This window comes from Hevea brasiliensis, chromosome 9 (genome assembly GCF_030052815.1).
Source record: "Hevea brasiliensis isolate MT/VB/25A 57/8 chromosome 9, ASM3005281v1, whole genome shotgun sequence".
NCBI lineage: Eukaryota > Viridiplantae > Streptophyta > Magnoliopsida > Malpighiales > Euphorbiaceae > Hevea > Hevea brasiliensis.
In genome coordinates this window covers 32,706,630-32,774,778 of record NC_079501.1, presented here as the reverse complement: position 1 = coordinate 32,774,778, position 68,149 = coordinate 32,706,630, and the positions used below count along the sequence as shown (strand labels likewise).

Genomic DNA, 68,149 nt, shown 5'->3' with positions numbered 1-68,149 from the left:
AAATATTAATAAAATAAAAATATTATTTTTATTATTCAATATTATTAATTAGAATAATAATAATTTTCAGTTTAATTAATAATATTGAATAATAAAAATAATATTTTTATTTAATTAATTATACAATATAAAAAATAATATTTTAATATTAAAATATAATTAAATATTAAATAATTTATTTAAATAAATTATTTGATATATAAACAAATTAATTAATTAATTATACAATATAAAAATAATATTTTAATATTAACAAAAGTCATTTTTTAATATTATTTAAATAAAATAATTAAATATTTTAAAATTGATATTAAAATATTATTTTTATATTGTTTAATTTGTATAATTAAAATATTAAATAAATTATTTTTATATTATATTTTAATATTAAAAAAATAATATTTTTATTAATTTAGCTAATTTGAATATAAATTAAAATTTATGAGTTAAATTAGACTAAAAATTAAAAATAAATTAAATTAAACCCTGAAATAAATATATGGGACAAATTGAAACTTATTCCAATTTTATTTATTCCTTTTTTGGAATTTGCAATGGTTGTATCTTCTTACCATTTTTTTTTTTAATCCAAACTAATTCAATTCGATTTCCTCCATCAATGATTTTAATTATTTTGATTTCGTTAAAAATTAAACCTAATCTATTGATATTGATCTTTAATTCTTTCTGGTTCTATATAATAATTTTTATATGATTGAAATAATATTTTAATGATTAGATATATATTTCATATTATAATAGGTAAGAAATTTAAACCCTAATAATTCTATATTCTCTAAATACTCCCGATTTACCAAAAATCTCCTTAAAATGCTTATTAAAACTAGCACACACCCATGCATCCTCAACATATAAATAGAAAATGGGTATTAAAAAAAATGAAATAAATGATAATCTTTTTCATATGAAAAATCATTTCATATTATATGACTCAATGATATTGGAGTTGTCTTAAAAATTATAAAATTTTGAATTCAAATTTCAACAATTTAATTATACCAAAATAGAAAATATTTTCATTTCATTCTTTGGTTGCAATGATATTTATTTAATTATACGTGTTTATTTTATATTGTATTTTCATATTTTAATAAAATTATCAAAATTTAAAAAATAGAAAATAACTTTCTCTTTTAAAAAATGATAGTTATTTTTTTTTAATGATTTAATTTTTTTAATTAAAAAATATTTTTTATTAATTAATTTTTTTGAGTGCTCTAAACGTTAAAAAATTTAAAAATTAATTTTTAAAAACATATTTTCTGTGAAATAATCAAAACCACCATGCCTTGTTTTATAAACACATAGCTCTAATCTTGTATCATTTAGTGTATAATACAATCACATTGAAATAACAAATTATTCCATTAATTTACCGTCTAAATATACTTAATATTATACAAATAAATTTTTTGGTGATCCAAGAAAATTAAACTGAGAGTGAGGAGGAAGAATAATGAAAAATGAAGTAAAATTTCAATTAATGAGATATTTTTTTCTTTTTTATTAAGAAAATTATTGTTAAAAATTATTTTATATTGTATTTTATTTTAACAGTAAATTATTGCAAATTTATAATTAAAATATTTAATATCTTATATAATTACTTTAAAATCAACTTTTAAATTAAAATTAAATACTATAAAAAAAAAATTTTAAACCATAGATATACCAAGTTACTGACAGACCAACAATGCCTTAAAAGTGTTATACGGTGACTCATAAGAATGATATTTACATAAAAAAAATATATAAACTATCAAATGCTAATTTTATTTTATTGTTAATTATTAATATTAAATAATTTGATTTATATGATGGAAATTATGGAAATGATTTCAAACATACTTAATGATAAAAAAGAATTTCAATTAATTTAAGATTAAAATTTAATTATTATATATAGTAATAATATAATAATAAAAAACTTAAAACTTATAGAGATTTAAACTTAAAACTGTTTGATGAATTTTTTTTTTTAAATATTGAGATATTTCATTGGGAATTAGAATTTGGATAAATTTCCTTTTTTGATGTTGAATTAAAAAAATTAAGACCTGAAATAAAAATCTATCATGTATATCAAGATGGAGAATTTAATAGCCAACCAACCTTCTCCTTTTGTAGGAGGGAAAATGAAGAAAGGAAATTAAGTGAAATTATAAAAAAAAAAAAAAATTTTATAAAAAGTAAAATTATGATTTTGTTTATAAATATTTTTTATAGAAAAAAAATAAATTTTTTTTTCATTTTTCTATGTTTTGACGGAAAGAAAATTAAAGAAAGAAAATTATTATATTTTTTTCTATTATGTCTATATTAAATAAATAAAATTATATTAAAAATAATTATAGAAGAAAAAATATAAAGAAAAAAAATTAATATTAATTTCGAATCTTTTTCGCCAATTTGGAAGAAAAATAAAATGGCTCAAAATGAGCATTTAAAGACAAATACTCTTTTTTTTTCTTTTTCTTTTTTTTCTTAGATAAAAATTTTTAATTTTTCATTTTTACTTTTTTTTCAATAAAATAAAGGAATTGCTTTTTTTTTTTTTCCTTCTCCTGCCAATTTTCTTTTCCTTTTCCTTGTTATAAAATAGGCCTTAAGACATGTTTGGAAAATTTATGGGGATCACTTCAATTTTTTAGTGTAATTAACTTTGATTAAGACTGAAAGCCGAGACTTTACAGCTCTGAGATAACTCCATTATTATTGAGCTAAAGTATATTAATAAGGATAATTTCAAATTTTAGTTCATAGATAATAAATGAAATTATTTATTTAAAAAAAATTAGATGAAGTTAATTGTGGAATGTGATTTGTATGCTATCTTAATTTTCCTTTTTAATTATTAGCCAAATGGAAATTACCTAACGATTTAATTTAATCAAAGAAAAAGTTAATATAATCAAAGAAAACGTTAAAGGAAAAGAGAGAAGTTTTATATATGTGATTGGAAATGATAGACTTTATATTCTACTACTCATTCTCAATGAGCTACAATGGACTTAAAAAACATTTCTACTGTTACATATAAATAATATAATATGCTTCAAAGTTTTTTTTTTAATTTATTTATATATATATATATATATATATATATATATATATATATATATATATATATATATAGGTAAAACGCACACACTCACGCTCAGGAATAAGATTTGTTATCTCGATAAAATCATAGCATATGCTTCAAAGTTCACATGATGAAAAACTACAAACTAAATGCTCTACTTTCTGGTGCTTTATGCAAAGCCTAACTGCTCTTCTTTTCTTGTTTTTTTTTGTGGGATTCAACTACACTTCTTTGCTTCAAATGAAATCCCAACCTGTCTACCTGTTATCAGAAGAAAGAGGAAATTTTCTAGCAAATTGGAGTTGGTCTATGGATAAGATTTGAAATATTATACCATATATGATAAAATCATATCTCAAGGATTTTCTGACCAGATTCCAAATATTGTATATCCCTTATCTTTAAGTGCATATTTAAAGATCACAGCTAACGAGAGCTGCAAGACTTTGATACTACTCTATAATTTTCATCAAGATGACAAGAAAAAGAACACTTGAAGCTATTCTCTTGCTCTCATTTTTCTTTCTTTTTTCTATTCCTTGCTTTTCTTTGCCTTTATCAACAAATGGGAGATGGATAGTTGATGCAAAAACAGGGCAGCGTGTGAAGCTAGCTTGTGCAAATTGGCCTTCCCACTTGGAGACCATGTTAGCCGAGGGTCTTCAAGAGCAGCCCTTAAAACGCCTAGTGTCTCAGCTAGTTAAACACAGGTTCAATTGTGTTCGTTTCACTTGGGCAACCTTCATGTTCACTCGATTCGCTAATCTCAGTGTGTCAGAATCTTTTGATTCTTTAAACTTAACAGAAGCCAAAGCAGGAATAGCTGAGCGTAATCCTTCCCTATTGAGCAAGACCCTCGTTCAAGCTTTTGCAACTGTCATTGATGAGCTTGGGGCGCAAGGTGTAATGGCGGTTCTTGATTGCCAGGTTAGCAAGCCAACGTGGTGCTGTGGAGAAACTGATGGAAATGCCTTCTTTGGTGACACTTATTTTGATGTTAGAGAATGGCTACAAGGTTTAACCATAGTAGCTGAGCATTTTAGGGGTAAACCCCAGGTGAGGTTGTTTGTCCTTTTTGCATATGATATATCAAGGCTGTGCACTTGATCCAAGAAAATTAAAACATGATTATTGGAAAAAATCTGATTTCTTAAATTTTTATGCTTATGGGTTGTAATAATTTGTTTTGCTTTGTTTGGTTTTGTTCGTAGGTCATAGCAATAAGCACAAGAAATGAACTACGTGGTCCTTTGTCAAATACGGATGACTGGTATAAGTACATTTTTGAAGGGGCATCAGCAATTCACAAGGCAAATCCAGATGTATTAATATTTACTTCAGGACTCAGTTATGCTAATGACCTCACTTTCTTGAGGGAAAAGCCCTTGGGGTCTAACTTTGATAATAAGTTGGTCTATGAGGCACATTGGTATCCTTGGAGCTGGGACGACCGCAAAACTTGGGATGTGGAATTATTGAATGAAGCTTGTTATAGAAAAACCCAACACTTTATCAACCAAACTGGTTTCACCAATACTTTAGATCTAGACAATCCAGTGCCTCTCTTTGTGGGTGAATTTGGCTTAGATCAGAGAGGTCTTAGCCGGGCTGATGACCATTTTCTTAGCTGCTTTTTGGCCTATGCTTCTGAAATTGACTTGGACTGGGGGTTGTGGGGATTTCAAGGAAGCTATTATTTCCGGGAAAATAAAACTGGCATGGAGGAAACATTTGGGGTTATGAATTATCTATGGAACCGTGTCAGAAGTCCACAATTCCAGAACAGATTACAGCTTATCAAGAATAAGCTTCAAGGTAACCCAGTTGATTAAATTTACAACTTTCTTGATTAGCACTCAACAAATTAATGACATTTTATTTTTCTTACAGACCCAACTTCAAAATCCTCTACATCCTACATAATTTTTCATCCACAAAGTGGCAGCTGTGTCGATCCAGATGGTAGACACGATATATATGCAGGCAACTGCAAGAAACCGAAACGATGGCTTTATGCTGGTAATGGGGCTCCAATCAGGCTGAAGGGTACTAGCCTATGCCTTGAAGCTGTTGGTGATGGGGCTGCACCAGTCCTTTCTAAGAACTGCTCAAGCCAGCAAAGTTCTTGGAAATTGCTTTCACAGACTAAGCTTCACGTGGCTACCTTAGATGAGACAGGTGAATATCTCTGCTTGCAGAAGGAATCCCCTTACACCTCCAAGATTGTAACTAGCAAGTGTGCCTTCACCCTTCCAAATCCTCAGTGCCTTACAGATTCACAGATAGACCCAACAACTCAATGGTTTAAGCTTGTTTCTTCAAATGTACTGTAGTTGGAGGATTAGGATCAGAATCAGGAAGCAGTAGTTGATTTCAGTCCCTTTTTTTTTTTTTTTTTTGCAACTCATGGGCGTTACGTAAGGGAAAATTTATAAATGTTTTTTGTGAGTATTTTGTTTATTTTGCGGTCATTTTCAGGAGGAAGTGGGCGATTTAGAATTTAGGAACTTCGCTGACTTGAAATTGAAAAACCTGATGTCAAACAACAGAGCAACGTTCTTGATAAAAAAGAAAATTCATATCCTATATATAATTTGCGGGATTTTCCTTTGGGTATCAATCCAGCAACGGCTTCTTGCTAATTGTGGCCTCCCAACTATTTCGTTATTTATTACGGCTAACTTACTGTTACATAAGGGATTTAGGCTCTTGATGATCATGGCATTACCTGCTCCTTGTGGATGTGGTTTGTTCTATCTCATGATGACTCCTTGGATGTTTTCGAACTTTAACAATGATGGCTAAGCACTATATAATGGTAAATCCAGTCGAGTTAATCAATTGCATGGATCTTCCGGATTTTGCTTGTCTAATTATTAAATTTCCATTTCCCTTTTGCAGTATTTCATATATTTTTAAAAGGAAAAGATGCTTATAAAATTTGAATCTTAACTTCATGCATTACTAGGCATATATATTGGGGATCATAAGAATGGATATTTATTAAAAAATAAAAATTCTTATTTGTGTCTTCAAAGGAAAAGCCCTTAGAAGTTAATTTAGGTACCATTTGATATTACTTTTCAAAAATTGTCAAAAATGCGTTATTTTAAATGTGATTAAAAAAAAATTTTTGAAAATTTTTTTATATTTTAATTTGTTACAATTAAAATATATCAAATTTAATTTTAGATTAATTTTTAATATTGAATGTGTAACTAAAATACATTTTAAAAATATATTTTCCTTAACAATACTCTAGCCTAAAAAGTTGCCCTTGGATTCATAAGGTAGCCAACCCACCCAGGCCTGGTGGATCAACCACTGAATCATGTTTGTGCCGATGAGACTCGAATCATAAATGACAAAGTTGATTTCATTAATATTTGAGAGCCCAATGTCCTTTTTTTTTTTAATGAATTTTGTTAGAATGGGAAAAATGAGCAAAGCGCCAGATCGGTGAAAGATAATAAATTAAAGAGTTTTAAAAAATAAGCAAATTTTTAATCCATTTTAGTGATTTAAATGTTCAATTGTAACTTAATTTTTGAAGCAAAATTGACCAGCATGTTGAACTACACCCTTGGGCCTGCGATTCTCAACAAATGAGCAGACACAGGCTGAAGACCATTTCTTGAGCTTCTTTCGGCCTATTCTGCTGAGAGAAATTTGGATTGGGCCTTGTAAGCATTGCAAGAAAGTTAATATTTTAGTCAAGGTTAACGAGGAACAGGAACAGGAACAGAAACAGTCTTAGAAATCTAAAATTGCATGACAGGTTGCAGCTTGTCAAGATTAAGAACACTAAAGCAAAACTCATTGATAACACAGGTGTGTTCAACACAGCACATTACACTTTTGGCCTGCAGATGCAAACAACAAAACTTCTAATGTACCATACACATAGTGGCAGATGTGTAGTACATACAAATAAAAAGAAGCAAATTTATACAACTAATTGCAAGAGCCGAAGCTGGTGGAGTCACGACGGAGAAGAGGCTCCGATCCGGTTGATGGGTAGTGGTATGTGCATGAAAGCTGCCAGCGATGGAGTTGCACCAACTCTATCAACTGACTACTCCCAGCAAAGCAAATGGAGTCCAAATTCCATCCCTAAACTTCACTTGGCAGCCAAAGATGACAAGGGAGTGAGTATTTGTGCTTGCACATGGAATCTTCTGAGCTCTAACCCTCCCAAGATTGTAACTAGAAAGTGTATTTGCATTGGAGATGGACCAAATTGCAAGGATGACCCAATAAAAAAAATTGTTCAACCTTGTTCTAACAAATGTCAACAAGTAATCCAACAATTGTCACATTGGCAACATTTTTTATATATATATATAATTTAGTGTATAAAAACTCGTGAAGAAAAGAAATATATGTTTGAATGGGAAATTTATAATTTGATTTCAAGATTTTGCCCTATATTATATTTTAGTCCCTAAATATTAGGAAATTAATTATTTAGTTATTGAATTCTACACTATATTACACTTTAGTCCTTAAATTTTAAGAAATTAATTATTTAATCTCTAAATTTTATACCATATCATATTTCAGTATTTATAATTTTAATATATAAAATAATTTAATCCTTCTGTCAATAGATAAAATTGTTATAAACATTAAAATTACAAGGATTAAATTGTTCTATATATTAAAATTAAAGAAATTAAATATTTAATTTCTCAAACTTTAGAGATCAAAGTGTAATATAGTGTAAAACTCAGGAACTAAATAATTCATTTTTTAAAATTCAAAGACTAAAATATAATATAGAATAAAAATTTAGAGATTAAATTATAAATTATCCTATTGAAATTAATAATTCACCAATGTTTAGCCAAAAAAATATTAAAATTTAATAAAGTTATTGCTTAGCAGTGGGTAAATGTGGGGCAAAAAATGCAACAACAAAATAGTAATATAAGTACAAAAAGGAATTATATAAAAATATGGAGAGCCGAAATTATGATTGGGTATGAAATCTGAAAGGGGGAAAGTTAGAGGGAGGATGGGTAAAGAAGAAAAAAAGAAAAGAATCATGGGCCACCCTTTATCCTCATCAACAAAAAAGTGAGGGGGCAAAAAATGCCGAAATTGTTATTACCCTCATCATTTTCAATTTTTTATGCATATTTCATGTGAAGAAAAAAAAAATTCTCTCCATATAAAATTATAATAAACTAACAAAATTAAATGATTAGTTCATTTAAAATTATTGATTTTTTATTAATGAATTTTAGTTTAATAATATTAAAATTATCTCTAAAATTATAAAAGCTGTTTCAATTTTCACATCATCACAGAACTATTTAATTTCACAAAATAAGGCTATTAATATATTGCTTTAATATCTCTTTCCAAACTAATTCACCTTATTATGCTCATTAATTTTCTAAAAATTATCAATTAAAAGTGACAATTGAGTTGTCTATTCAAGGATTATGATATAGGGATTAAAGAAAGTGATGAGAAGGATTGATATATATCCTCTATTCTATATCTTAGAAGTCAAGAAAATATATTTTATGGAGGAAAGCACTCTAAATTATGCCAAGGATTCATAAAAATAATGAGTAAAGTTGTGATTTATTCTGACTGCTAGATGGACTCAGCTTGCATGATTAGCTCTTCTTGTTCTTATTACGAAGCTTATCATTTCTAATTATGAATATTTTGAAATGATGAAAATTAGAAATAAGATCAAGTTTGACATGCATTGTAGACTACTTTGTCGCATGCATAAAAGGAGAATAATTGCTGAAATTAAAAGAGAGAAAAGAAGGGAGAAAAATCAATGATAGCAGAATTCAGGATTAATAGATTAATATTTAGCAGAATTCAGATTAATAGATTAATCTTCAATATATCCGTCTATCAAATTGATCTATGTCAAATTACTGAAAACTTAAACTTTTAGCACATTTTAAATTAAGAGAAGTTCTTATTTAAATTCAGTCCATTATGAATTATGTGAAATCTTTGTACTTAATAAGTAAAACCAAGTAAAACCCATTATATACGTCATATTCATGATGGACCGGTTCTTAGTAAGAAAAATCCTTAAATTAAATCCCAGAAATTTGAATTGAACTCAATCTTCAAAAGCATTAACCAACCCAAATCACAAAAACAAATTACACTCACCAATCAAAGCTGCATTCGAAGAAAGGATTGGGGCCGAGAAATCTTTGCTTGAAGAGAGGGAAGAAAAATCTGCATCACTGAGATCCAAACCTTAGGGAATTGGACGCACCACAAGCAATTTCGAAATTGATCAAAACTAAGGAAATATTTTGGCAATGGGTTTGTTGTGTTTAAACAGAGCCAGCATTGATATACTTGTTATTGTGTTTTGATTCATTCAAAACCTTGATTTTAATTCCAGATTGATTTTGCGAAGGTGCTTACCGAGTTGAATTTGTGAGTTGTGGATATTTGAATATATGCTTTGAATTTATGAGTTACTGAGTTCAATTTGTGGACCCATATTTAGAGAGGGAACCAGGTGGATTTTTGACAGAAGGCGAGAGGGGAATTCAATTGTTCCTTGTTTTTAACATCTTAAGTTGACTCTCAATAGTGAAAATTGCAGCTCAGTTAAGCAAAATACAGTAGTTGTGGAATAAGATGGGTAAATTATATGGATAATACTTCAACTTATGATATATAACAGTAAAATTCATAAATTTTAATTTGTAACACAAAACCTCTTGATCTTTAATTTAAGTAATATAAAATTCTCTTACAATATTCGATAATCATTTTTTATGTTATTTTTATTGACTTGATATTTATCAGACTAAAAATTATATTTTTTCCTTGTTAATTTGACACTTATTGAAGAAAATTTTAATTTTATTCTCTACTTACAGCTAGACGATTTAAATTGTATAAATCAACATTACAGTAATCTTGGATTTGTTTATATAAATATAAATTTTCAATTTAATAAATGTTTAAGTCAATATAAATAATCTAAAAATCAGTTGCTAAAAGTTATAAAAAGATTTTATGTTACTTAAATTAAAAATCACTAGTTTTGTGTTATAAATTAAAATTTTAATATTTAGTATTACTTATCGCTAAGTTAAAAATCACTTATATAATTTATCCGAATAAGATTTACGCATTTAACACTATGATAATTTGTTTTTCATTATTGTGAAAAACAAAATTTAATATGTAATAAATTATGAAAAATTACAAATATAATGGATCAATCCCAAATAGTTTATGAACTTATAGTTTATCATCAATAATATATAATTACAAAAGCATTCTTATGAGATTTAAAATGAATTTATATTTATAATATTTGATGAATAGAGCTCATACTAGAATTTCAGCGTTAGAAAATATATTGTTTGGATCTCTCTACACTTTTCAACGCAGCAAGGAATACTAGTTCTCATTTCTTATCATTGGTATTGGGTCCAGAAGACTCTCACGTCTTTAATTGCATTGACACTACTTTCTAACAAATGTAGGCCACATTGTCTTGCCAATTCTAAAGAAATTTTCTCTATAATCTTTCTTTTGCAAGACAACAAATAGAATTCAAGTTTAGTTGCGAAGCTGTCATTTCCATACTCTATCCATTCTTATTATAGTTTAATTATGCAAAGAATAAAAAACAGAACATTTAGTCCAATTATTAAAATACATCACTCACTCATTTGACAGAGTTATATTATTCCCATTCTCCTACTTAAAAAAACAAAAAAAAAAAAAAAAATCAAGTGAAGAGATGTTACATAATTTTAGTATAGCTGCATGGTTAGCTCGATTAGCACTTAAAAAGCTTGTAATTTCTGGCAACCTATGTGCCCTACCGTAGCTGTTGCATAGTCTTTTGACTTGCTTTGCGAAAAGAGTGTACTTTCCCTCGAAAAAGTTGCCAAGCAAAACCATGAAGTGGAGTCTTTTTCTCTTTTTAAATTGGAAATTGCATTTTTCAGAAATCTTTCTATTCATTGTCTACACTTACGTTTTTATTCTATCAATATATTGTATTGTCCTATGTTAGTAAAGATTGGAATTTATTAAGCCAAATCAAAGAGGAGAACATCAAGAAAAAATTCAGAAGGAATGGACCACAACCCTGAAAATCAGATTGGGAATTAATGGTGTTAGCTAGACAATGGGCAGCAGTGTTCGCTGATCTACGAGCAAAAACAACTGAGCATTTACTAAGATCATCCATAATGGATTTATGGTCGAAAATAATAGAACCAAAATAAGAAAGATCAGGCTGATTGGAACAAAGTGCATTAACTAGAATATGAGAGTTAGATTCGAGGATGACTTTCCACAGACCCTGGCGCTCTAACCAGCCAAGGGCTTTTCAGATCAAGAGGGCTTCAGCTAACTTTGACTCTAGAGAGCCGTCCTATATTGGTCAGATATAAAGAATTGAAATAAAATATAAAGTATTGAGAGTCAAGCTAAATTGACTTAAATCATTTTAGTAAAGATAATTTTCAACTCAACAATTGAAACATGTTAATAATTTTCAATACTCTTCGTGTCAGAATTTTATTTGTCTGTTTATTTTATTTATATATTTACTATTTTTTTTTATTAATTAGATTTTAATTATGAGTCAAATTCCTATCCTTTGAGATTAGGAAATGAGTAATGATCCACATTGAATGATGAGACAGTGTCCTTAGGTGCATTAAAAGATTCAGCAGTGTATTATTCATAAGTGAGTTCTGTAGGGTCCTAAGAATGGTTTTCCATACCCAGAAGACATATAATTACAAGAAATCAAAGAAAGTGTTTTGTCCATACATCAGACGGTTGCTATCAATCAAGTAGATGGCAATGGCATTCAAGAAAATGAGAAAGGGATTTTCTATCTGATGATCCCCCACCATTCAGATTCTTTAATATATGTTGCTTGCAAAATGGAACAGTCCTTATCTCTCAACTGTGAACCTTTTTCTTTTTTTTTTAATTCCTTATGTTTAGTTTTGCAAAATCTCCCAAGCAAACAAGACAATGGACCCAGATAATTGGTTCATTACTGCTATGGTATGACAATGCTAGAGTTAGAGTTCAAGATTTTTTATAATTTTACAATGAAAGTAACATCTATGTATAATAAATTTATTGTAACAGTTGATTATGATATATTTCATATGAATTTCACTATAATCAATCAATAATTATAATTAAATCATTATATGTGTAACGATTCCACTTAATAAAATTTTATCCCTGACTTCTTGCATGTGTGACCCGTGAGTTAGGCATCACGCCAACAGCCACTAGCCGCTTCCAGTTCTGATAGGAAGGTGCAACCTGTTTTATATGCATAAATAATAACATTTGAGGACTTAAATAGTTTATAATGTATAATTATTTTATTTATATATATTAATTAAATTGATTAAATTAAAATATTATAAATTTTATAATAATTAATGTTATAATTTCATCAGTTCAGTGTAATATACTAATATTTGAAATGTTTTTATATTAATGTTGTTATTAAATTTTCTACATTTACAATAAAATTATAAAATAAAATATTTCAAATATATAATTTTATTTTCCTTGACAATATATATTATTTACAATGATGTTGTAATTAGTTTTTTGAATGTTAATTTTTTCATAATTTAATTATAACCTTACATTTATCTATTTATCACCAATGCCATATATTAAAAATTGTTTTTTTTTTCATATTTATGTCTTTAATTTTTATCACAAAGTCTTTTTTTTTATTATTTTTTCAACATTTTTTAGTTTATATATATATATATATATATGAAGGACAAAAATGGGAGAATCATCTAAGAAAAATAGCATGCATCATGTAAAAATCCAAGCCCACATGCATGAAATTTTGTGAAGTAATTTTTTTGTTAAATAAATATTTTTCAAAAAGATAAATCATAAAATAATTAAGACAGAAATAAATTAAATCTGAATTATAAAATCATGCTCATGTTCTTATCTTTTTTAATATACGTAATGCTATTTATATTACGTAAATTTAATAAGATAGTTATAAAAAATTTTAAATTTATATACATTTTGAGAGATTGATTTAATTAATAAAACATAGTATAACGTTAAATATATATAAAAAAATATAAGGGTATTTTTATTTGTTCATAAATTTACCCTTCATTCATATTTTTATATTTACTAATTTTTTATGCAATATATGTTACATATTATTATACTTGTTATATATACTCATAATTTATTTTTATATATAATTTTTAATTAATATTTTTATATGTGATATAATATGTCATAGTAATAAATATTATAGTTAATTATTTAAGTTAAAATGTTAATCTTAGTTTAATTAATTATATAAATAAAATATTTATTGATTTAAGAGTTATTATATTTTTTTTATTGGATCATAAAAAGTTATATTTTATATTGTTAATATATATATATATATATATATAAACTTAATTTGAATTAAAATAAAAAAAATATATATAAAAATAAATTTTAAAAATATAAATGGGTGAATGTATTTAAAAATTAATAACAAATGCAATTTAGTGCATTAAATGGAATTCGTTTAAACTTTTTTTTTATTTTTTTAAATTGATTTGCTTATATTTTAAATTTTTTTATAATTTAAAATAATATTAACTTGTACATAAATTTGCATAGCTAAATTAATATGAAAGAAAATTATTTATAAAATTAAAAAATAAGATAATTTTTAAAATGCATTTTACAATTTAGTGTATTATTATTATAAAATTTTTATTTATATTATATTACAAATTTTGTGTTGAATAAATAGTCACTAAACATTATTAGCAATAAATTTATATAAAATAGCTCATCATTATTAAAAGTATTAGTAATAAATAAGTTATTATTAAAATTATTAGTGATGAAATTATATAGAATAGTTTCTTATTACTGAATATATTAGTGACGAATATGTTGTTATTAAAAGTAATTAATGACTAATTATATATATTAAGAATTTTATAATCAATAAAATTTTATAGTATGCTTTGAAATATAAAAAAATTAAATATTAAATAATAAATAATCCAAATAATGCTAGGATAAAACAACTAATTAACTCTTAATCTCAAACTAGTTATGGTCAACCATATATATATATTTTTTATCATTCAAATCAATTTTATTTCAATATTCAATAATTATAAATCTTTTAATACTATAATTTTTCAAGTTATTTTATGTTTTTTTTTCATTTTTTTCTATTTTTTATTACCACTAATTTATTACATTTTCATGCAAGAATATTTTATTCTTTACGTTAAACATGAACAAACAATCTTAATTTATTCTTGGGCAAATATAACCATTCTTAGAAAAGAAAAGGAAAAATTGAAATGTAATATATAAAAAATTGTATTGAATAAAAAGTAAAGAGAATAATCAAATAAAACTCAGTCAAAATAAATTAGTTGGATTTAATTTAATCCATTTTTCTTTTCATTTTCACGAACCAAACAAAATCCAGCAACTTTCAAAAATACAGTTCAGTTCCAATTTCAACAGCAATCAGCAATGCCAGATATCAATACCCAAATACATAAATAAGATTACAAGAAATCAATAATAAGTTGCAACCGATTGCAAGTTGGAGCCCAACCAAGACTGTGGCCGGACTAATCACGCCATTTAGTTTTAACTAGCTGCTGCTGCCGCCGCCGCCTAGTCCTTGTCGTGATGTCCTCCTCTGAAAATGCTAGCTTAGCTAGGGTACCCAGATGGAAAGAACGCGCACCTATCTAAGCCCGGAATTTATTTATTTTAAATTGGTGCTATCCACTCCTTGCCATTTCCCCTTCATCTCTGAAATTTTTTTTTTTTTTTGTTAATAGTTAGAATATACGCATACAATATTCAAAGATAAGATTTGGTATATTAATAAAATTATAATAATATTTTATTAATGCCGTTTTTCTTATATAAACACTACACATACTCTTTACATCTGATGTAATTTTCACTGCACCACTTCTCTATCACCTTCATCTCATTTGAAGGGCTTATTCATTTGATAGAACTACTGTTGGAATTAACGTGGATGATCAAAAATTAATTAGGGCTTAGCAGAATTCGATTCAAATAAAAAAATTAAACTGAATCGAGTTAATTCGGTTTAATCAGTTTGATTTTAAAATTTAATCAGTTCGATTCGATTTTACATTATAAAAATTTTAATTATTTCAATTCGGTTCGGTTTTTAAGAGAAAAAAATCGGTTAAATAGAACCGAACCGAATATTAATTTATATATTCAAATCGAATCAAATTGAACTAAATCAATTTTTGAATTGATTTATTTTTTTGGGAAATTTATGAATTATATTTAATTATATATATATATTAATTATTTAATTTAATTGATTAATGGTTATTAAGTTCAAATCAAAGTCAAAATTAGACCAAATAACTTGAAAATCAAGTCTAAATTAAAAAATCAATAAAAAATCAAAACCGATCGGTTTAAACCTAATCGAACCGAAATAGAGCGATTTGATTCGATTAAATTTTTCACCCACTTCAATTCGATTTAATTTCTAAAATTTAAAATTCAATTTTTATAATTTGATTCGATTTGGTTCAAACCGAATGCTCACCCCTACAATTAATAGTTAAAAAGATTGTTGAAGTTATTACGATCTTATTATATTTTTAAATTATTATTCATTATTTAAAAAAAATTATTTTCGCCCATTAAATATACTAAACATTTTACATTGACAATGAAGCTCATACCAATTTTTATAGAATTTAATGAAAAAAATGATATCTTAGGAAATTATTTTTTTTTTTTGCAATTGATTTTTTTTAGGGAAATTAATTAAATGAGTGTATAATTTGGAAAATAGTATTTTGATCTCGATTAGTGTTCAATGCGTACATGTTACATGGGATTTGGGATGCCAACCATTCAATAAAGTATTAATCATGATTCTACTTTGTGGTGACATCTCAATAATTAGTGAAAAATCTTTAGTAAATAAACACATAAACTAAAGGATTTCATTAGTGATGGTGAAGGACAGCTCTCTTTAATGAAAGATTGCTTTTCATGAGTTGAGATGTATGAGGTAATTGCATGGATGAATCTATAGGCATGGTCCCTGCTAGAACCATTAATGCTGAAAAATGAAAACCTAATTAATCTAGTTTATAATATTTATGAACTTAATATTCAATATTTTATTTGAACATTATCATTTTTTTTTTGTTTTGACATCACAAACGTGATCCAATCAATGGTGAGCAGATTTCAGTTTAAATAAAAAAATCAAATCAAATTGAACCAATTTGGTTCAATCAGTTCGATTTTAAAATTCAATCGGTTCGGTTCGATTCGATTCGGTTCGGTTTTATATTATAAAAATTTCGGTTATTTCGGTTCGGTTCGATTTTGAAGAGAAAAAAATATTAAACCGAACCGAATCGAATAGTAATTTTATATATTCAAATCGAATCAAATCAAATTGAATCGATTTTTGAATTGATTTATTTTTTATGGGGAATTTATGAATTATATTTAATTATATATATATATAAATTGTTTAATTTCATTGATTAATGATTATTAGGTTCAAATCAAAATCAAAATTAGACTAAATAACTTAAAAATTAAGTCTAAATTAAAAAATAATAAAAATCAAAACTGATCGGTTTAAACCGAACCGAACTGAAATATAGCAGTTTGGTTCGATTCAATTTTTTATCCATTTCGATTTGGTTCGATTTCTAAAATATATAATTTGATTTTTATAATTTATTTCGGTTCGATTCGATTCGGTTTGAACCGAATGCTTACCCCTAGATCCAACTCATCTAATACAAAAAGGGCCAACAAAATTCCTTCTCTCTCCATAATACTTATATATATATATATATATATATATATATATATATATATATATATTTTCCTTACTTTTTTTCTTCAATTCAGCATATTCTTCTACCTTCCTAGAGGCCTCCTCTACCCCTCCTGGGTAAGGGAGGTCCTCCCCTGGAAAGTAGGTTGGCCTCCCCTTTTTCATGGTTAGGTTGAAAAATATTTCTTTTTAGCTTTGTTTTCATAGATTGAGCTTGCATTAAGAGGGATTATTTGAGATTTGTGTTGGGTTGCGCATATATATATATCCCTTTTTCTTTTGGTTGATCTGCAGGTTTAGTGCTTATTGGTGATGGATATCAACAACCTGCTTTATGCGTCTTGTAGCAGATTCAGGTTATTTCTTATTTGGCTTGTGAGAGGGTTTAGAATGTTTGAAGTGGGGTATCTTAGGGTTTATGGTTGACTCAGTCCACTCATGATCGACTCTCAAGGCTATATGAGATTAAGAAGCTATGAGCTCAACCCTATCACCATCTGTTGGCTGTTTATGGCTGGGTTGCTGTGATTTTTGGTTCCTTTAGCCTATGGTGCTCTAGAACTGCAATGACGTTATCCCCTGTGATACTTCATAAAATAGACGAGACCATCGATGGTCGACATGTGTACACATTCGAGGGAGTCAAACCTTTCATATGGGCTAGTCGGATAACTTCTTAGACCAACAACACGTGTACGTATGAAAAGAAGTTGTATGCACTCTACTGCTCAGATTTGCAAACTCTATAAAAAAAAAAAAAAAGACTCGTACGTACTCAAAAGGAGTTGGATATACTGAGGATTACGATAGCCCAAACACCCTTCTGCAAGATTTGACTCCTTCAGCTGCGATCTTTCTTTTACCTAAGGATAAAAGAAGTCATATAACTAATCTGTAGTGCTAATAGGGAAATTACCACATGATGGGAGCTGATGGCAACAATTAGTCATACATGTAAAGAATTCCTTTAGCATTATTTACTTCTATTGAGAAAGGTAAGTAATGAATAAACTTCCCTTATTAAAGCACTTGGTACAACGAGCAAGAATATAAATGTGAGAACTGAAACCAGCTATATTGTGGTCACATTTTGTCGATTGCCCTATGTATTATCCAAAGAAAACAAGGATTACCTGCAATGTCCTGATATAACCCGCGTTATTTCTAACTTCTTTAAGTTAGAAGCACTTCAATGAGTATATCAGGAAGTTTGCTTGGTTCAAATAAACTAGTTGAATGAGTAGATTACTATGCCAATCTAGCTATATATTACCCATTACTAATTGGCCCAGGCGTGTCAGAGCTGGTATTACCCTAGAATGACTTGATTAGATCTTGAGACAAACTCTCGTGACTAAGACAGCCCTCTTATAGTAGATTTACATGTATCAAATAAACATTGATTCATTTGTTCTATAAATAGAAGCCTTTCTAATTGGGAGATTAGATCTTTCCTAGCCCATACCGTGTCGCTTAATGTTCACCCATGTCATCTTCACTAAAGACAGACATAGCAAAATGCTATGATGATAAAGTAGTTGTATTTTCCTTTAAGAATAATTCAACACTTGTATTTTCCTAAGGCTCTTCAGCCATGTGTTGCTATTTCCAATACCCCCTTTAATCCTTGGTTATCTTCCTATTTTTGACTTGATCCTAGTGTAGAGACTTAGTATAGAGTACCACTTTTCTGTTTGCTTTGTGTTTGTTCTTCTTAATCACCGGAAGAATGAAGTACTCCTTGTTGTGCTTGGTGGAGTGGCATTGGTCATCCCTCTCTTTTGCTCTTTTGAATTTGCGCCATTAGGTGGAATACGATTAGATCAGGGTTGATTAGTTGGGTTGTGGGCCTTCCTTTCAGAGCACTAAGGTTCAACCTTTAAACAAGACTTTTTATTTATATTGGAGCATGTAATTTGCTGCTTCTTAATAAAATTAAATTTGACTTTGGATAAAAAAATATTATTTTTTTTATTGTCATACTTTGCTTAATGAAATATTTCAAATGTTTAAACACTTCATTTCAGGTGGTCATATATCTAAAATATACTTAAAGCAATCCCATATCTAATTGAATGTTTGAGTTGACTATAGGAGGATGAGGATTTAACAAGCGTAGCAAAGCAATATTAGGTAGGACTTAAAGGTGAGATGGGGATTGGGCTTAATTTTACTCTCTATCTCCCAATTTTGAGAGTTACTTTATAATCATCCTATCACAAAATACTCAAAACATTTAATGTAACAATATTTAAAGTTTTTCTTATCAAATTTCATTAGGTAGTTTGACTAAAAGTTAATTTGAACATGCTTAAGTGGATTAGGCATAATAAAAAATAATTTAAAATTTAATTTATTCAAAGATAAAGAAAATAATTAGATAAAATAAAAAGCTATAAGTAATATTTTAATATAATTGGAGATGTTATTTTTTTATGCGTGAGAGAGAAAAATATTTTTTATTATCTCTAATTATCCATACGTATTCAGATCCATTTTGAATCATAGTATCTAATAAAATCTGATCAAAGAAATTTTAAATGATGTTAAATTAAAATTTAAATATTTTTATAATATAAATTAAAATTAAAGTATAACATAAGGATTGGCTTCTCATTGCAACTTAGCTTAAGATAATTAACTACACTGTAAAAGGTAAAATAAGAAAAACGTAGGCTGTATCCCTATTTGTATTCGCAGACTCGTCTCACGTGACCAACCTGCAACCAGCAACCCCTTCCCAGATCAAGACAAAATAAAAGCCTCGCCCCCACCACCACTCCCCCTTCCCCCTCTCTCTCTCTCTCTCTCTCTCTCTCTCTCTCCATGGGAAAAAAAGCTTACCCGTTTCTCTCTGCTAACTCTGTCACCCCATTATCGGTACTCCCATTCTACTGAGCACTCAATCAAACCTTCCTTTCTCTCTTTTTACATCAACCTATTTACTGCTTCGAACTTTTTTCTGCTGCATTATTCTGGGCTGGCTCTCCCAACCATGGAAGCTTTTAGCTTGCTCAAATACTGGAGGGGCGGCGGCGGTAGGGGTGTCGTTGTTGGCGCTGGAGACACCGGTTTTACACGCCCCACTACTATCGTCACTGCTCTTGCCCAGAACGCGGTTGAAACCGACGATGATGACGACGATGACGGGCCCTTTTTTGACTTGGAGTTCGCTGTACCTGACGACAACGAAGGAGGAGACGGAGAAGAGAAGAATGAGGGTAATGGAGATGTTTCTGAGGAAGATAACGATGAGGATGATGGGGAAGATACAGACGGGGAGGGGGAGTTCAACTTCACCATTTCTTCTGGTTCTAGCAACGACCGTGTGGATCAAAATCTGACACTTTCACCTTCTGATGATTTGTTTTTCAAAGGGAGACTTGTCCCAATCGAGTCCTCTTCTCTGGTTGTAAATGGCTTGGAGCCTAATTCGAAGCCCCAGTTCCCTGCTTCTTTCTTAAAATCTGCCACCAAGTTAAGAGTCTTCATGTTGGGGTTCAAGAAATCGAAAATGAACGAAACTGAGAAAGTAGCAGAAGCTAATGAATCTGCCGCTTCTCCTACTCCCAAACAACAACAGCAGAAGCAAGAAGAGAAAGGAGAGGAAGCGACCAAACAGAGCAAGTTTTTCACCGTCAAGTTCAAGGTAGAGGAGGTCCCTATAGTTTCCCTCTTCACTAGAGACAACAGTAAAAGCGTCAAGTCCTCTCAGAAGCAGAATAATACAGAGGAAACTGCCGCCACCACTTCCGCAGCTTCAGATGAGAAGCGGTTTTCGAAAGACGTAATGCAGAGATACTTGAAGAAGGTGAAGCCTCTTTACATTCGCATTTCAAAACGGTATGCAGAGAAACTGAGATTCTCCGGTCAACTGAGCTTAGGCTCTGGGCTAAATGCATCGGCTCGTCCTCCGCCGCCAGCTTCAGAGGAAGCTGCGGCTCATAAATCTTCACTGTCGAAATCAACGTTGTCAGCCGAGAAGAGGCAACCAGAGACAGAAAGTGCAGAAGCGCCTCCAGTGAGTAATGCGAAGAGCGTGAAACAAGGAAACTTGCCAACGGGGCTGAGAATTGTGTGTAAACATTTAGGGAAAAGCCGATCAGCCTCCGCGGTGGCGGCGGCTCCATCGGCTCCGGTGATGTCAAGAAGGAGAGATGATTCGCTGTTGCAGCAGCAGGATGGGATCCAGAGCGCCATTCTTCACTGTAAAAGATCATTCAATGTCTCTCGAGGTAGTTTAGTTTGACTGACATAATTAATTAATTGAACAAATTTGACAAAAATTTTCTCAGTTAAATTTAATTAGTCAGTCTGTTTCAACTTTCTTTGTTCATGGGCAGATTCGGATTCTTCCCTGCTATCAAGGTCAGTGAGCGATCCCTTCCGCGAGAAATCCCTTGAATTGTCGAGGAAATCTTCTGACGAAGGAAAAGTTTCCGCCCTTTGAGAATGGAACTATCCCAAATGGAAGGGCGGGAAAAATGGGCCAAGTTAATCAGACTTGGTATGTCTCTAGGAATTATTATTATTATTATTATTAATTTAGTATTATTATTATCTTTTATCAGTCCTGTAAATGTGTTTATTTTTGGTAAGGGTAAGAAAAAAAAAAATAGTAGAGTTCTTTCGTCTTCAGGATGGGAGCTCACAGCTGCTCACTCCTTGGCTTTTAGTTTATTACTGTCTATGAAACTTTCATCTTTCTGAAAGCTTAAACAAGATCAGCCCAGTAATTTTCTTTGCTCAAAATCCAATAATGGAATATGGAATCAGATGGAAGTGAATGGTGGAGGATGAGAATTAAAGTGAATCCTTTGTTTAATCCATTTGAATTTTCAGGCAAAAACTATCAGGATTCAGAAGTATCTGAAATGGTTGAATGGCATTTGTCATTTTTCAGTAGCGAATGGAATCTTTAGTGGTCAGAGAAGTGAGGAAAGGAGAGAACCCGAACAGAAAAAAGAGATTTTCTTTTCCTTTTCTTTTTTCTCAAAGGAAGAGAGAGAGAGAGAGAGAGAGAGAGAGAGAGTTTTCTTGTCTAATATTTATCTTTTGTTGTGTGTGGTATTATCACATTTTCTTTAGTTTTCTTTTCATCTTCTTCTGGCTATATATGGTCTAATCTTAAAATCTTGGAATTAGAGAAGGTCATGGGCGGTGATGCTGCGACCCGGATTTATGTATTGTGTGAAAATAACGTCTGGGATTCAATCTGTCTTCTTGTGTCTTGCTTGGGACCTACATAGCCACTGCCTGGAGTCTGCCACGTTTTGCAGTTTAGGCAAAAAGCCTTTTGTCGTTTTGGGCTCTTGGCAACTAATTAGATTATTTTACTAATCCTTCTCTTTGCTTTTGCTTAATTTAGGGCCGAATCCTTTGCTGCATGCCTCCTTTCTTTAACCCTTTCGCTACGCAGCTTCTGTAGATGTGTTGGCCCCTTCTCCACCCTCCACCATTAATGGTGACAAGATTTTCCTTTTTCTTTTTTTTTTTTTTAAGGAAAAGAAAACTCATCTGATATGGACATTAACCATGCGTTATTCTCACAAATCAGAAAAATTTTTATATTAAATATTTACATCAAGATTTTTATAAAGCTTATTAAAATGTAAATATAATTAAAAGAAAAATAATAAATATTTAATTTAAAAATTAAATTTTATATTTTTATATAATGTCAAACTTATAATAATTACACTTATTTTTTTTAAGTGTTATAATTTTAAATTCTAACAAAATTAAGAATTCAAGTTCACCATGTAAATAAGAGATTTACAGAGATTGGTTTTACTCTCAAAGCTTTGTCTCTGTTTAAAAGCATTGTCTCACCAATTACAATGTGATTTGGGTTGCTAATTAGTGAGGCGACCATCCTTTAGACATCGCAAGCAGAGATTCCTAAACTTGTTTATTTATTTATTCACGTTATGTAGGTTGCCTGCTTCTTTGTCTCTTTCAGCTTTGACTCTCATGTACTGGTGTGTTTGTGAATTAAGATATGATATAATTGGGTTAAAATTAATGCAACTTGTTCCCTCGTGATGCCTTGCATGTGTATTTGAGTATCTTCCAAATTCCCTACTCTTCATTTCAACAGGTGAATGGAGCTGCATGTGAGCTATTTTGCTCATGGGTAAAGTAACTGGGTCACTTGAAAACAGCAATTGCAAGATGCAGTTCTAGGGAGGAAAAGGGGTCATGAAAGAGATGACTGGAATAGAAACTCTAGCCATGGTAGCAAATATGATAAGTTGAGGGCAAATCCCCCATCAAAAAGCTAGCATGTCTCAAGGAATCGCAGGGCAGTTTCATGGACCACCCACTAGCTAGATGAATTTTTCTCTTAAATGGGTTTCATTAATGCGCCATGAGGCACTTCTATATCCCCCCGAAGTCCCAAAATCCTTCTTATTAAAACCCATTATAAGGGATTGGCTCTCTTTCTGTGGTTGATATGTCTCTCCTTTACTCCTCAATTCAGTTTCTGCAATACTTGAACTAAGACAATTTTTTTTTTTTTCATTTGTAAAATCTAGAATTTTCTATTCAATAGTGGTCCCATATTATTTAACGGTAAATATTTACACTTATTAGAAAAACCATTATTATTAATAGAAACCATATCATTGAATGTATAATTATTAATATTATTATCTATATTCATTTTTATCTGTGGTATTTGAGTTTTTAAAGAAATGATCAAATAATCTTATTTTTATAAAAATATTAAGTTGCCCTTTTGTCTCACGTAATTACTTATTATATAAATATTTATTATATTTAACAGAGATAAAGTGTAAAATTAAGAAAAAATAATTAATACTCCTTAATTTTTTAAATGTAATGTATAATTTTAAATAAAAAAAATTTTAATATAACTGATAATAATGGAAGGAAAAAGTATTTTTAAATCCATTTAATGTGAAATTAGATATAAGAAAGCTATTTAATAGGGACAACAAAGTAGTTGTTGGTGATTAGGGGAGGCATCATTTGTCGGATTTTGTGCTAGGGCTAAGGATCAATTTTTCTCACACAAAGAGGAAGAGAAGATTAGCTTAGCCATTTAATCAATCACCGACAGATTTCAAGTTTTATAATCTAAAGAAATCAATACACTTTCAAAGCGAAAAAGTGTATATAGCTAGGGAAGCTAATGCCACAGTAGATTATAAATATTAATGTTATAAAGTATATTTCCTTGCTTATATATTCATTTCTCTTTCATTCTCCAATGGGAATTTTAAATTTTCTTCACACTTCATATAGATTCATAATTATTTAGTGAAAAAAGAAAAAAAGAAAGAATTTTAGGGCTTTCACTTGCTCATCACCTTTTAAGTTAGACCCAAAATGGCGCAAGTGAATGGTCTCCCAATATTCAAATGCTGTGGGCGCAACTCCGACAAAAGCCCGCTTGGTCTTAGTAATTTTATTGGTGCTTAGACGTTAAACTAAGCAATGGGCGAAGGAAAAGTAAGGCTGTGCACAGCTTGAGAGTTTCGAATTAAAGTGAAAAAATATTACTGTAAAAATTGAACTATATTGAATTAAATTTATATTTATTATTTTAATTTAATTTTAATTTTTTATTAAAACTCATATTGAAATGATATCGAATCAAATCATATAAATTATAATTGTGTATAATTTGATATTATCTTTTATTCATTTTTTTATTTTTTTAATATTATAAATATATTAAATCATTTTATAATTCTTAATTATATGATAATCTTATGGTAGTTATATAATATACTTTTTAGTTCTTAATATATATATATATATATAATTAAGAAATATATAGAAAATAAAATAATATTCTTATTAAGGATTATATAATATATTTTTTATATAAATATTACTATTTTAATGTTAGTATTATTATTTTCACTGTTTTTTTGTTAGCAATTTAAGATTTTTTTTATTATTTTAAAAATAAAATAAGAATACTATAATTTTAGGTGTAATTAATTACAATCAAAATTCAAATTAAAATTGAAATCAAAATAAAGTTGAAATCGTATCAAAATTGTTTAGAACCAAAATAGAACCGAAGTTTAGTTTTAATGGTCTGATTCTTAAAAATCAAAAAACCAAAGATTGATCTCAATATTAGTTCTAAAGAATTGTATTGAAAAAAAAAACCAAAAACCCCTAAACAAATGAAGGGGAAAAAAAATCTATAGTCCCATAAATTTCATGAAATGGTTATTCTATGTAAATGTATAAATAAATAATAACAGGTAAAATTTAGTTTTATTTATGTATTAAAACTGATTTTTTTTTAAATTTTATCTTTTTTTTTTACTTAGTTATTAATTTATAATTAGTTTACCATTTCTTGTATTAATTTACATAAAAATATTGGATTAGTATATAATTTCTCCATATTCTGATTTGTATTTTCTCATAAAAAAACCTGAACTATATTATTATTATTGTTATTATTGAGAAATCTCATTTTCTATATATTTTGTAGATAAAATTCCATTCACCTGTACTGTTATAACTAATGTGCGATGAGATCTCAAGCGTTTTGACAACTTTCAAAAACCTAATAAAAAGAAAGGGATATGGATAGCCTTGCTTTTAGGTTTTCATTAAAAGAATTGATCCAATATTCTATCACGTAATCATTCAATAATAATTTCTTTTGTCTGGATCCTAAGAGCAAAGCAGCCTAGTGTTCTCTATTCTCTATCGAATCCTAAGATGAGAGCAAATGTAATAGCCTAATCATCGTGTGTGCAACTATCACTTACCATTTCTTTCTTCTCTTTCCACTGTGTTCTTTTTGTTTCCCCTTTAATTGGTCGTTTTCCTTCAAAGTTGAAACATTCTTGTATCTTTCCATTAAAAAATATATATAGAAATATGCGACGTTCACATAAGCTGTGATTTGAAGTGGGAATTCAACCCATACAGCCAAATAATACTAATTAATCAGAATCATCAACATATTAATTCAGCTCATTTCATTTCAATGGGGGATTGCACTTGCGCTATTAAAATTATTAGGAGAGAAGTTTCTACCTCACTTTTTTAATGTATTTTTTTAAGTAAATGTAATATGATAGTATTTTGATGAAGTTCTATTTTCTTAATTTAGTCAAAGACAAATTATCATATAAAGGAATACTCTAATTCTAGGATTCAAATCATAAAGAAGAATGGATAAATTTAGGATCTAGAAAACAAACAATGATTAGAGGTGTAAATAGATCAAGCCATTTGTTAGTTGCTCGAGTGTCAATTTGATAAAATCTTGATTCGGTTCGGCTCGTTTTCTAAACGAGTCGAGCTCGAGCTCGAGCTCGAATTTTAGAGTTCAGTGGTACTTGACTCAAGTTTGGCTTGTTTATAAGCTCGTGAGCTAGCTGATTAAATAGCTCATGAGCTAACTCATTAAGAGGAATGGTTAAATCTAGGATTCAGGAAACAAACATTGACTAGAGGAGTAAATAAACCAAACTATTTGTGAGTTGCTCAAAGTTCGGCTCAATAAAAGCATGATTTGGTTTGGCTTGTTTTCTAAATGAGTCGAGCTCGAGCTTGAGTTTTAGAGTTCAGTAGTATTTAGATCGAGTTCGGCTCATTTATAAGTTGACGTGCTAGCTCGTTAAATAGATTGTGAGCTGGCATATTAAATAGCTCGCAAGTTGATTTGTTAAACAAACTTGTAAATAGACTTTTTTTATAAGTTTGTAAGCTGACTTGTTCATAAAAACATTTATATTAGTAATTGTATTTCATGATATTGTAAATATATTTATTTTATTTGTTGGCATATAGCTGTCATTGACCCAAAATTACAGGCTTCAATTTAGGATTTATTCTAGGCCTTATTTTTTGCTACCAACTTTCTTATTATACTTAGCTCTCTTATTCTTGTATATATAGATCTCTACTATAACTCATTGAAATACACAAATATATAATACAAATATACCTTCTTACATGGTATCATAGCCATAATTTTACAGTCGTGAGATATTTGCTTTGGGTCTTTTGGGGTATTTTATTACTTTGTTTTTTAGGCTTCATTTGATGGATTTTCGTCTTCTCATTCCATCTTTTGTCTAGTAGTAATTATTCTTTGTACCCATTTATTTTCACTTTGGCTTTATCTCACAATTCTGTTTTCATGGAAAAATTTGATGTGTCCTAGCCTATTGGCACCATTTGGAATGGATCCAACTATGTTCTTTGGTCCCAAGAAATGTCTAGCTTTCTCAAAGGCCGGAAGCTATGGCGTTATGTCACTGGTGATGCCACAAAACCCACTGTGATCAAAGGTGAAGATGAATCCAAATATGTCGACTGCCTTGAAGAATGGGATTGTAAGAATCATCAAATTCTTACTTGGCTATGCGACACCTGTGTTCCATCCATCAAACTCCAATTTGGATGATTTGACACTGCCAAAGAAGTTTAGGACTTACTGGTCAAGGGTTACTCCACTACGAATGCTATTCATCGATTTCAACTCTATGGTACTCTTCACCGCATGCACCAAAAATCTGGTCAGTCTATTAATGATTTTTTTATCTGAAATGACTGCTCTATGGGATCAATTGTCATCATCTGAACCACTTTGGCATGACACTCGTGATGCTGAACTCTATGCTAAAGAAAGAGATGAATTTCGGGTATACCAATTTACTTTGGCTTTAAATGATGAATTTGAGTCTGTCAGATCCTCTCTGTTACATAGGGATCCTTTTCCCAAACTTGAGACTATAGTTACAGAATTACTGGCTGAAGAAGCTTGTCTTGCTATCTTGAAATCTCAGCCGTCCATTATCACTACTGACACAGTGTTAGTAACACCAGCATCTTTTCAATCACAAAAAGTGACTTACAAGTATTGTCGCAAGCCAGGGCATCTTATTTCCAATTGCTTTAAGTTGCAATCCAAGCAAGGAACTAGATGAAATAATCAATCACAATTTAAGTCCGGTAAAGCTTCTAATCACAATTCTGCTGTTGCCACCAAAGGTTGGTCTTCTGGTGAAACATCTACCTTAGATAAACTACTTAACCAGATAAATATGGATGCTTTAAAACAAGCCTTAGCCCACTCTATCACTGGTGTCTCCACTTCCACTGCTTTGTCAGTCACTCCAGGTACATCTTCTTCTTGGTTTTTTGACTCTGCTTGCTGTAACCATATGACAGCTGACTCTCATCTTTTCAAAACAAAACATACCATATCTCATTCTCCTGTTATTCATACTGCTGATAACTCATGCATATCTGTCAGTCATATTGGTGATGTTTCTGCTTCAGTTTTGTCTTTACCTAATACCTTTCTTGTTCCTAAACTGTCTCTCAATCTTATTTCTGTGGGACAATTATGTGATCTTGGTCTTGATTTACATTTTTCTTATCATGGTTGTTATGTGCAGAATCCGCAGACAGGATAGATTCTTGGGACCGGCCGTAAAGTTGATCATCTGTTTGAATTGACATCTCTTCACTTTCCCTCACATACTGCATCTCTTCCTATCCATCCATCACAATGTGCTGCCTCTGTGTCTACCTCTACCTGGCATTTTCGACTTGGTCATGTCTCTTCTTCTAGACAAAAATCTTTATGTTCTAGTGATCTTTTAGGAAATATTAAATATGAGAATTTTGATTGTGCTTCATGTGAACTTGGGAAGCATCATCCTTTACCTTTTAATAATAGTGCTTCTATTTCCCTTTCTATCTTTGATCTTGTACATACTGATATATGGGGTCCCTCTCCTATTCCCACCATGGGCAATGCCACTTACTTTGTGATATTTGTGGATGATTACTCTAGATTTACTTGGATTTATTTTATGAAAAACCGTTCACAATTGTTTCAGATTTATGCTAATTTTACTGCTCTTGTCAAAACTCAATTTTCCTGTACCATTAGAACTCTTCGAACAGATAGTGCCATGGAGTATAAATATACTGCGTTCCTCATTCTTTTCACTCAACATGGCACTACTATTCATGGATCTTGTCCAGGTACTTCTCAATAAAATGGTCATGCAGAATGCAAACATAGACACATTCTTGACACTGTACAGACTCTTTTAATTTCTTCTTCTTGCCGTGAACGTTTTTTAGGAGAAGCTACTCTTACAGCTGTCTACACCATCAACCGCATTCCTTCTGTGACAATCGATAATCAAACTCCTTATGAACGTTTGTATGGTCTCTCTCCTAATTACAGTCTTCTTCGTGTTTTTGGGTGTGCTTGTTTTGTTCTTCTTCAGCCACATGAACGCTCAAAATTAGAACCTCGTGCTTGGTTATGTTGTTTTTTGGGCTATGATATTGAGCATAAAGGGTATCAATTTTGGGATCCTACCTCTAAGCGTCTTTGTATCTCTCGTCATGTCACTTTTTGGGAACATAAAATGTTTTCCACCCTCTCTGAATTTCAATGTTCAGACAATCACTCGCCTTTCTTCACTAATTTGTCTATTGAGCTATTCCCTGATACATCTTTTCTTAATAATGATAAGACTCCCCCTCCTAACATCTTTAATGTAGGACAAACAGATGATAAACCTATGGTGTCGCCTGAGAGATCTTGTTCATCTGCAGATTCTGTCTCTCCATCCACAATTTCTATTTCCTCTAATGTTGTAACTCCTAGAGTACGATGCCCACCATCTTATCTTTATGATTATTATTGCTACTTTACTATAGTTTCTTTACATGAACCTTCCTCTTATAGGGAAGCTAGTACTAATCCTCTTTGGCAGCAAGTAATGCAAGATGAATTACAAGTCATATGAAAGACCTATACTTGGAACTTGGTTGATTAACCGCCTGGTAAAACTGCTATAGAATGCAAATGGGTTTATAAAATCAAAACTCGAGCAGATGGCTCAGTGGAACGTTACAAAGCTCGATTAGTGGCAAAGGGCTTTACTCAGGAGTATGGTATTGACTATGAAGAGAGTTTTGCTCCTATAACTCATCTCACATCTATTCGTAGCCTCATAGCTGTTGCAGCTGTGCGTAAATAGACACTCTTTCAGATGGATGTCAAAAATGCCTTTCTTAATGGGGATCTTTTCAAAGAAGTTTACATGCAACCTCCACCTGATTATAATCATCCTCCTGGTAAGGTTTGCCATCTTTAAAAGGCTCTGTATGACCTTAAATAGGCCCCTAGAGCATGGTTTGCAAAATTTAGCTCCATAATCAGCAAATTGGGTTTCTCTTCCAGCTCTTTTGACACTACTCTCTTTGTTCGCAAAACTGATAAGGGCTACACTCTCTTGTTGTTATATGTGGATGATATGATAATCACTGGAGATGATTTGCAAGGAATTGATGAAGTGAAAAAGTTTCTTGGTACTCAATTTGAAATGAAAGATCTTGGTCATTTGAGTTATTTTATTGGGTTAGCAGTCTCTTCTGATGATACAGGCTATTATTTGTCTCAGGCAAAATATGCCACTGATCTTCTTTATCGAGCAGGTTTGACAGATAATAAAACTACTAATACTCCACTTGAGGCAAATGTCAAACTTTCACCTACTGATGGAGCCATTTTGGATGATCCGACCCTTTATAGGTAGTTGGTTGGGAGTCTTATCTATCTCACTACCACTTGTCCAGACATAGCATATGCAGTTCATATTGTTAGCCAGTTCATGGCTGCTCCTCGCACTTCTCACTTTACTACTGTTCTTTTTATCATTCGATACATCAAAAGCACTTTGTTCCATGGTCTTCATTTCTCTGCTCAGTCATCTCTTAAACTAAAAGTATATTCTGATGCTGACTGGGCTGGTGACCCTATTGATAGATGATCTACCACTGGTTATTGTTTCTTTCTTAGAGATTCACTTATCTCTTGGCGTAGTAAGAAGGAAACAGTAGTTTCTCACTCTAGTATGGAAGCAGAGTATAGGGCACTAGCTGACACTACTTCTGAACTGCTCTGATTAAGATGGCTATTACAAGATATGGGTATCTCTCAATCTGACGCTGCTACAAACATCTATTGTGACAATCAAAGTGCCACCAAATTGCCCACAATGATGTATTTCATGAACGTACAAAGCACATTGAGATTAATTGCCATTTCGTTCGTCATCATCTTGTTAGAGGCACTCTTCATCTCATTTCGGCTTCTTTTGCTGATCAGATAGCTGATATCTTCACCAAAGCTCATTCACCTGGGCGATTTCATGACTTATCTTGCAAACTCAAGTTGGCAAATACTTTGCCTACTTGAGTTTGAGGGGGGGATGTTAGCATATAACTGTCATTGACCCAAAATTATAGGCTTCAATTTAGGATTTATTCTAGGCCTTATTTTTTGCTATCAACTTTCTTACTATACTTAGCTCTCTTATTCTTGTATATATAGATCTCTGCTGTAACTCATTGAAATACACAAATAAATAATACAAATATACCTTCTTACATTATTTATGATTGTTCTAAAAATAATTTATTATGTAAAATTATAATATAATCAATAAATAAAATATAGTATTTGTACTTCAATTTTTTTATAAAAATAAAGTTAATTTTATATTAAAAATAAAATTAAAATATTAAATATATGCTCTCAATATAAAATAATATATTATTAAATATTGTATTATTATTTAAAATTATGATATAATTAAAATAAAAAGTGCATTTATAAAATATAATTATTTTGTAATTTAAATTTAATTTTTATGAAAAATTATTTAGTCCCTGGATTTTGAAAAATTAATTACTTAGTCCCTAGATTTTGTATTATATCACACTTTAGTCTTTATAATTTTAATATATAAAACAATTTAGTCCTTTTATCAATGGATGAAATTATTATAAATAGTAAAATTATAGGAACTAAATTATTCTATATATTAAAATTACAGGGACTAAATAATTCATTTCTCAAAATTCAGGGACTAAAGTGTAATATAGTATAAAATCTAGGGACTAAATTATTAATTTCTCAAAATTTAAGGACTAAAATGTAATATAGGACAAAACCCAGAGACCAAATTTAAATTTCCTTAAGTTAAAAAAAAAAGGGATGTGGGACTCTAGTCCCATATTATTTGTGAAGTTGAAATGGAAGCGTTGTTGCCCTCTGTAAAAGAGAAGCCAATTACCTTGTGCTCTTTGAATTTTAACATGGCAGTGCCATATGGAGGGGCCATGCAGCCTGCCATAAAATAAATGAGCTTTAGATGAGCTGAGCTTGAAAAGAGTTCAAGCTTAATATATTTGAAATTAGCCAAAATGGAGCTTTAATATTAAAGTTTGAATCAAGCTTAAGCTTCAAAAAATTGACGAGCCGAGCTTGAGTTATTCAAAACTCTGCTTGGCTTAGCTTGTTTGCATTCTTATTATTGACTAATTAAATTAATCATTTGGATTTTAATTCTCTTTTCAAGTTTTTTTAGATAAGCAATAGATTATTTTCTGTGTTATACGCTGCATCAGATGGTATCAGAGCATGGATTTCAACTTATTGTATGGCCAATACTAGTAGTGGTGGTGGCAATTAACCTCGTGATGGTGATCAGGGTTTACAAGCTGTTTGGAGAATTATTAATCAATAGAGGACATCTACTGGCAATATTGAGAAGCAATGGCTGGAGATTCAAAAGCTAATGCGAATTTTGTTAGGAGATGGTGACCATGAGAATAGGAACAATGTATTGGATTAGGCTAGAGGAGATAGGCATGGTAGATTCAACAATGAACCTATTTTTTTAAATCTTGGGAGAGCAAAATTTGAACAAAGAGATAAACTTGAATAAGAAAAACTACCTAAAGTTGAAGATCATAAGTTTAAAAGATATGAATTTGAAGAATCTGAAACTTTGCTTTTATTGCCTTTCAATATGGTGGATGATAATGAGTTCAAGCTAGAATTTCTTAAACAATCTACTATAGAGAAAGGAGTTGAGATTAATAAGATAGAACAAGAGAAACTTGAACAAACCATAGAGGTGTCAATGGAACTTGAAGAGGAAACATCCATAGAGACCATAGTGGAAGTTAAAGAAACCCAAGCTATGGACTTTATAGAAATTGAAGATTTTTTCATTGATTTTATTTGTTTGGATGTTCCGATGGATGTAAAGGACAATGTGAAGTTATTCTATTCAATTTTGATACCATTTAAGGAGACATGGTGGGATCTTCCAATGGTGTTTTTATTCTTCAATACTTTAAAATTGAAGGTCGAATTTTCTTGAAAGTGTGGGTGAATGACGTGGTGTTTAAATCAATACCAGACCTAAAAATTTGCACTCTGCTATTTTCACGAGGATTCCTAATTCTAGTTGGATTCTTTTATTTTTTAGATAAGTTTATTTATATTTTCTAGTTTATTTGGGACTCTAGAATATTATTCATATTTAGTTTAGGTCTTTTACATTATTTCTTACTTAGATTAGATTTTTTTTTTAATTCATCCCTAATTAGATTAGGATTTAAAATTCTATAAATAACCCTTCTATTTTTATTATTTACAAGTTTTTCATAATTATTCAATGGAGTTTTGTTTTTCTTTATAAAGCTGTCTTTGTTTTATTTATCCTTAGAATTTGGATTAAGTCTTATTATTTTAAGGTCTTAGACTAGATCTTGTTTACTAAAAGGAGTTTGATCATTGATACGGTGTGTCCGCAAGTGCACGGGTCATAGTAGTATAGTTTTAAAAATGATATCGATCCCACAGGGAATTGTGCTTAAATTGGAAATAAAAGGATAAGCTAATTAGAATGACAAAATTTAAAGATATTAAAAATGAAATTTAGAATTAAAATTGGTATTTGAGAAATTAAAACTAAATCAAACAATTAATTAAAATTAATTAAACTAGATTACCAAAAATTAATTTGAAATTTCTATTTATGAAATTAAGAAGAATTAAATCTAAATTCAATAAAAATAAAATAAAGTAATTCTAGAGATTGGATTTAAATTGGATTTAAATTGAAATTGCTATTTATGAGATTCGGAGGATTTAAATCTAAATTCAATGAAAATTAAATTGATTCTAGAGATTGGATTTTCAATATTGTTTGCATGTGGTTTATCATTAATTTAGCCAAACACATGAGAATTGCAATTTTGAGGGAAATCAATTCTTAAATTTTTGAAACCTTTTTCAAGCATCTCAAAGTTGGTTTTCATTAAATCAAACCCTATTTTCACGGTATTTCAAATCTAACAAAAACCCAATTAATGCTCTAATTGATTTTTGGAAAGTTCCCCTTAATCTTCTTAGCTTATTTCTAACACCAAGAAAATAAAGTTTATTACAAGATTATCCATCCCCAATATTCACTTTTCAGTCCATCTATTAAGGATTAAAACTTAACTTAATGAGGGCCCATTCATCAAGCAAGGCAATAAGCACACAAGCAATAAATCAAAATATAACAATCTTCATTTAAATGGCCAAATCAGTTCAAAACCACAAAACAAATCAATATTTACAAACCCATCTCTAGAATCTCAATCAACTACTCACAAATCATTGTTTAAAGACAAACCCAAATGAAGAAATGAAGAAATAATGGAAATGTAAGCTAAAAGGGGTAGAAAAAACCCAGCAAATTGCAGAAGGATCTGCAGAAAAGTGCGTAAACGTGATCCTTGTCACTGGAAGAAAATGCAGAAGGTGCTCCTCCTTCTCTCTTTCTAACTTTTCCGAAAATGACTCCCTTGCTCTCTATATCGAAAGAAAGTGATAAAGGGCACTTTATATAGGCGAGGGGACTGTTCTAGAATGGGTAAAAGGGGGAAGGATCCAGAGAAAGTGAGGTAAAAAGCTGGAGTAACGGAAATGCCACGTCAATTATTTTCCAGTAAAAACGACATAAGCCGAGTCAGTTGTGTCGCGGGTTGTGTCGCTCTCGGCGTGAATATCTGACGATCGACACAACCTGCGACATAAGCTAATTCGGTTATGCTGCAGGTTGTGTCGCTCTCGGCCATTTTTTTACTCAACTTCAAAAATTTTTGCAATTCGATTTTAATCTCCTCCAAATGGCTACTCTGATCAAAATACATCAAATTTCTCCAAATTTATCCTACAAAACAAATGAATTCCAAAAATTAAACTAAGAAAAGTGAAAATTGCAAAATTGACTAAATATATACTAATATCTAAAATAATAGCTATGAATAAGGGTAAATTATGTGCAAAAATTACTCCTAAATGATGATCTAAAATGCATGCATCAAATTCCCCCATACTCAAACTCTTGCTTGTCCTCAAGCAAAATTTCATTAAAACTCATTTGGAAGGGAATAGAATCAGTCTTTGAAAACACAAAATTCACTAATCCAAACTACCAACTTACCTCTAGCCACCAACATTCCAAATTCCCAAAGAAAAGCACAAAGAATGAAGCAAGCACTCTCAACTATTACAGAATAGCTAAGAATTAACCAATCAACCCAAGCAACAAATACCAACCAGCTACAAGAGTCAATTGTGCCAAAACAAACCTAAATGAAATAGATAGCCAATGTGTCTCAAATAGATGGTGAGTAATGTATGGAAGATTTTATTGCCAAACCCATATGCAAGCATAAAAGATCTAACTCTACTAATGTAACAAGCATTTTTCAAAGAATCATTAGGTCTTTTTAAGGGTTGTAATGGGGTCTAATAGGGTAAGATTGTGGTTAACAAAGAAAGGGAATAAGGTAAACAAAATATGAGAATAATATTAATCATGAAACTCAAAGTGCATCCAATTTTTTTCTCTCTCTTTTTTTTTTTTTATCAAGTCAAGAGGAAAGAAATTCACAATGAATCTCAAGTGCTATCACAATGATTATACAAAGGGACTACTTTTTATGCTTATTTATTTTATTTTATTTTGATTTTGTATGTGTCCCTATTTCATGTCACACCCAAAATTACCTTTGGGATATTTTGGTGACCTTTTCAACTTTTCACAATTACTCTAGCACTTTTCAAGATGTTTCAATCCTCCGAGATATTTTTTTTTTATGCACTTAATTGCTAAAATATTATTCTCATAGATAGGTGGTAGTGTTTAGGTTTTATGGCTAGGTAAATGATTTGGGTTCCAAAGAAATTAGGGAATTAAGGTTCAAGGGGGTTTGCAAGGGTTAAAATGAAATTAAGGTAGGTTAAGGCTAAATGTGAGGTTTAAAATATGAAGAAATGCCTAAATCATATTCTTATCAAATGCAAGTTAAAAATTTCGCTTTGAAAGATCTAAGATGCTTGTTCTAGGAATGGTGAGACGACAATGACCATTTTCTTTCTTAAAGGCTTATCCAGACACTCAAAACTCAAAATAACTAATCAGAATCTGCATACCTAGATGAATGTATTAATTTTCAGCTATTAAGTAAGAGAAAGAATAATGCTTAAGACTTTGTACCCAGCTGGAACTTTCATTCCACTAACCATCTAAAGGCAAGTTGGATTGCTTGAATAAGTGGCTTATGGAATTCAAAGACTGGTTTAAAAATCCAAAAATTTTAAATGAAATGCATGAGTGTAAATGTCAAGTCAACCTATATGCAACTAAATATGCATAACTAAGTGTATGAAGCTATATGCAAGTGTATGTATGTGAATATGTACAAGTATGAGTGTGTCGCTAAATGAAAAAGGAAAAAGTAATTTTTGCAAAAAATTTACCCTCTCCCCCATACTTAGAATGAACATTGTCCTCAATGTTAAAAATGTGCAGAAAATGGGTAGCTGATATGTGCATAAAGAATTATTACCATGTTGCATAAGCGAGAGCACAACTTGTGTTGACAGTGACACAAGCTGAGATGAGAATTGTTACCTCATTGAAGTGCAGCCAATTTAATTAGATAAAATTTGGACAGCTGCTGCACTCATTGCAAAAGAAACAGTGCAATGGAATCCATTAATTAAATCGATTAATCTCAAAAATTTGGAATAGGGAAGTTAAGCGCAGAAAATATAATTATCAAGTGTAAATTCTGAAGGAGCATATTAAAGCAAGTGAGCAATGTACGAAAGACATAAAAGAAAAAATGTATTTTATGAGGAACTAAAAAAAACTGAATAAGTAAAGGGTTGAAGTAAAACAACACAAGCAAAATAAGTTCAAAATACTAAGTAATTAAAGACATGAAATGTAAATGGAGAATAAAAGCTGGTCAGTCGGGTACGAGAAGTCCTTTGCCCTTGCCATCTTGTGGAGGCGGTGCTTGTGGTGGCTGCTGTGGAGAGATGATGCTCAAAATCAGTGCCTGGTTTGTTTCGATCTTCTCCAGCTTAGCTCGCATGACTTTCAATTCATCTTGCATTTCAGCACTTCGATCCAAATATATGTCAGCTAAGTCTCGCAGTGTCTGAAAATTAACATCCGTCATTTGCCGAAAAGAATAGATCTCATCACTGAGATTCTCCATGAATGTCAAAAGAGTTGCTATGGATGGTCCAGAAGCAGGTTGAGCGGCTGGTGGAGCTCGTCTTGGAGGTTGTGTAGAAGGCTGCACAAATGGTCGCTCAGAGTCTGAGGATGAACTAATGGCAGTGGGAGAACCAGGTGGTTTGTCTGTTAGTGCAGGAATCTCATACTGCTTAGTAGCTTCATTTTTGATACAAAATTTTTGGTTGGCCAGATGAGGTCCATCCAAAAATAACAAACCAGTTGGAAGAGCAGGACACTTGTGCATTTGAGGATTAAACCCAAAATAATGTGCAATAGGTGTGACTAAGCCTCCAAAGACAATACTACCAGTACCCCTAGTGGTCTGGCGAATCACATGGCGGCAGAAATAATAACCAGGGGAAGCCTTTTTGCCGGTTTTTGCACACCACAAAAAGAATAGATCATACTGTGACATTGTGCCAACACTGGATCCTCTGCTGAAGGGGCAATGCGCTTCCAAAATTCACATGCATTATAGTCCCATTGGTTAGTAGGTATTTTGAACAGACCATCAGGTGGAAAGCCAAATATATGGTGAAAATTATCCATAGACAGCACCCTATCTTGACCAAGGCATCTAAAATGGATCGTCAAGTCATTGTCCAAAGCAATTTTATGCTCATTAGTGGACAGGGAGGCCAGAAATTCCTGCACTAAAATGGGGTAGACCAGTTCCTGTTTATGTGCAAATCGCACCCAACCTAAAGCATCTAATAGAGACTGCATTTCATCATAAATCTTCAAGGTTTTAAGTGTAGACACATCCAAATACCGAGTTTGAACCATTTGTCAGGCTGCAACTCTTGCCTTATTTTTCTTCATTTCGGCAGTAGGTAATATCCAATGTATAGCAGTAGGTGAAGAGGAAGGGAATGCAAGGTTACCTTTAGACGCATCGGCGCTTAATCGCTGATTTCGAATGCCACGCTCGGTCAAGAAAGGCCCGCATTGGAGGCGGGATTAGGGGTTGTTTTGTGGCCGGTTCTGGTTGTTTCCGCTTGACGCCGCCTGTAGATTTGTGAGGTTTGATACTTTTCGCCTTTTTCTTCTTGAAGGTAGCGATCGGAGCGTCACCAGAATGGGCCGGCGATGGGTCGGCTTGCATGGGTGGCGTGGTTTGGGGTTGTGGCGGCTGTGAGGAGTGGGGAGGTGAGTTTTCGAAGGATAATGGGGAGTCGGACATGGTGAAATGGAGGGGCGTGATCGGAAATGGAGAAATATGTGAAGAATGGCGGCGGTGAAGGCGACGGAAAAATGAAGGTTACTGGCAGGAGGGTGGTGTCGGGGGCGATGTCGAGAGGAAGATGAAGGTAATGGGCTATCGGGTTAGGGTCTTTAGGTTTGGGTTGTGGGCTTGGGTATAGGCTTTTGGGTTTTGTTTGGATTTTAGGTTTAATTTCGGGCTTGGGCTGGTGGGGTACGGTTTTTAGGGTTTTGGGTTTGTCTTTGGCCCATTCCTGAAGGGAGTTTTTATCCCAAAAGGGTGCCCAAATAACACAAGCGACACAAGCAAAACCCGGTTATGTAATCACGCCCAATTTGACCAAATTTCATAGCACCTAAAAAAAATTGAAACAAATTAGATTTCAAATAATTAAACCTTCATAACATGAATTCTAATTGTCCAACTTGTTGTGTTCATCAAATACTCGCACAAAATAATTTTTTTCAAAGCACCAATTCACACACCCATATTCAAATAATTTTCTTGTTAAACCAAGATGTTAAAATTTGGAAAAATTTTCTCTTAAAATTAACCAAAAGGGCAATGAATCCAGCAATATGAACCAGCAAATATTCAACAAAAGAGAGATGAAAATTATAAGTGAACAAATTAAAAACCTAAAATTTAAAGCTAAAAAAAATAAAATTTTTATTGCTCATTTGCTTACAATGCATTGCATCCCATCTGCACAAGGAAATTAGAACAATGTTAGATTCTGAGTAAGGAGTATAGAAAAGCTTAAAACAAATATATAAAAGAAATAAAGAATTAATGGAAAATTATGAGTTATGTACAAAAATGCTAAGTTTAGGTCTTTAGCTTGACCATACTCACTCAAAATTTCATGGAGAATGAGAAAGATAGCAAGTTGCTATTTTCTCAATTGGCTCACCAGCTAAATAATGCCTCAACCTTTGTCCATTTACCTTGAAATTACCAGATTTTTCACCAAAAATTTCCACAGCACCATGAGGTAAAACTTTCACAATTTTGAATGGACCTGACCACCTTGATTTTAATTTTCCTGGAAAAAATTTCAACCTTGAATTGAATAAGAGAACCAAATCTCCTTCTTTAAAGTCCTTTTTCTTGATATGCTTATCATGCCATTTTTTTGTTCTTTCTTTATAGATCCTAGCATTTTCATAAGCATCAAGTCTCAATTCTTCTAACTCATCAAGTTGCAAAAGTCTTTTGTGTCCAGCAGCTTGTAAATCAAAATTGATTGCTCTTATGGCCCAATAAGCTTTATGTTCTAACTCTACAGCAAATGGCATGATTTCCAAAAACTAACCTATAAGGTGTAGTTCCTATGGGGGTTTTAAACGCTGTTCTATATGCCCAAAGAGTGTCATCTAATTTAAGGGACCAATCTTTTCTGGACTTATTGACAGTTTTCTCCAAGATTTGCTTGATTTCTCTATTTGTGATTTCTACTTGGCCATTTGTTTGAGGGTGATATGGTGTGGCAATCCTATGCTTTACCCCATATTTTCTCATCAATTTTTCAAATTGGTGGTTGCAAAAATGGCTACCACCATCACTGATTATGGCACGTGGGGCACCAAACCTGGTCAAAACAAATTTTTTCAGAAATTTCACCACAACTTTTGCATCATTGGTAGGTGTAGCAATAGCTTCTACCCATTTAGATACATAGTCCACCCCTACCAAGATATATTTATTCCCATAAGAAGATGGAAATGGCCCCATGAAATCAATTCCCCACACATCAAATAGTTCAACTTCTAATATGGACTGTTGGGGCATCTCATCTCTCTTGGAAATGTTGCCTACCCTTTGGCACCTATCACACCTGCTTACAAAGTCTCTCACATGTTTAAACATTTTAGGCCAATAGAAACCTGATGTTAAGACCTTTTCAACAGTTTTTAAGACACTAAAATGACCACCATATTCAGAGGAATGACAATGGTAAATAACATCATTTATTTCTTCCTCTGGTATACATCTCCTAATTATTCCATCATTGCATCTCCTAAACAAAGGAGGTTCTTCCCAGGAATAAAATTTAACATCATGCAAGAATCTTTTCTTTTGCTGCCAAGATAAATCAGGTGGCAATACACCACAAGACAAGAAATTCACAATATCAACAAACCATGGAAGTGCAGAATTCAACACATACAACTGCTCATTCATGAAAAATTCATCAATTGGCACAATTTCATCATCTTTATTTTCAGTTTTTATCCTAGAAAGGTGATCAGCCACCACATTCTCAACACCCTTTTTATCTCTTATTTCCAAATCAAATTCTTGAAGTAACAAAATCCATCTAATCAACCTAGATTTAGCTTCTTTCTTGCTCATTAAATACTTTATTGCTGCATGATCAGTGAAAACTATTACCTTTGAGTTGACCAAATTAGAACGAAATTTATTGAGTGCAAATACTACCGCAAGGAACTCCTTTTCAGTTGTGGCATAATTAACTTGAGCTTCATCAAGGGTTCGGCTTGCATAGTAAATGGCATAAGGTTTTCTATCTTTTCGCTGGCCAAGGATACTCAACAAAGAAACTCGCTTGCATCACACATGATTTCGAATGGCAAAGTCCAATCTGGGGGTTGCATGATAGGAGCTGTTGTTAAGGCCGTCTTTAACCTGCAAAAAGCAACCATACAATCCTGATTAAAATCAAATTTAACATCATGATTCAAAAGATTTGTTAAGGGTTTAGCAAGTTTAGAAAAATCCTGAATAAATCGCCGGTAAAACCCAGCATGTCCAAGGAAACTCCGCACTCCTTTGATGATGGTTGAGGGGCATTTTTCAATAATTTCTATTTTAGCTCTATCCACTTCAATTCCCCTATTTGAGATCAAATGCCCTAAAACGATCCCCTCTTGGACCATAAAGTGGCATTTCTCCCAATTCAACACCAAATCATTATCAGCACACCTTTGCAAAATTTTAGACAAATTAGTCAAGCATGAATCAAAATTAGTGCCATAAACTGAAAAGTCATCCATGAAGACCTCCATAATTTCTTCAATAAAATCAGAAAAAATGGCCATCATGCACCTTTGAAATGTGCCAGGCGCATTACACAATCCGAATGGCATCCTTCGATAGGCAAAGGTGCCATAGGGACAGGTAAAGGTAGTTTTTTCTTGGTCATCAGGATGTATTGGAATTTGAAAGAAACCAGAATATCCATCTAAGTAACAAAAGAATGAATGCTTGGCTAATCTCTCTAACATTTGATCCATAAAAGGAAGGGGAAAATGGTCTTTTCTTGTAGCATTGTTCAACTTCCTATAGTCTATGCACATTCTCCAACTCAGTAATGATTCTAGTGGGTATCAATTCATTATTCTCATTTTTAACAACTGTCACCCCACCTTTCTTTGGTACAACATGCACAGGACTAACCCACTCACTGTCAGAAATAGGGTAAATAATTCCAGCAGCTAGTAATTTTAGGATTTCCTTTTTCACAACATCCTTCATTGTAGGATTCAATCTTCTTTGGTGTTCAATGGAAGGTTTACTATTTGGCTCTAGGAAAATCCTATGCATACAAACTGTTGGACTAATTCCCTTTATATCATCAATTGCATAACCCAAAACTCTTCTATATTCTCTCAAAACTCTCAACAATTTGTCAATCTCAATATTAGTCAATGATGCATTAATTATAACAGGATATGTTTCATTTGGTCCAAGAAAAGCATACCTGAGGTTGGAAGGAAGAGGTTTAAGATCTACCTTTGGGGCATCCTCTACCTTTAATGATGGTGGTTTGATCTCCAAATTTTGCACTCCTTCAAGTTGGAAAATTGTGGCTTCAGGATGTGGTGGAGAACTCTCCAAGTGTTGTGCAAAAGTAGCCATGTTATGATTATCATCATCAATGCTCTCACCATGGACTAAGCAATTTTCAAGTGGGTCTTGTGGGTAGCTTTTTCTGAAATGCTCTTGAACAATCTCTTCAATAATGTCTACCCGCAAACAAGACTCAACTTCTTCATGTTTCCTTTTCATGGCTGGATTGATGTTGAATATCATTTGATCATCTCCGACTCTAAGTGTCAATTGCTCACCCTTCACATCAATTAATGCACCAGCTGTTGCCAAAAAGGGTCTTCCCAATAAGATAGGAACTTTTGTGTCTTCTTCCATATCCAAAATGATAAAGTCCACCGGAATGTAAAATTTCCCAACCTTGATAGGCACATTTTCTAGAATGCCTTCTGGATACTTAATTGAACGGTCAGCCAATGAAAGATACATGTTTGTGGGCTTCAAATCTCCCATATTCAACTTCTCATATATTGAAAGAGGCATTAGGCTGACACTAGCTCCAAGGTCACATAAGGCATTTGCCACACAATTATCACCAATATGACAAGGAATGGAAAACACACCCGGATCTTTGAGTTTGGGAGGTAACTTCTTCTGGATTATAGCACTGCATTGCTCTCCCAAGTTGATGGTGTCATAATCTTCTAGCCTTCTCTTGTTGGAAAGAATCTCCTTCAAAAATTTGGCATAACTTGGCATTTGGGATAGTGCCTCAGTGAATGGCACATTGATATACAACTTCTTTAGCACTTCAAGGAATTTGCCAAATTGTTTGTCTAGCTTATGCTTGATGAATCTTTGAGGGTAGGGAAGGGTGGGCTTGTAAGGTTCAGGTGGGATGTATGGTTTCTCTCCCTCATCTTGCTCACTTTTGCTTTCTTCTTCTTTTTCATTTTTCTTGCTCTCAACTGAATTTTCTTCTTTTGTGCTCTCTTTTTCTTCTCTCTTGTTTTCACTCTCTTGACCAACTTTTTTACCACTTCTTAAGGTTACAACCTTACAATGTTCATGAGGGTTTTGTGGTTGGCTAGGTAGTTTCCCATAGGAATTGCTTCCTGATGAGCTTGCTTGTTGCGCCAATTGAGTCTCCAACATGCGGTTGTGGACTTGTAATTGATCCATGGTTTGTCTCATGTGTTGCATTTCTTCCTCCAATTTGCTATTCATTTTGCTTTGTTCAGCAAAAAATTTCTCCATCATGCTCTCCAAGGTTGGCTTCGGTTCATGGGATGGAAGGGATTGTTGTGCTCTTGCTTGATATCCTGGTGGTGGCTGCCTTGTGGGCTGAAATTGAGGCTGAAATTGAGGCCTATTTTGCTGCATAAACTACTGGTTATGAGCATAATTTGAGCTTTGGCCTTGTTGAGCAAAAGTTACTTGTGGTCTCCATGTTGAGTTGTTCACATTAGAGTAAGCATTTCCCATAGGTTTCTGTTGATAACCTCCTGCATAAGCAGCTTGCTCCTGCAAATAATCATCACCATAAGAAGAGTAATCAACTCCACAACTTTGAGTTCCATCTGTGAAGGCAACTTGTTGCATAGTTGTAGGAGTTGAGGTTGTTGCCTTTGTGCAAAAATCACTAAGAAGCTGAGTCAACTGGTCAAATCTTGCATTCATGTAGTTAACTGAGTCAAGTTCATAGATCCCAGCCTTCTTTGGCTCAAGTGTTCTAGGATTTCCCCACAAATGGGTATTATGAGCAATCTTCTCTAATAGATCATAGCATTCTTCACTTGTCATTCTCATGAAATCTCCTCCTGCTTGTGAATCAATTGTGTTTCTTATGGCTGGAGTAACTCTGGTGTAGAAATTCTGAACAATCATCCATTTGGGTATTTCATGATGAGGACATTGCCTTTCAAGCTCCTTAAATCTCATCCAAGATTCATACAAAGTTTCATCATCTCTTGGTTTAAAAGCTACCATCAAATTCCTCAAATGAGTGGTCTTCCCAGGTGGGAAAAATTGAGATAGAAAAGCTTGAGATCGCTGCTCCCAAGTAGCTATAATAGCTTGTGGAAGTGAGTCATACCACTCCAATGCTGAATCCCGAAGAGAGAATGGAAATAAGGTGAGCCGAATAACTTCATCAGAAACTCCAGGTTGTCTTTGTGTACCACATATCATCAAAAATTTCTTCAAATGAGAATGAGGATTTTCAAGTGGGCTACCTCCAAATTGTGAATTCTGAACCATTTGAATAAGACCAGTTTTTAATTCAAATTGATTAGCTCCAATAATAGGTCTGTTATCTCTCACATCAGTACATCTAGGAAAAGCATAGTCTAACATGGATCTTCTTTGAGGATCATTTTGATTAACCACAGCATTTTGCCCGTTTTGCTCATTTCCTCCATTGTTTCCACCAATAGCTCTATTTTGATTCTCCATATTTTCTATTGTCTCCTCTTGCTCAAATATTTGTTGTTCTTCTTTTTCTGCTTCCTTTCTTCTCTTGTATTCCTTTTTATTGGCTCGACAGAATTTTTCAATTTCAGGATTGAACAGCAATTCAGTGTCACTTGTGCTTTTCGATCGTCTCATAAACAAGAAAAGTACCTGAAAAACACAAGGAACAATAGTGAAAATAAAAGAAAATAAAAATTCTAATTAGCTTAAAACAATTAAAATCCAACTTAAAAACAAACAATTCCCCGGCAACGGCGCCAAAAACTTGATACGGTGTGTCCGCAAGTGCACGGGTCACAGTAGTATAGTTTTAAAAATGATATCGATCCCACAGGGAATTGTGCTTAAATTGGAAATAAAAGGATAAGCTAATTAGAATGACAAAATTTAAAGATATTAAAAATGAAATTTAGAATTAAAATTGGTATTTGAGAAACTAAAACTAAATCAAACAATTAATTAAAATTAATTAAACTAGATTACCAAAAATTAATTTGAAATTTCTATTTATGAAATTAAGAAGAATTAAATCTAAATTCAATAAAAATAAAATAAAGTAATTCTAGAGATTGGATTTAAATTGGATTTAAATTGAAATTGCTATTTTTGAGATTCGGAGGATTTAAATCTAAATTCAATGAAAATTAAATTGATTCTAGAGATTGGATTTTCAATATTGTTTGCATGTGGTTTATCATTAATTTAGCCAAACACATGAGAATTGCAATTTTGAGGGAAATCAATTCTTAAATTTTTGAAACCTTTTTCAAGCATCTCAAAGTTGGTTTTAATTAAATCAGACACAATTTTCACGGTATTTCAAATCTAACAAAAACACAATTAATGCTCTAATTGATTTTTGGAAAGTTCCCCTTAATCTTCTTAGCTTATTTCTAACACCAAGAAAATAAAGTTTATTGCAAGATTATCCATCCCCAATATTCACTTTTCAGTCCATCTATTAAGGATTAAAACTTAACTTAATGAGGGCCTATTCATCAAGCAAGGCAATAAGCACACAAGCAATAAATCAAAATATAACAATCTTCATTTAAATGGCCAAATCAGTTCAAAACCACAAAACAAATCAATATTTACAAACCCATCTCTAGAATCTCAATCAACTACTCACAAATCATTGTTTAAAGACAAACCCAAATGAAGAAATGAAGAAATAATGGAAATGTAAGCTAAAAGGGGTAGAAAAAACCCGAAGAAATTGCGAAGGATCTCTGCAGAAAAGTGCAGAAACGTGATCCTTGCTGCTGCTGGAAGAAAATGCAGAAGGTGCTCCTCCTTCTCTCTTTCTAACTTTTCCGAAAATGACTCCCTTGCTCTCTATATCGAAAGAAAGTGATAAAGGGCACTTTATATAAGTGAGGGGACTGTTCTAGAATGGGTAAAAGGGGGAAGGATCCAGAGAAAGTGAGGTAAAAGTCGAGTAACTAAATGCCACGTCAATTATTTTCCAGTAAAAACGACATAAGCCGAGTCAGTTGTGTCGCGGGTTGTGTCGCTCTCGGCGTGAATATCTGACGATCGACACAACCTGCGACATAAGCTAATTCGGTTGTGCTGCAGGTTGTGTCGCTCTCGGCCATTTTTTTACTCAACTTCAAAAATTTTTGCAATTCGATTTTAATCTCCTCCAAATGGCTACTCTGATCAAAATACATCAAATTTCTCCAAATTTATCCTACAAAACAAATGAATTCCAAAAATTAAACTAAGAAAAGTGAAAATTGCAAAATTGACTAAATATATACTAATATCTAAAATAATAGCTATGAATAAGGGTAAATTATGTGCAAAAATTACTCCTAAATGATGATCTAAAATGCATGCATCAATCATTTGTCAATACCTTTCCATGCTACATGCTGCATCATAAAACATCACCTATTCCACTTAATTAATCAAGTATTCCCCACAGCTGAACCATCTATTCTCCATTTGAGAAAATTAGCTAGTGGTGGTGTCCATTCCAACGTAAGTCTTGCATGCTTAACCATCACCCATCTCTTAATAGTGTTAGCTCATTGCATAAATTGCAACCAATATAGTAGAAAATTGCATCCACACTTTTCATCCATATCAATAACTTGAAAAAATAGTACTGCACAAAGAAACATGAGAAGGAATTGTTCCCTTAAATATAACTTTATTATGTGATGCTATTTGCGTAATTTCATGATAAATATATGTCACACCCTATCTTGCCATTAATTGGGTAGAAAAATAAATAAATAACTAAAACTTGGAGCTAAGTTGATAAAGATTCCTCAGAACAATTGACTGATTGAAAATAAGGACGTGTTATATAACATAGTTAATCTACGAAACCATCAACCGTAATCAAACACTAAGAATATAAAAGACATTAGCTAAATAAATGTGCATAATCAACAACAACATCAATAGTTAATACACAATATTGCCCAAAAGGCAAAATAATAAAAAAGCCAATAAAATCCAAATGCGAACTAGAAGATAAACTAAAACATTGAAAACAATAAAATATAGTTACTTATTTTGGACCACATGTGAAGGCTGTCTACGTACCTCAATTTTGAATTGGAGGATCAGGTCTATATAGTTTTCATCATTAATAATGATAGATACTATTATATATCTAGTACACTATTCAAAGTTAAGTGTAAATTTTGTATCCTATATGCTATTTTTAAATTATTATTAAATTATATCTAAAATAAGGCAGCATAACCCCTATAACTGAATTGAAATCCTTGTCTAATACACATAGAGACAAGAAATACATATAAATGTATATTCACAAACCTTAGCAGGCACCAATATTAACAATACAATAATACAAGAATTTATCCTAGAAATTTTAATTAATTTCGACAATATTTTGACATATATTTGAACTAGAGTCCCTGTTAAAATAGATCAAGGAAACGTATCATTTTTAAGGCACCACAAACAAAAATAACCACATATCAAAATTCACCCATTCATCTGTTTTTCAACTCTATGACTTGTCCACTCCAGACCTTCAATGAGAAAATCTTAATTGGCATTCAACCACATATTTGCACTTTACCTATACATTTTATTAACTAAATCTGTCTTTATCATTCATTCTTTTTCCATTTCCTTGCATCAAAATCTGGTTCATAAATACACTTCACTTAAGCATTCACAATATCTCTTACTACTAGTACACCTTGTACTAGTAGTTTATAGCTCAAAATATAAATTACAATACTTAAAAGAGTGATTATTTTGATTACTCTTTTACTAACAGAGAATTGGAGCCCAAATTGCACAATCACAAGAAGGGAACAAGGTGTAGCAAAAACTGCCTTTATGTGTATAGCTTGTTGCTACACCTAGTAATGCAAGAAAGGCTGAACTGTTTGCGCATCTACTACAACACCTAGCAAAAAGTTGCAAGGTGTTCCAAGCACAATCCAACCTTAGCATTTGGGTATAAAGCACATCTAATTGGATTATAATTGAATGTCCAAGGAAAAGATCCCTTATGTCATGATTTCTAAAAGTAAAATTAAAATAAAATAAAAGGAAAATTACTAAAACAATGTCAAATAATAAAAGAATAAGAGGAAAGGGACTTATATAACTAAGAGACAAAAGTAAAATCATCAAGAGTAATAGATGCATTGCTATTATGATTTCATAGATAGAAATACCAATTTTTGTTGTTTTAGAATCCTTGTAGAAAATCAATTACCCAAGTTAAGATCAAAACTGAAAATTGAATTGTACAACTGGAATAAACAACCTTTAGAATGTAGGTAATTGCTCACAAGTATACCCACCTCATGCTAGTTTATGGGTCTTACCCTCTGATGATGAACAACACTGCTAAGGATTGTTTCAGGCACTTGGGGTGTTAGTGATTACTGTGGCAACCACCACATGCTGAAAGTATGCCAGAGTTGCTTGTATTGTAGCCCACCCATTATGGTGTTCAATTCCTTGATTCCTTGCCATCTTTGAAGCTCGACTGAATTAGAGGCTAGAGAAGGTATGTAGTGGCCAAATGAAACATTGGATAGCTATAAACTCTCCACCGCACTAGAAACACCAAGAAAGAAGAGGGAACAACAGCAGGTCACTCTTCTTCTTCTTCTTGGTTTTCACAACTTTTAGATGTCCAAAAAGCAGTAGTTAAGTCTAATTGGAGGTAAAAAAAGGCAAGTGCTTTCTATTTAGGGCAATGGATGATAAAAATTTTTGCCAAAAGGGTGTAGTTAACCACTGCAATCTCTCTTTTTCTCCTCCTGTTTTTCTCTTGCAATGGAAGAGGAAAACAATATTTAATCTTTGAGAATAAAAATAAATCATAGTTGTGCTACCATGTGGTAGCTATGCAAATGACCATTTTGTCCCTTGTTTATGTCTATTCATTTCTAAATTCTAAGGCTTCAACAACATGGGTTTTACAATATGAACCTATATTGCAATACGAAAAAACGTAGGGTGGATTGGTTTAAGCAACCTCTCTGATGTTTAAGCTAGTAATGGATACAATAATGAGATCATGAATCAAATTTTGATGTGCATACCTTACAGTCCCTTATATAGGCATTGAAATAAACTCCTATTAGTCCAAACAGCATAGGAGTCCTTTTGGAATTAGGACGGCTAGTGGGATATTGCAAATATCTCAAAAGTCCTTGTCTCGATATAATTGTTTGTCCGAGCTACATGGAATAAGCTGAACTATGCCCGAGTTATACAGAATAGGTCGGCCTTTGTCCGAGTTACATAGGATAGGTCAGACCATGCCGGAGAAATATAATATGATGCTATTCAAATACTCGGCTCAGGATATTACTTGTTTGGGGTTATAGTATCAAGTGTGAGCCAAATAGACCACACAATAGCAGAGAAGAGTCACATTCACACTTTCTATTGCACTTTCCCTTTTACCCATAATTTCCATTGATGAAAAAAATCCACAAAATTAGATGTCATGCAAAAGGACATTTTCCACCACCGAAGAGAAAAACACCGGATTCTAAAAGAAAATTCGCAATGCATCAACAAGTGAATATATGATTCACTGAATTTTCTGCAAAACGGGCAACGATTCTCGCCAATAGTCAATAATCCCATTTGGAACAGCCAGTCTCTAATTGGTATCCTACCTCTACTTACCAACCACATGAAAAGCTCCACCTTCAGCCAAACATATGGTAGCTCCACGTACGTGATCAGACCATTCACAGCCTAACATGGTTTTATAAAGCGAGCTAACAGAAAAAAGAAAATTCCTTTAGGATGACATTTCAAAATTACTAATTTGTCACTTCTCGCAGAGCATAAAGTAGCACTATCAATAACCTGTAGTAATTAATTCTGCAACAATGTATAGTCCCTCTCCGCTGGTTCTCTCAACCAATGCAACCTCCATGTATTCTCCACCTCGGACAATAGAATGAATTCTAATTTAATACTTCAATAATTTTTTTATTTTATTTTATCACATTTTGTTATAGCTGCTAAATCTATGTGATGTCTAATTACTTGAGGGCAAAATAATTCTAAAATATTTAAATATTCATGCGAACAATTATGAACTATCATTTCAAATTTCTATTATATTAATGGACAAATATGACGAATGATGAGGCATCATATAGCATAGGAGATGAATTAATTTGACACTTCCTCTGTTTTTAAAACTTATCATATATATCTCAAAAGAAAAAAAAAAAAAAAGAAATTTGGGGCTCACTTTGTAAGTTTTCCTTTGGGATTATATATTTATTCAAGCTTGAAGTTTCCTTATAAGCTAGTTTAGTGGCCAGGAAGTTTCAATGATAATGATATATTTGATGACTTTTCTTTTCTTTTCTTTTGGGCAATTTGATTAGTTTTCCTGAGAGTAGAAATGGTATAACAAATGCAAGACAAATTTTTGTATTTTGCAAGAACTCCATTTATCAGTAATCCTTAATTTTGCATATCATTAAAATCTATTTGGCAACCCATGCATGTATGTATATATATATATATATATATATATATATATATATATATCTGTACAGAAATTATCGCATACAAGTTACTATTAAAATCAATCATCAGAATTAAACACAACAATTGAGGCCTCAAATGAAATGTGGTCTGCAATTGTTTTCAATGTCCTGGCTTGAAAAATGGTATGTAATAGTGCAATTCACTTCTACCGTAAGATGTTTCTTGACAATTTCGAGTATCTTCACCTTGCCATCAATTATTGTGTTGCTGGTCATAGTCAACTTCTTTGAACTTAAATCCGTAACCCACCTTGGAACTTGCAAAATTTTCTCAGGAATGATGATCACCGTAACGTTCATGTGAATGGTACGCCTTGCCTTGGCCTTTCCTGACGGAGTCATCCCCTCGCCGACCACCGTGCCGCTATACAAAACAGTTGTTGTGCCGTTGTTGAACTTGAAGGAGGCCATGTTACGGTTTTTCACTGAAATATCAATTACTAATGTGACGTTGGTACCTGTGCTGAAAGTCCCATTAGGTAGCACCGGTAGCTCTAGCTGGTCCAGGGGTAAGTTGCTTATCCTGATCACAGGATCCTTGACATGAAAAACAGTGAAAAAGAGGACAAGAATTGTAACGGCTAGAATCAAGAAGAAGGCAGTGAAACAGCCGCAACACTTGATGTATTTTCGCTGTCGAAGCTTCAATTGGGTAGATAAAGCTTCCTCTTCATTGCTGATGGATTGGAATGCAGCGGGAGCTAAAGGCCTAGCCTGCTCCGTGCTCTCAGCCATGGCGAGACTCTGGAATAATGGAATGATTCCATTATTTTAGTAATATAAACGGCTAGATTTTGTCCATGGTGTTTGACTGTAATACTCTCGAAGACTATTACCTTACGATCCCAACGCGTTGCCATGTTGTGCACGGCTAGACTTTTGACTGTGCACTATGGTCCATTGGATATTATATTGTGGGAAATTTCTTATTCTATGAGTTTATAATGATTTTTGAATGTGCCAACGAAGAGAAAGAATAATTAATTTAGTCACCTTCGATCAATCAATTACCATTATATGAATTCTGCCTTCAAAATTGGCTCAAGTACTGTTGCTTGAAATGGGTTACATATCATCATCACCGTTTTCAAAATTAATTCGTAAATTCTGATAATTGCAAGTGGAATTAATACGCATGAATATATAGAATAGTTACTCATATCTAGAGGGTCAAAATTAATACTTGACTCAGATTGTTGAATATGGGAAATGTGGAATCATACCAAATTACTAACCCATACATCAATGAAAGGAGAGTGAGTGGTGGTCATTGAACTTTAAAACAGAAAAAAATGCTGCTGAAAAGTAAACTTTTATTGAAAAGCTATGTATACCGAGTGATATATCCTGTGGCTAATTAGGGCAGATAGTATGGACCCTAATATAAGTTGATCATCTTAAACATATATTCTGATCAAATTTTTTAGCCTAAACTCGGTTTATCATAGATCCAAAATATCAAATATATGGTGGAACCAATCTATTAAATATATGAACCCCATACATTTATATTTTAAATTCATGATGGATTAGGTTTATGTAAAAATTTCCCTAAAATGATCAAAGAGTTTTATAGAATTTTACCCCTTGAAATCTGAATTTTATCTAAAAAACTTATTTGACTCTTAATTACTAATAACAATACATTTATTTTTCTTTAATTTGTTTTACATATAAATATAAATGATAATTTATTTTTTATTGGTATGCTATTGATTTTAATATGGACAATTATATTATTAAAATAATATATTATAGTAAAAATTATTAAAAAAAAAAAATGCTTGTATTATTAATATTTTAAAAAATAGTACATAAAGATTAATACAATCTAGGATACTTATCTACACACAAATTACAATATTTCAAAAAGAAATTATTCCATAAACTAATTATTTTTTATGCTTCAAATAGTTATTAAAAAGTAAAATAAACTTAGTGAACAATTACTCAATAAAAAACAAGTGAAATGCATTAAACTTACACAATATGATGACCATGCAATTGTGTCTTAAAGAGCATTTTCAATAGTTTTATATTCTCAATAAGGACATATCAATGCTTCATCTTATAAACTATTTCTCTTGGCTTAAGAATAGATAAAGAAATTGTATATGTCAACATATAATATAATACACTTAATCTTATATTAAAATTCAATAAAAAATTTGGTTACATTATATTGTATTACAGCGTACCAAACATAGCAAATGCATGCTAGTACTTGTAAATATACCATATTATAAACATATATGAAAACAAGTTAAATCAAAGCACAAACTTTCAATGGACCATTACTTTAATTAGGAGATATTGGTCATAAGTATTATACTGAGCGAGTAACCCATTCAGGGCTTAAATATTATTTTTGTAATAGATAAATTCTTAATTAAATAAATTATTGGTGATTTTACTACCTATATACTAGGGAAGAGCCAATTCTAACAGGCTCCTCAGCAACCCCATAGCATTTCTACTGATATATACTAGGCAAGAGCCAATTCTAACTGAAGTAGACTTATATAGTCTTAGAAGAGCTTTTATATGTTGAACAATTGCAGCAATTGAAGTGATCAAGTGCTCTTCTCGCCAAGTAAAATACAAAAGAGTTTTTAGTCTACTTCTATTGCCTATATAAAAAAAAAAATCTAAAATATATATAACTGGCGGATGAAACAGTATTTCCCAATAATTGATATGTATAATTCATACATATTATTTTTTATATATCAATGAAATTACATGTATAACTATATTTGTAATAGGTGATAGTAATATTTTTTTAAAAAAAGAAATCTTATTAAATTAATATGTATAAAATAGAAAAAGAGAATAAAAATTTAATTAAATGGGAGTAGCTAATTTTATTAAATTTGGATTTAATTACATTTTACAGCTCACATTGATAAACATTTAGTCAATTTCTAGTTCTATTTTTAGGAACTCATTGTCAATAATATAAAATTGATTAAAAATAGTAGGTATAAATCGTTTCAATGAATAAATATGTTAGAATAAATATATTTTATATGAAAAAAATATTTATTAAACACTTATTTCATTAGGATATTATTGAATTTCAATTATTATTTTTAAAATGCAAAATCTTTTTAGGAATCTTTTAATTTTTTTTCAATTAATTATTCCTAATTTATTTTAAATTATGATTTTTTATCATATAATTAGTCATATTATACAATATCAATAATATAGTTATTTTTGTGCTATTGTATAAATTTCAGTCTTATTTATTACAAAATAATAACTAAAATTTAGTTATATTTAAATAAAAAGAAGTAATTTCATAATTTTAACTTTTAAATATCGTGTGAATGCATTTTTCTTTTTTTTGCATTGGTTCAAAAATGTTGAAAATGACATACCAGGAGGCGAAAATGAATTATTTGGGGTCGACAAAGAAAAAATGTGTTAATATGATGACTATAATGTAAGTTGAAATAGACTATGTTCACAACTTTAAAATATATTATATTAAATATAAACTAATCAGTAGAGTACGCATCATTAACTTTTATTAGAGAGGCATGTGAACGTGGCAAGTACATAGGGTGCCATGTTGGTTGATGAATTGGCATTTTAGGATCCTATTTCTTTGTTTAGATTTTGTATTCTCAAGTCATGAGATAATTGGATATACTCCGCTGGTCTCTATGTGCCAGCAAGAGGAGACATTGATTTTTGAGTTATCCTAAATCAAATTAGAATAATTTTTCTCTTAATTCAACATTCTTCCCTTAAGTGCTCACACAATATGTTTATAATTTTATTTGTTTTTTTATAGCGTGAGAATTTATTTTTTTACATATCATGACTTCTTTATTTATTTTTTTATTCAATTATAATAAAACAAATTTAATTATATAATATTATTTAGATATTCTAAAATATATATATTTTTTTATTATTTTAAAAATTAACAACTTTTTATCTTTATATTATTATTAGAAAAAATATAAAATTTTAAATTCAAAAACTAAAATCTTATACAACTTTAAAAGTAAAAAAATAAAAGTTTAAAATTTCTTAACCAAAAGAAAACAGATGGGCATTTTTTTTTTGTTGATAAGATAGAAGGATTTCATTAATTACCAAATCAATGCAATTTCAAGGCCTTAGGCCTGGTTACAGTAAGGACCCCTAGGTAATCGTAAAGATTTTTCGTACGTAACGCAATTGCATTAATTACCAAATCAATGCAATTTCAAGGCTTTAGGCCTGATTACAGTAACGCCTAAATCGATGCTCTAATACCACTAAATGTGACACCCCTTATCCGTCTACAGTATAGCCGAACAAGTTACGTCACTCAGTGTGTCGGAACATCAATTCATGTTTCAATTTCAATTAATCCCTTTTTATTCATTTATTTATAATTTTTTGATAAATCTAAATTTTTTCACAAATTTTATAGAAAATCCGGCAGAGTGCCGACTATAAATTAGAAAACAGTTCTTCTGAACCTGTTTAAAAATATTTTCAATAATATCATCATATTATTCTCAGTCAACCTCCAATATATTCTCAATTCACTTCAATATCTCAAAATTTACATTCATCTCATATCATATCAAATTCAATGAGAAATACTCATATTTATTTCTGAACACAGTTCATAGATAATTACAGCAAAAATATGATTACATGAGTTTATAATGTACATAACAAAAGTTTACAAAATACAAAATATCAAAATATCAAAATATCCCAGATGGCCTAATGTCCTACCAAATGCACTGCAATGTGAGGTGACTCTGAACTCTGAGTGCAGATATGAAGGCTCACCCAGCGGCTCTGCCGACTCCCAACCGTGTCTCGATGCTGCGTGGCAAAAGCGACGCGCTAAGTAATTCTGCTTAGTGGTGACAATATAAAAAAAAAAATAAAATAAATTATCCAGAATGTATGTTTACATTTCTGGGTAGACTTAGTTTCTGATATTTATTACAGTGTTATTCGATTTAAGTTATGTAAGATTTATTAACATTGCCCGAGTAACCTAACTTAGTCAACTGGACTGGATAAACGGGTAAACTGGCACTGGGTACTAAGTACCTCGAACCATCACACCATCGGTCACATTGTGTCTCCCGGTGTGCAACAGAACAGCTAATAAGCTGTAATAATTATCGGGGATTAAACCCAAGTATAACAACTCAATATCATAGCCAAAGGCTATTATGTCACATAATGGCATGGGAAGCCATGAAATACAGAATGGCATGAAGCCATATGCGATCGCTATGAGCCCTATTGGCATGCCAAACTATCCAACCAATCACATTAGGCCTACTAGGGCATTTAACACTTTTTATTTGTGTAATTCTTTGAAATTGAAATTTTTATGACTACTATTCATTTCACTAGACAACCAAAATGTTGACTTTTGCATTGATAATAGGTAAATTAGTTTAATTATCATCAATAAACCACATTTTGCATTTAAAACTTGTTGGTATTGGTTGCCAATACCATCTTTAAGCTTAATGATAATTAGACAAAAATTTCAGTTTTCATGCTTTGTCTTTACTGTTCCATTAGTCATATTTGCAGTGGAAATTTGGAAAAGTGATCAACATGAAAGTTGTTCCTTATTTTGTCTAGATGAATTTCTTTTTCTGAATCACTCCATTTGGAGTTTGTAGCTCAAGTTATGGCCTAAATACCATAACTGGCCGGATTGGACAGATTCCAAATTTCTGGGCAAAACTGGTTCTGCCAGATTTGGTGACTCAAGTTTGGTTGGCAATTTGACTAGGTTATGGTCATAATTTGGGCTAGGTTTCTTCATGAAAGTTGTTGGTCTATATGTCACCTTGTTGCTGGTAAAATTTCAGGTCAATTTGACCTTTCTACATTGAGTTATGGCCAAATGACCAAACACTGTTCATTTGGTCATTTTGCCCAGGCAGATTGCAGGTCACCCGGATTAGGGCAAACTTTTAGTCAAGTTGGTTTGGTTTTCTGGGCATGGTTTCTTCATCAAAGTTGTGCCATTATGTGTCTAGTTTCATGTCCAATTGGCCAAACACCAATTGAACCTCTACAATTCAAGTTATGGCTGTCCAAACAGGCTGGACTCATAGCCAAACCTGCAGGTTACACAAGGCAGCCACTCCAACCTCAAATCCCACAACCCAATTCACTTCATTTCTGGTTCAAACCAAACCAAATAGTCACTAATTGACCATTAAAACCTACTTCCATCATCACAAGATCAAATCTCATTCTTCAACCCAAACCCTAGCTCAACAATTTCAAAATCATGCATTTTCACTTTATTTCATTAATCTACTTAGCAAATACATAATGTGGGCAGCCCTAATACCCATTTAACTTCATTAAATTCAACACCATCAAACCCTAACCATGGCTGCCAAAAATAAGGGATGGCGTGCCAATGTCTTTCATCAAGTTTCTTTGTCATTTAATCACCAATAAAGTGCTTAAACATGAAATTGAATTGAAATTTAAGGTTTTGGTCACTAACCTCTTATGGAATGAGATTTCTCACTTGCTAGGGTTCCTCCTTTCCTTTCCTTTTTGCTCCCAAAAGACTTGCCAAGGTGTAAGAACACTTTTTTGTGTTGCTAGGTTAGGGTTTTGTTGGGTAGAAAGTGGTGGAATCAAGCTTTGAAAAGCTTGGTTTTGGTTAGCTATGGAGGAGGTGGTGACGCCAAGAAGAAGAAAGGAGAAGGTCTTCTGATTTTTTTTTCATTTTTTGCCCATTTAGCCTCTTTTAAATAAGATTATGCCATGAGTCAAGTTTTGATTGGTTGGGAGAATTTTAATGATATCATTATGATGTCATTATTCCATTTTCTTTTAATTTCTCACCATTTCTTGTCTATTTAATTTCAATTAAATTTTTAATAACATTTATTCATATTTTATGTCATATAATTCATTTACATAAATGGACAAGTTGGTCAAAATTATCTCTGAAGACGAAATGACCAAAATGCCCTCCGTTTGGCTTACCGAGCCAAAATTGTGTGTACCAATAGAAAAATTTTTCTAAGTATTTTCTTGGCATTCTAATGCCATAAGAACCTCAATAACCCTTCTCTGGAGTCTCAAAAATTATTTTATAATTTTCCTCTGCCTAGGGTCGCTAACTACTTCATCGTCACTTCCCTTTCGGGTTACCCATCCCTGGTGTTTCGGCTCGTTTAACCTTAGTGTATTTGGTTTCTAAAATTTTTCTTTGATTTTTATGAGCATTATTTAGTTACTTAATAACTCCTCACTCTAGTCTATTTATAATTTCAAACATTCTAGCTGCCCGGACCGACATTGGTCACCTAATAAAGAACTGCATTTGATTTAGCTAAAGTGAGGATGTTACAACTCTTCCCCTCTAATAAAAATTTCATCCTCGAAATTTACCTGATGCAAACAGTTGAGGGAACTGTTGCCTCATCATCTCTTCACTTTCCCAAGTTGCCTCCTCGGTGTTGTGGTGCTTCCAAAGCACTTTCACCAGTGGAATCTGCTTATGCCTCAACTCTTTTACTTCCCGAGCCAGGATCCGTATGGGTTCCTCTTCATATGTCAAATCCGGTTGTACTTCAATTTCTTCCATGGAGATGACATGTGAAGGATCTGAGCGGTATCGTCTTAGCATAGACACATGGAACACATTGTGGATCTTATCCAGCTCCGTGGTAAAGCTAGCTCAGAAGCTACTGGTCCCACACGTTCAATGACTTCATATGGGCCAATGAACCTAGGGCTCAACTTACCCTTTCTTCCAAACCTCAGTATTTTCTTCCATGGTGAGACTTTGAGAAACACTTTATCACCAACTGTATACTCTATCTCTTTTCTCTTCAGGTCGGCATAAGACTTCTGTCTATCGGAGGCAATCTTCAGGTTAGCTTTGATTATTTTCACTTTTTCCTCAGTCTGTTTCACCAGGTCTGGCCCTACCAGCTTATCTTCACCCAATTCAGTCCAGCACACTGGAGTTCTACATTTCCTCCCATACAGTGCTTCATACGGGGCCATTTGGATGCTAGCTTGATAGCTATTGTTGTATGCAAATTCTGCCAGTGGAAGATATCTATCCCAACTTCCCTCAAACTCAATGACACAACTCCTCAGCATATCCTCAAGGACCTGACATATATTTCATGTTATTATTATCATTTCAGTTCAATATTTGCATTAGTTCAATTGGTTTCAGTTGTTTACCTGGATTACTCTTTCTGATTGCCCATCCGTCTGAGGATGGAAAGCTGTGCTGAAATGGAGTTGTGTACCCAAGGATTCATGCAACTTCTTCCAGAATCTTGATGTAAACCTTGGGTCTCGGTCAGATATGATAGAAAGTGGGATTCCATGCAGTCTAACTATCTCACTGATATACAATTCTGCTAGCTTCTCCAGTGAGTAGTCAGTCCTAACTGGCAGAAAATGTGCTGACTTCGTCAATCTATCCACTATCACCCATACTGCATCATGCTTCCTTTGGGTGAGGGGTAGACCACTAACAAAATCCATAGTGACCCGGTCCCATTTCCATTCAGGTATGTTTATAGGTCAGAATAAACCCGATGGAACTTGATGTTCTGCCTTAACTTGCTGACATGTCAAACACTTAGTCACATAGTCAGCTATATCCCTCTTCATACCAGGCCACCAATAATGAAGCTTCAAATCATTATACATTTTTGTGCTCCCCGGGTGCATAGCATAAACACTAGTGTGTGCTTCATTTAGAATATTAGTCTTCAGTTCCCCATCATCTGGTACACACACTCTTCCTCTATAATATAGACACCCATCTGCTTTCACCTTATATTTAGTTTCCTTCCCCTCGGAAATTTTACCCACAATGGCCATTAGTTTTTCATCTGCCCTCTGCCCATCTTGTATTTGCTGTAGTAGGGTTGGCCTCACTTGCAACTCAGCCAAAATAGCTCCATCTTGAGCTAAGGATAGACATGCATTTAGTGATATTAAAGCTGTGATGGACTTCCTGCTCAAAGCATCAGCCACTACATTTGCCTTCCCAGGATGATAATCTATCACACAATCATAGTCCTTCAGGAACTCAATCCATCGCCTTTGTCTAAGGTTGAGCTCCTTCTGGGTTGGCAAATATTTTAGACTCTTGTGGTCTGTGTAAATGTAGCACTTTTCACCATACAAGTAGTGCCTCCATATCTTCAGTGCAAAGATAATTGCTGCGAGCTCTAGATCATGGGTAGGGTAATTCTGTTCATGTGGCCTTAGCTGCCTAGAAGCATAGGCGACCACTTTCCCCTCTTGCATCAATACACACCCTAGCCCATTATGCGAGGCATCACTATAGACCACAAAGTCCTTTCCCGACACTGGCTGTGTTAACACTGGTGCTTCTGTCAACATAGCCTTCAACCTCTCAAAACTGGCTTGGCACTTGTCGTTCCAGCCAAATTTCACATTCTTATGCAACAACTTGGTCATTGGAGCAGCTATAAGGGAGAACCCCTTCATAAATCTTCTGTAGTATCTAGCTAGCCCTAAGAAACTTCTGACCTTAGTTGTATTTCTAGGAGGCTTCCATTCCATCACTGCTTCTATCTTTTTGGGATCTACTCTAATCCCCTCAACTGACACTATGTGTCTAAGAAAGGAGATCTCACTCATCCAAAAATCACACTTGGACAACTTAGCATACAGCTTCTTTTCTCGCAGGATTTGCAGAACAATCCTCAAATGTTCATCATGTTCTTCCCTGGTCTTGGAATACACCAGAATATCATCAATAAAGACCACTACAAACTGATCTAAGTATGGATGGAAGATACGGTTCATAAGGTCCATAAATGCTGCTGGTGCATTTGTTAACCCAAACGGCATCAGTAGAAATTCATAGTGCTCATACCGGGTTCTGAATGCAGTTTTTGACACATCTGCATCTTTTACCCTCAACTGATGATACCCTGATCTGAGATCAATTTTTGAAAATACACCGGCTCCCTTCAACTGATCAAACAGATCGTCAATTCTGGGCAATGGATATTTATTCTTCACAGTTACTTTATTCAACTGCCGGTAATCAATACACAATCTCAAGGTTCCATCCTTCTTCTTCACAAATAGCACCGGAGCTCCCCATGGTGACACACTGGGGCGTATGAACCCCTTATCAAGCAACTCTTGCAACTAAATTTTTAACTCCCTCAATTCAGTGGGTGCCATCCTATAAGGAGCAATAGAAATGGGTGTTGTACCTGGCATTACCTCAATAGCAAACTCGACTTCCCTTTCTGGTGGTAAACTAGGCAACTCCTCAGGAAACACATCTGAAAAGTCTCTTACTGTAGGTATATCACACAAATTTGGCTTAGCTTGCCTAGTATCCACCACGTGTGCTAGGTAAGCTTCACAGCCTTTTCTCATCAATCTTCTTGCAACTGTGGCTGAGATGACATTAGACAGGAAATCTGTCCTTTCACCCACAACAGTGATCTCATTACCCTCAGAAGTTTTCAGAGAAATCCTCTTCAATTTGCAATCAACTATTGCCTGATGACGTGACAACCAGTCCATTCCCAAAATCACGTCAAACTCGTGGAAGGGCAATTCAATTAGGTCTGCCGAGAATTCATGCCCCTGAATCCTCAACCGGCACCCTTTATACACCTTATTCACTACCACAGTGTGGCCTAGTGGATTTGTGACCAGAATGTCTTGATCACTCTCCTCTATTGAAACTCCCCTCTCTATGGGTAGTTTGATGCAAATGTAGGAATGAGTGGATCTTGGATCCACCAATGCATGTACAGAAGTGTTGTAGAGGGAAAATGTACCCCTGATGACATCCGGGGCATCTTGCTCCTCCTGAGCTCTGATGGCATAAGCCCTGGCTGGTATTCTAGTGTCTGGCCTCTCAGCTGACTCAGATGCAGGCCTTAGTGATGGACCAGCTGTCTCAGGTTTACCAGGTTTCCTACCCCTTTGTGGTGCAGGAGCAGGCCTGTCAGTTTGTGTTGGGGCAATAGTAGTAGTCCTCTTCGGACAATTCTTGATCTGGTGTTCTGTCGATCCACACCGTAAGCATGCACCGGTCACTGGTCAACACTCCCCCTTATGCCACTTCTGACAGTATTGACAAGCAAAAGATACAGGGGCTGGTCCCCTAAACACCGTCCCTGGAGAGCTGCCCATTAATAGTGTGGACTGGCCTCTCCTAGGTGTAAACTGTGGTCTGGGCCCCTGAGACTGACCCTGCCCCTGTGGTGGTCCTGAACTCTGAGCAGGAGGACCCTTACTCATCTTGCTGGGAGCAGAGAATGCACTGGACTGACCCGGACCTCTCTTCTACTGTCTTTCCCTTCTATTTTGCTCATTGATTCTAACCCTTTCCACCTTTGATGCAGCATCCACCAGTTTAGAAAAATCCATAATCTCCAGTGCTGTGATCATGACTTTGATGTTGTCATTGAGCCCTTCCTCAAACCGTCTGCACCTCTCTGCCTCAGTAGGGACTATCTCCCTCCCATACTAGCTCAGTCGGACAAATTCACGCTCATACTTAGCCACTGACAACTGTCTCTGTCTCAGACTGATAAATTCCCTTCTTCTCTCCTCTAAATACACTTTGCTAATGTATTTCTTCCTGAACTCTGCAAGGAAGAATTCCCAAGTGATCCGTTCAGATTGCACCTCACTGGTTACTGTGTCCCACCACTGATATGCATCATCCTGAAGTAGGGTAACAGCACCCACCAGGTTCTGCTCAGGGGTGCAGTTCAGCTATTTTAGTACTCTGATGGTTCTGTCCAACCAATTTTCTACAGCCATGGGATCATCCTCCCTCTTTCCAAAGAAGTCTACAGCCCCATGTTTTCGCAATTTCTCCAAATGGGACTTCTGTGTGGCTGGTGGAGGTTGTGGCTGTGGTTGTGGTGGTGGAATTGCCCCCATCATTTGCCGATAGAAATCGGTCATTTGTTGAAATAGTGCAAACTAAGGTTGAGCAGGTGCCTCAGCTGCTGGTGGAGCGGATTCTCCCCTGCCCCCAGACTCAACCCTTAGTGGAGCATGACTCTCCACCTCTTCATCAACTGCTCTTTGCGAAGCAGGATCCATGTCCTATTCAAAATAAGAAGACAAACAGATTGCATCAGTGTCACCTCAACATTTACAAATGCAATGCAATGGTATATACTCTATCTAGGCCCAGAAACGCCTAAACCGATGCTCTGATACCATTAAATGTGACACCCCTTACCCGTCTACAGTGTAGCCGAGCAAGTTATGTCACTCAGTGTGTCGGAACATCAATTCATGTTTCAATTTCAATTAATCCCTTTTTATTCATTTATTTACAATTTTTTGATAAATCTAAATTTTTTCACAAATTTTATAGAAAATCAGGCAGAATGCCGGCTATAAATTGGAAAACAGTTCTTCTGAACCTGTTTAAAAACACTTCCAATAATATCATCATATTATTCTCAGTCAACCTCCAATATATTCTCAATTCACTTCAATATCTCAAAATTTACATTCATCTCATATCATACCAAATTCAATGAGAAATACTCATATTTATTTCTGAACACAGTTCATAGATAATTACAATAAAAATATGATTACATGAGTTTATAATGTACATAATAAAAGTTTACAAAATACAAAATATCAAAATATCAAAATATCCCAGATGGCCTAATGTCCTACCAAATGCACTGCAATGTGAGGTGACTCTGAACTCTGAGTGCAGATATGAAGGCTCACCCAGTGTGCGGCCTGCTGGACTCCCCAGCTGTGTCTCCAGTACCTGCGCGTGGCAAAAGCGACGCGCTAAGCAATTCTGCTTAGTGGTGACAATATAAAAAAAATAAAATAAATTATGCAGAATGTATGTTTACATTTCTGGGTAGACTTAGTTTCTAATATTTATTACAGTGTTATTCGATTTAAGTTAGGTAAGATTTATTAACATTGTTCGAGTAACCTAACTTAGTCAACTGGACTGGATAAACGGGTAAACTGGCACTGGGTACTAAGTACCTCGAACCATCACACCATCGGTCACATTGTGTCTCCCGGTGTGCAACAGAACAGCTAATAAGCTGTAATAATTATCGGGGATTAAACCCAAGTATAACAACTCAATATCATAGCCAAAGGCTATTATGTCACAGAATGGCATGGGAAGCCATGAAATACAGAATGGCATGAAGCCATATGCAGTACTGCTAACAGAACCCTATTGGCATGCCAAACTATCCAACCAATCACATTAGGCCTACTAGGGCATTTAACACTTTTTATTTGTGTAATTCTTTGAAATTGAAATTTTTATGACTACTATTCATTTCACTAGTCAACCAAAATGTTTACTTTTGCATTGATAATAGGTAAATTAGTTTAATTATCATCAATAAACCACATTTTGCATTTAAAACTTGTTGGTATTGGTTGCCAATACCATCTCTAAGCTTAATGATAATTAGACAAAAATTTCAGTTTTCATGCTTTGTATTTATTGTTCCATTAGTCATATTTGCAGTGGAAATTTGGAAAAGTGATTAACATGAAAGTTGTTCCTTATTTTGTCTAGATGAATTTCGTTTTTTGAATCACTCCATTTGGAGTTTTGTAGCTCAAGTTATGGCCTAAATACCATAACTGGCCGGATTGGACAGATTCCAAATTTCTGGGCAAAACTGGTTCTGCCAGATTTGGTGACTCAAGTTTGGTTGGCAATTTGACTAGGTTATGGTCATAATTTGGGCCAGGTTTCTTCATGAAAGTTGTTGGTATATATGTAACCTTGTTTCTGGTAAAATTTCATGTCAATTGGACCTTTCTACATTGAGTTATGGCTAAATGACCAAACACTGTTCATTTGGTCATTTTGCCCAGGCAGATTGCAGGTCACCCGGATTAGGGCAAACTTTTGGTCAAGTTGGTTTGGTTTTCTGGGCATGGTTTCTTCATAAAAGTTGTGCCATTATGTGTCTAGTTTCATGTCCAATTGGCCAAACACCAATTGAACCTCTACAATTCAAGTTATGGCTGTCCAAACAGGCTGGACTCATAGCCAAACCTGCAGGTTACACAAGGCAGCCACTCCAACCTCAAATCCCACAACCCAATTCACTTCATTTCTGGTTCAAACCAAACCAAATGGTCACTAATTGACCATTAAAACCTACTTCCATCATCACAAGATCAAATCTCATTCTTCAACCCAAACCCTAACTCAACAATTTCAAAATCATGCATTTTCACTTTATTTCATCAATCTACTTAGCAAATACATATTGTGGGCAGCCCTAATACCCTTTTAACTTCATTAAATTCAACACCATCAAACCCTAACCATGGCTGCCAAAAATAAGGGATGGCATACCAATGTCTTTCATCAAGTTTCTTTGTCATTTAATCACCAATATAGTGCTTAAACATGAAATTGAATTGAAATTTAAGGTTTTGGTCACTAACCTCTTATGGAATGAGATTTCTCACTTGCTAGGGTTCCTCCTTTCCTTTCCTTTTTGCTCCCAAAAGACTTGCCAAGGTGTAAGAACTCTTTTTTATATTGCTAGATTAGGGTTTTGTTGGGTAGAAAGTGGTGGAATCAAGCTTTGAAAAGCTTGGTTTTGGTTAGCTATGGAGGAGGTGGTGACGCCATGAAGAAGAATGGAGAAGGTCTTCGGATTTTTTTTTCATTTTTTGCCCATTTAGCCTCTTTTAAATAAGATTATGCCATGTGTCAAGTTTTGATTGGTTGGGAGAATTTTAATGATATCATTATGATGTCATTATTCCATTTTCTTTCAATTTCTCACCATTTCTTATCTATTTAATTTCAATTAAATTTTTAACGACATTTATTCATATTTTATGTCATATAATTCATTTACATAAATGGACAAGTTGGTCAAAAATCATCTCTGAAGACGAAATGACCAAAATGCCCTCCGTTTGGCTTACCGAGCCAAAATTGTGTGTACCGATAGAAAAATTTTTCTAAGTATTTTCTTGGCATTCTAATGCCATAAGAACCTCAATAACCCTTCTCTGGAGTCTCAAAAATTATTTTATAATTTTTCTCCCTGGTCTAGGGCTGCTAACGGCCTTCACCGTCACTTCCCTTTTGGGTTACCCATCCCTGGTGTTTTGGCTCGTTTAACCTTAGTGTATTTGGTTTCTAAAATTTTTCTTTGATTTTTATGAGCATTATTTAGTTACTTAATAACTCTTCACTCTAGTCTATTTATAATTTCAAACATTCTAGCTGCCCAGACCGACATTGGTCACCGGAACAGTAGACTGTACGGTCTAGCTAAAGTGAGGATGTTACATAGGTATAGAAAAAATTCTACTGAATTTTTGGCATAAATATAGGATGTCTTTGACTCTTTAACTTTCTTGTTTTTTTTAATATCAATAAATTCATAGATATAATTATTTAGGTGATATGAGTCAACCCTCCTCCTTCGGCCAGCCACCTCGGTGATCTCCAGTTAATCTGTGAGTATATATTAATTTTATTTATAATTTCAATATTATTATATATTCAAAGCATGCCCATGTATTCACTTATATATATATATATATATATATATATATATATATATATATATATATATATATATATATATATATATATATATATATATATATATATATATATATATATATAGTTAATTACTAGGCACGCCTTATTTTGCATATTTATGTAATGAAATTATTGTGGATATCGCCTTAGGGTAATTTGGAGCTATGTGCGTGTGTTGGCGTGCGTGTGGTGTGGATATAGATATGAGTAAGATGGGTAATCAAGGATGAAGCTTGACTCACTAGGACTGGATCCTTATATGTAGATAAGTTGGGATGAGTATGACATTGAGTTGATCTCGCTGACCCCCCACTTGGATTATTAAGAGAAAGTTTGGCTTTAGTTAACCTCACTGGCGGGTTTTGAAATTAAGAGAGCTATATAGGGGATCAACTTCCATATGTATATATGTTGATGTGACACACAGGAATGTGCGTGCTCCAAATTATCTTTTGTATGAATATTGCTTGAATTGTTTGATACTATGTGACTATGTTACATTTTATATTCAGGCAATGCATTAGTTATATATATTTATAGAAATTGTATTTAAAATCAATATCTTATTCTATGAGTTGAATGCTCATCCCTGTTCAACTATTTTTCCTCAAGTGACAGGTGATCTTTTTGTGAATAACCTGCTCAATTTCTCGCAGGTTTACCAGCAGTAGCTTAATTGTATTTCATGTTCTTGATTTATATTTTAGAACTCTGCATGTATTAGTAGTGTATTAACCTTTTCTGGGATTGTAATAACCTAATCATTTGGGTATTGTAAACTTATTATATGATTGTGCTTAGATGTATGAGATGAGTATTTCCTTGGATGGGAGAGCTGAGCTCTCATTGGATTATTTATCAGATTGAGGATTGTAAGAGTGAGCTAAGCTCCCTAGATTGTGCATTTTTGTGTTTACAGGTCAAATGAGTTAAGACTTCTCATTGGATAGTCTAATTTATGGTCAGACTCTGTCCGTTTATTTTCTTGAAATTGAACTATATTTATGGGCTTTATGGTTGGGCTAGGAATAGCTAGGCGTACTAAGGCCTTTGGAGACCTTATGTTAACCCAAGTCCTAGTACCAATTTGGCCCATAATTTAGGTCGTGACAAAGTTAGTATCAGAGCTTAGGCTCTAAATCATGGGAAATTTGATCTTGGGTTAGTCATATGTGGAGTATAGGATCTTTTTTTTTTATCTTTTTTGTAATTCCTTACTTCTAGTTTCAGCGTTTCCTTTAAGTAGCATTCCTTGGTGTTTGTCCAATGTATCGGTTCTCATGAGAGTACAGTGATATTATTTGAGTTAGCAAATGTGTCGATATTTGCCATAATGATAAGTACCCTAAGAGATAATGTGATTAGTCAATATAAAGTCATGTAGCATAGCTAATTAGTGCAAGACACGAGTGCATAAAAGGAGTCATGACAGTGTGGCTACCCTAAAAGAGTGTGTGAGAACTATTATAACTGTTGTTAATGGGCTACTTGGTTAGGCAAGTTTATTGTATTAATTTAGTGCTCTATCATGATGGTTTTCCAGATGGTTTTTGTTTTTTTATTTGAGGTGCAAGGGGTTAGAGATGACAATTTTCTAGGATGTACCACAGTAACATATGCAATACTCTCATTGTTTGTGC

The 68,149-nt window shown here is 32.8% G+C and overlaps 3 protein-coding genes and 1 non-coding gene across 5 annotated transcripts; 3 read left to right on the top strand and 1 right to left on the bottom strand.

Annotated features, from left to right (window-relative positions):
• The first annotated feature begins 3,496 nt into the window (after positions 1-3,496).
• LOC110652614 (glycosyl hydrolase 5 family protein) lies at positions 3,497-5,544 on the top strand. Its single transcript, XM_058154186.1, has 3 exons — positions 3,497-4,162; positions 4,318-4,921; positions 4,997-5,544. Exons 1-3 carry the CDS (start codon positions 3,581-3,583, stop codon positions 5,437-5,439), a joined length of 1,629 nt encoding a protein of 542 aa, XP_058010169.1. The 5' UTR covers positions 3,497-3,580; the 3' UTR covers positions 5,440-5,544.
• Positions 5,545-19,782: 14,238 nt separating this feature from the next.
• On the top strand, positions 19,783-23,541 carry LOC110649629 (probable membrane-associated kinase regulator 2). Of its 2 annotated transcripts, XR_009151377.1 has the most exons (3): positions 19,783-21,223; positions 21,332-21,495; positions 23,089-23,541. XR_009151377.1 is itself a non-coding variant. In XM_058153700.1 (2 exons), the coding sequence occupies exons 1-2, from the start codon at positions 19,984-19,986 to the stop codon at positions 21,436-21,438; spliced, it is 1,347 nt and encodes a 448-aa protein (XP_058009683.1). In that variant the 5' UTR covers positions 19,783-19,983; the 3' UTR covers positions 21,439-21,732. The 2 variants fall into 2 exon arrangements, 1 of the variants encoding a protein (XP_058009683.1); XM_058153700.1 differs by lacking the exon at positions 23,089-23,541 and having other exon boundaries at positions 21,332-21,732.
• A 20,769-nt stretch (positions 23,542-44,310) lies between these two features.
• Positions 44,311-44,417, top strand: LOC131183600 (small nucleolar RNA R71). The gene has a single exon (XR_009151643.1). It is a non-coding gene; the product is annotated as a small nucleolar RNA R71 (small nucleolar RNA).
• Positions 44,418-50,932: 6,515 nt separating this feature from the next.
• LOC131183408 (uncharacterized) lies at positions 50,933-51,714 on the bottom strand. Its single transcript, XM_058154185.1, has one exon. It carries the CDS (start codon positions 51,653-51,655, stop codon positions 50,993-50,995), a length of 663 nt encoding a protein of 220 aa, XP_058010168.1. The 5' UTR covers positions 51,656-51,714; the 3' UTR covers positions 50,933-50,992.
• Between the last annotated feature and the right edge of the window lie 16,435 nt (positions 51,715-68,149).

What these genes read in the sequence shown, in the direction of transcription:
- LOC110652614 (XM_058154186.1), top strand. Translation starts at nt 3,581, where the DNA reads ATGACAAGAAAAAGAACACTTGAAGCTATTCTCTTGCTCTCATTTTTC. An exon ending in ATTTTAGGGGTAAACCCCAG is followed by an intron (nt 4,163 to 4,317) that starts GTGAGGTTGTTT and finishes TTTTGTTCGTAG; the next exon opens with GTCATAGCAATAAGCACAAG. An exon ending in TATCAAGAATAAGCTTCAAG is followed by an intron (nt 4,922 to 4,996) that starts GTAACCCAGTTG and finishes TTTTTCTTACAG; the next exon opens with ACCCAACTTCAAAATCCTCT.
- LOC110649629 (XM_058153700.1), top strand. Translation starts at nt 19,984, where the DNA reads ATGGAAGCTTTTAGCTTGCTCAAATACTGGAGGGGCGGCGGCGGTAGG. An exon ending in ATCATTCAATGTCTCTCGAG is followed by an intron (nt 21,224 to 21,331) that starts GTAGTTTAGTTT and finishes GTTCATGGGCAG; the next exon opens with ATTCGGATTCTTCCCTGCTA.
- LOC131183408 (XM_058154185.1), bottom strand. Translation starts at nt 51,655, where the DNA reads ATGGCTGAGAGCACGGAGCAGGCTAGGCCTTTAGCTCCCGCTGCATTC.